The 72,089-nt window shown below is 41.8% G+C and overlaps 1 protein-coding gene across 4 annotated transcripts; it reads right to left on the bottom strand.

Moving 5' to 3' along the window:
- Positions 1-11,535: 11,535 nt before the first annotated feature.
- On the bottom strand, positions 11,536-69,151 carry vipr1b (vasoactive intestinal peptide receptor 1b). 4 transcript variants are annotated; one of them, XM_042068434.1, is made up of 13 exons: positions 68,935-69,151; positions 53,932-54,022; positions 51,017-51,127; positions 40,566-40,666; positions 37,943-38,040; positions 33,059-33,194; positions 21,509-21,662; positions 21,160-21,220; positions 20,938-21,010; positions 19,311-19,402; positions 16,098-16,227; positions 14,987-15,028; positions 11,536-12,823 (listed from the first exon to the last, which is right to left on the bottom strand). In XM_042068434.1, the coding sequence occupies exons 1-13, from the start codon at positions 68,989-68,991 to the stop codon at positions 12,635-12,637; spliced, it is 1,335 nt and encodes a 444-aa protein (XP_041924368.1). In that variant the 5' UTR covers positions 68,992-69,151; the 3' UTR covers positions 11,536-12,634. The 4 variants fall into 4 exon arrangements, with proteins under 4 accessions (XP_041924368.1, XP_041924371.1, XP_041924369.1 ...); XM_042068435.1 differs by lacking the exon at positions 11,536-12,823 and adding an exon at positions 14,286-14,522; XM_042068436.1 differs by lacking the exon at positions 11,536-12,823 and adding an exon at positions 14,286-14,420.
- Positions 69,152-72,089: the final 2,938 nt, after the last annotated feature.

Raw genomic sequence — 72,089 nt, 5'->3', positions numbered from 1 at the left:
GTGCTGTCTGTATTTGTGATATACAGAGTTTAATCTGTGGCTTGTTTGGCTGTAATCCAATTTGTGGTGCGTCGGCTCCAAATAATTGGACATATACGAACCCAGAGGCTTTCTCTCTGAACGGTGCAAATAATCAGATAAGTTGAGGAACACATTAGAGACATCTGTTGTCTAACAAACTTCAAATGCATAAGTATTATTTAAAATTTAGTGGCGTCTATAGTTACAGTTTATTCCAGCATAGTTACCTAAACCTAATCCATGTACCAACACCTAGAAAACCAATAAAACAGCTTCACAAGAAGTGAGAAAATTCGCATTGCAGATAGTCTGAAAAGCGTGTGTGCGTGAACAGCCTTGCACAGCTTCTGACCCAGCCTGATGTATGTGCTGGGAGGGATGCACAGATGGCCTCTCACACGAGAGATATGCTCTGCATCCAGGGCCATCATCAGGAAAATCACTCCCTGTACTACAGGCCGCCCTTCCTCCTTAAAGCCAAGCGCTTTCCGTAGTAAAGGCTGGCAGACTCTAAATGCAAGATGAATTCTGATTTTCCTCGATGGAGATAAACAGCAGGAAAGGAGTCTCTTAACTCTCGCTGAATTATGTATTTGCTCAAGAGAGGGGAGACACTTATTATAATTGTTTAAATTTTTCATATCGGAGGCAGGTGGTCAACAGGGTAACCTTGCTCTTTGTGATCTACATGCTGTTAGGAGAGGTGGAAAAAACTCCAGCGAAGTCCCAGCGGATTGTTGAGAAATAGCTGACTGAATGAGAAGGCAAAACACCTCACCATTTTGCCCTAATGAAATATATTCATGAGCAGATCCTCTGCCTGCCTGCCTTGTGGTGTCATGATTACGGGCCATATCACGTATTTACCTGATCTGGGGAGACCTCGAAGGCCACATTCAATTCAGTATGGCAGATGCTCAAATGACCAGCCTGTTTTCCCCACCAGAAACAAATTTCCTATCAATAATCTTGTGTGAATTGACTTAAATATATATATACGTAAGCCTGAAAAATGAACTATCGTGCATTATGGTGCGAAAATACATTCAGATGTTTTTAACTGAGCAATGTTTCAATCCAGTGGTCCCATCAAGATTAGACAGGTTATGATATAAGTCACGAAGAACACCCAAAACACATTAAGAGTTTGTTAAGAGGTTTTAAAGTCACTTTGAGAGAAAGTAAAATAAGAAAGAGAAGAGAAGAAGAGGAAAAGACACTCCGGCAAAAATAGTTTTTGAATGCAACTTCACGAGCTCCAACATTTAAAGAAACACTTTCTTTCTCACTGTGCACTTACAGCCACATCAATGTTTGAGGGCTCTTATAAATACTGTAAGCCACTCCAAGGCAAGACATCTGGCATCTTTAGTTGGACAACAACCATTTTTCCTCCCAGCTCATTAAAATGCAGTACCCTGTGTATTTTCTAATTAAGGAACATGATAACTGTATGGAGATTACTTATACATAGGGACTGATGGGAGCTAAATGAGGAAATCTAGGAGGGGAACAGGACATTCAAGAACTCTTGTTTCCTACGTACTTCTGGTGTTCTTACAATGAGAGCAGTGTGCATTAATGCAAAACAGATTTGTTATAACAGATTAAAAAAGGAAACCAAATAATTGGGAAAGAAATAACCCAATATTGTTTCATCATAAAGAGAAAAAAAATGTTGGACTGGCAATTAAAAACAAACCTGAATTTAATTTGCAATAACTGTGAAGAAGGAAATATTATGTATAAAACAGGGCTTGTATTCAGACAGGTGTTAACCAGAAGTCATTTTCATGCATGTGACTTCTATCAGCAGACAAAGAGCAAACAGCGGAGAGGTTAGATTACTGAATTAAGACCTTTTCCTAGGGGCGTAGGACTTTTGAAATAAGTTCTTTCAAAACGTGTCACACGCTATGCACCGTGTGACACTATCAAGGAACATTCTTGATTGCGCTTTCTCTATGAACATTTGTTCTGGAACTTTAATAAGTAAGAAGCAGAGCAGAGTGGCGACAGCACAAAAGCTTTTTACATCATGAAATATCATCGGCCAGTAGTGATCATCAACTCCCTTTTATACCTTCGGTTGCACACTTACCCTCCTCAAGAGTATATATTATTATGAGCCTTTAACTGAAGGAGAACAAATAAAGTGACGGCATAATGGACTTGTGTGGGTCTGACCTGACATGATTATGCTGGCTGTACATGGTGAGACCCGTCTGAGGGGTGGTCCTGATGCGGCCTGTGGGAAGCGTTCTTATTTAGAGGCCTTGTGTGGGTGTGTGGAGTGGGTGTTGTTGCTAGCTACGAATGGGAGCAACTAAAGGCGTGCTAAACCATAAGAGAGGTTTGATGGCTCTAAGGCCACCACAGGAGGATAAGCGGGTGGGTGTGTTTTACTCAGGCTAAGCTTGAGCACATAATGAATGGCTTTTGTCAGCGTTCCTTCATGAGGACCCTCTGGCAAATTGCTTTGAGTCTAAGATCATAGTCCACAGTGATACGGGAATATTTGAAATGCGCAACTTCACTTCAAGTGTCCGCTGATTGTAATTAGGCCAGTAAGACTAGCAAGGTGGGATTGAAGGATGAGGAGATTCATTGAAGCAGCCAGGGCACTTCTAACCTTGGTAGTCTAAACCATGTGGAGTTAATGAAGCAAATCTTGCTCCACTTTGCAGTATAAATGACACCATTAAATGGTGACTGATGGACCCTACATTTTGGAGACAGCAGGTTGGTCAGATGTGTGTGTGTGTGTGTGTGTGTGTGTGTGTGTGTGTGTGTGTGTGTGTGTGTGAGAGAGAAGTGTGGGTGTGTGTGGAGTGTGTGGAGTGGCAAAGGCACTGGAAAGCCATTGATGAAACCACCAAGCTGTACAACCTGGTTATAGCCAGGTTTTGGTCCTCAAAATGTGAGAAATGGTACATGACAATTGTTGTAACATTGAAATGACATTAAATGGGTGCATCAAAAATGATGAAAAGGGTCACTTCTCCACCACAGTGAGGTAAGGTAAAAAGCCTGCATTAATATAGTTAAGTTTTCACAGAAATAATCTCGGGTAATGATCCTATATCATATTCCTAAAATATTTACTTAAACGTTTCCTCATTCAATTATATATAAATCCATGTTGAAAACTAAAAAAGAAATGACATAAAACATAGTTTAGAAGCAGAGCAGCAACTTGCTTATACTTATAAAAACAAACTTGCTTCAACTTTTGTTATCACTGAATAGCAAAGTACTAAGATATTTTTAGCAATCCAAAGCATACATTTTTACTCTACATAAAACTTCCTTATAGATTATGGAACGTCTCCTCCATTATGGGTGCACCTCTCTACATCCACCTCAATTTGAACCCTGAAAATAAGCCCCATGCTTTCCTTCTCCCAAGTAAATACGGTGTGAAAACAGACCAGGAAAGAAGCAAAAGAACAAAGTACAAAAACAACATTTCTTTGGTTTCTTATCGAGAGCCCCTGGAGGTGACAAAATCTTTAGTAAACGTGTGAATAATCTTAGAGTTTATCTTTAGCATCCCTAGCTGATTAAATAAAAGTGCCTGCTCAAGCAGAAGAGCACATGAAATGACAACTACCTAGTAGATGAAAATAATCCTTGAAAGGCAAAGTGTACGAAGATTAAATATAGGCTGTCCTTCTATAATCCATTTGAAAGGCAAGCATTATGATACCATACATGTAATGTTCTAAAGCATGTGTTACTTGATAGTAAATAGATGAACTTTGTCCAATCTACTGAATAAAATTCAATTCTATTTAGTTCTCTTTATACAGTGTCATAACATAAATATGTCTGAGGGCACTCTGCAAAGCCCATCTTGAAATTGATTCCCCTAAAGCGAACAGGTTAACAGGGGCAAAGACAAACTCCCTTAGGAATAAAACCTTGATCAGAACCACAGCTCATAGGAGGGGTGGGGGGACTGGACTGGTGTGCCAATCTGGCACAGATTCATTCCTTACCCACCATGACTCTGGTCCTGATCTCACGTGGAGCTAACAAGTTTAGGTAGAGCTAGGTTTGGGTCTGACCCACTTATTTGATCTCTTTTCTGATTATGGAGAGGCCACTCAGACATATTGAGGGATTTCAATTAAACATAATAGGTTTTTAATTTCAACACGTCTCTTCAAACTCCATTATGCTGTGATATTCAGTTGGTCAGTGTGTGTGTGTGTGTGTGTGTGTGTGAGAGAGAGGGGGGGGGGGGGGGGAGAGAGAAACCTCTGATAAACTGCTGATAAAGAGTCTATTTCTATCCACAATAAAGCATTATTTGGCAGCAGTAACACAAATTTCATTGATATTTAGCAAATGCGTGCTCTTGCAGTCACAATTATATACCGTATATACAACCCCAAAACAGAAAAAGTTGGCACGTTGTGTAAAATGTGAATAAAAAACAGAATGTAATAATCTGCAAATCTCTTAAACTCATATCAAATGTTGAAAATGACAAATTTGACTATTTCATGGAAAATATATTGTAATTTTGAATTTGATACAAGCAACATGTTTCAAAAAAAGTTGGGACGGGGGTAACAAAATGCTGGAAAAGGTGTGTAATGATAAAGAAAACAAAAGGAGGAATATTTCACAACTAATTAGGGTAACTGGCAACATGATTGGGTATGAAAAAGAGCATCCCAGAGAGGCAGGGTCTCTTAGAAGTGAAGATGTAGTGGTATTCATCACTCTGTGTACACAAATGATGAAACAATAACATTTTAATGCTTCTTAAGATGAAATTGTGAAGTATTTGGGGGGTTCATCATCTACAGGACATAATATTATTAAAACATTCAGAGAATCCAGAGAAATCTTTGCGAACAAGGGAAGGAGCGGAAAAACACATTGGATGGTCTTGGTCTTCTGGACCTCAGATGGCACTGCATCAACACCAGACCTGTTTCCACGCCTGTCATTGTATGGGCTCAGGACAACCTCTGATAACCATTGTCTATGTGCACAGTTTGATACTCAATTCAAAAACTGCAGCCAAAATTTTAACAACCAAAATTGTATTGAGACACGATACAGAAAATACCACCGTCTTACCTGGGCCTGAGCTTGTTTAAAATGGACTGAGGTAACATGGAAAAGGGTCCTGTGGGTAGACCAATCAACATTTGCCATTATTTTTGGAAAACATGGAATCATCTGGGCTAAAGAGGAGAGGGCCTATCCATGTATCCAACCTATCCAACTTGTTTTAGTGCTCAGTTCGAAACCCAACATCTATGACGGTGTGGAGGAGCATTACTGCCTACAGCATGGGCATCTTGCACATTTGGCAAAGCACAATCAATTCTGAAAGATGTATACAGGTTTTGAGCAACATATACTGCCATCCAGGCAATATCTATTCCAGGGAAGACCTTGAATATTTCAGGAAAACAATGGCCAAATGAATTCTGCACATATTTAAATAGTATTTATCCATAGAGGAAGAGTCCATGTGCTAAAATGGCCTGTCTGCAGTCCAGATTTGTCAAATTAGGTGCATAATGGAATGAAAAACATGACTAAGAATACCCCATACTGTTGAGCAACTGAAATCGTTTATTGGGCAGTAATGGGACAACATTTCATTCTCAAAACTCTAGCAAATAGTCTCCTCAGTTCCTAAACATTACAGAATTTTGTTAAATGAAGAGGTGAAGCAGTACAGTGGTAAACATGCTCCCGTCCCAACTTTTTTTGAAACATGTTGCTGGCATCAAATTCAAAATGAACATATATTTTCCATGAAATAGTCATTTTCAACATTAGATATGTTGTCTTTGTCCTTTTTGCTGCTAAATATGGGTTTACGAGACTTGTATATTATCACATTTAGTTTTTATTTGCATTTTGCACAATGTCCCAACTTTTTCTTTTTTGGGGTTGTATATATATATATATTATATATATACACACACACACTTATTAACACAAATGTGTTAAACATGTGATAATAATCTTTTCCCATTCTGTTTCTTTGATCAACCTCACCATTTCACCAATGAGCATATAGCTTTGAAAATCCAACCCAAAGAAAAATCTCCCAAAGTGAATCCATCTGTAAAGCTGAACAACAGTAAATATTATTACCATTTATTTCATCCTGCAAGACGAAAGTATGTCAGGAAAAAACAAATACTTCTTAAGGTCATTCTTAGATCTTTTTATGTCTCTAACCAGCTGAAGTAAATATTACATGATTCGATTTGGCTGCTGTTTGTTATTCAGTAAGAAGAATCCCCAAAAACTGGTCAAGAACATCATCTAAATCGACATAGTCAGTCACACATGTGAAGACCCCATCATACATCATGCATTATGCATTTGACAACAGACTTGGAGAGCTTCCTATTCACCGTTTCTTAAAAAAGAATTTACATGCAAATTTTGCATGGCACATTCACTACTCCTATTGATAAATGTTTCATGTGGATTGGGTTTTGAATGATCAGTGAATGGGGGGATTAACAATATATTACCAGCATGCATTCCCTCATTTGATGGCTTGCCTGGTATTTAAATAATACAAAGGAACAAGAAAATCCTCTTAAAAGTGTTTTTTTTTTTTAATTTAACAATAATTTTAATGTCGATAAGGTGGTACAGTATATATAAACATTGTGTTATTACTAGGCCAATGCCTTTCCACTGTGCAGGTCATGAAAACAAATCCCACAAAAATTACACGTCTACTGTACATATCTACAGGTCTGCCTCTATGATTTACAAAGTCACTGCTGCCTTGCCAGATCTTCATAAATATTAATTCAAGGGGTGGTTATAATGCTGAGCGTCATGTTAGTAGTGCGTGGGGAATTGGGAAACGGGTCGTTTGTGATATAAGTCCCATTTCTCTTTTGAGCGAGTGCCCATACCTCGCTAGCCCACTTATACGCAGTCCCAGTCCTACATTAGGATTTGGGAAAAGCCTTGAAGCAGGGTTCACAAAAGGAAAGCGTGTGTAGACCATTGCCAGGAGAGTTCATTAGGAAGTAAATCACACTAACAACTAGAACACCGGGTAGCCTGAGACTCGCGGAGCAGAACGAAGCCCAGTTTTTTTTCAAGAATCATTGCACCAAGTTCTCTGCTGACAGAAACGCTGTTGAATGCATTTCAAAGTGAGAGGCAGGGAGAGATACAACTGAAGGAAGAGAAGGGAAAATACAGGACAGACAGAGAAAGGAAAGTAACTAATCAACTTTGTTGTTTGCCGAGAGTCATAGCTTGCCTAAGGATGGATATCATTTAAACCGGTAAAATTCTATAAATGAAAGAATTACATCACCTCTCTGCCAAATAAAAAGATTGTGTTTAGGGACTGTTTTTTTATTTATTGAAGGGGCCACCGGAGGAATTTTGAGAGCTTCAGTCAAAAGTTGCATGACCCTCCCTTGCCTGCAATAAATTTTTCAATGACCCTCCAACAGGATTTTCAAAAAAGACATGACCCTCCCCTCCAAATTATCAATGTCTTCCTGTTTTGCGCTATGAAAACTGTCATTCTACATCCATCGTTCCAATAGCCTATTAATCTCTGCTTTCTGATCTTACACATCACACTCCACCAAGATGGTGGCCATTTCAGTAGATTTACTGAACTCACTAACACTCTTGTGCAAACACAATAAGCATGGAAACTGCCTAAGGATGGATATCATTTAAACCGGTAAAATTATATATATGAAAGAACATCACCCCTCTGCCAAATAAAAAGATTGTGTTAGCTGCAGGGCTAATGAAGTTGCACTTCATATCACTAAGCTGATGCTAGGCCCTCCAAAGAGTTGGATTAAACACTGGCATTAAACACATAATACCCTTTATAATGCATTATACCAGTGTTTAAAAATGTATCAAGGAAATAAAGGCAATTATAAAAAGCATTTAAAAAGACTATGCTTTAGAGGAGGCAACCAGAGGCAACTAGAGGAGGCAACCAGCACCACTGCAGTGGGACCCTCAGAAGATAAGGATGTGTTGTATTGAATTGGATCAGACGTCAATTCAATTGCTTTTTATTCATGAATGGAAAGTACTACGTCCCTGCTAGGTCTATCCAACAAACGATTGAGAACAACTTTTATGAACAGTTTGGGATGTATTGCCACTAGGCATAAATTCAGCTCTAGACCTCCCCCTCAAAAAAAGGAAAACTCAGGTCTTCCAAGATTAATTAGACTCTACCCTGCCGGCGAAGACAGAACTTTTGTATTCATCTGAGGTTTTGCAGAGACTAACATGTAGACGCCCTCATCCTCTCCCCCCTTCCCCATTTTCACCATTTTTATGTGGCTAAAAGTGGAATGCCTTTTTTATATGACCAGGACTGATAAGCCAGAGTTTAGGGGGACATAAAATCATATCATACCTTAGGCTGGAACTACTTTCAAGTACTTTAATTGCAATGATGTCAATGGTGAACACTTTCAAATGTGAATGGAAAAATGCAGCTAACTGCCAATATTACAAAATATATTTACAAATACATGTCAATAATAAAAAGAGCTTTTGCAGACAGCATACAAAAATAATCCTGATTTTCTGTGTGTATGTAATTGGAGGACAAACATGTATACACGATGAGAGGGTCTTATTGAGAGAGTATATGTCATCATAGATACAACTTCTACTACATACAGTGCAATACAATACTGGGGCCAACAAGTGCAGCATGCAAAAACACTGAACAATACAGCAGCTATCTGGAACACAAAGAGGTACTGCACACAGTCTAACTGCAGGTCCAGTTCAGAAGCTACATGTTGACAAGTGTAACTGTAAACTGTAACTGTCACTAATGAAGGGAATTTCCCCACTGGTCGTGAGGTACAGCTTTGCACGAGAGAAACAGTGGCGACTACATTTCAAAGAACCAGTCACAGCACCACGTCACGAAAAAAAAGAGCAAAACACCAAAAACGTTTGTGCTTTAGAAACAAAATACCCACAGCTGAAGAAAGAAATGACCAAGTGTGCCTTTGTTGTCATTGTCTGTCTGTCACATCCATTTAACAATGAGATAAATATGTGATGGCTGACGCCTGGTCTTGACTTGATTGCCGTTGACATATAACATTATCACATTAACATTTCTCAGAGCTTCGCCATGCCAGCAATCCACATGGTAACCAGCTGTCATCATGCCAAACATCATGTTTCCTATGGCATGTCCAATCACCATGTCTGATTTTTATCATCAAACATAATCTGTCATGAAACATAATTGTTCCATTTAAAATGGCATTTTATGGCGTGGTTGTGATATCTGACCATGCATGGTCAAAATACAGACCATTTTACAAGCAGTTTGAAATACAAGAATAAAAAGTACTAGTAAGAATGCCTTCAGTTGTTTGAGCTTTTTAAGCAATCTCAGAAGCACATCCAAAGTTGATTACACCAATGAACATAACTGAACTGTAAAAAGGAACATCTTCACTATATAATAATTTACATTAATTTACAGAACCATATCTCTGCTTAGAGTGAGATGATTTTCCTCTGAATACCAAGCAGACTATAAATATAATTCAGTATTTCTAAACAATATAAGTGGTGACCATGTGTTCTTCTTGACACTTACAAAAACACAACACAACGTGCCTCTTCAATACACAATGCTCACACACCCGGCATGTTATACATCAATGTCTTTACACAACAAAAGATGGACCACATAGTGAACAGTGAGGTACAATGTGTAGGCCATGATAGAAAGAGAAGAGAGAGAGAGAAGAGAGTGAGGGGGGGTACAGGATAAGGAAGGTGGTACAGCCTGGTGTCTACCTGTGTGACATTTTAGTCAGGATTCAGACATGACATAAAGTAATTTACTAGAACTCTCACGACTGAGCAATAAAAACCACACACTCGATAAACATCAAAAAACAATTAAGAGTGTGACAAAATTTGATTTTTATCATGAGGTTTGTCATCAAGGTGAAGTAATTTCCTACAGAGTTTTAATTAATTTGTCACTTTCTGTGCTCAGTCAGAATTTGGGCATCGGTATTTATCTGACTCAGGCTGGGTACGGTTGAGCATAAATTTCACAGATACATCGCAATACGGTAACCAGAAAGTAGTGACAGAAAAAACACTCACACATGGAACAAGTGGATGTGATGGGAGGAGAGTGAGGGAGCTAATGGGAGGAGAGTGAGGGAGCTAATGGGAGGAGAGTGAGGGAGCTAATGGGAGGAGAGTGAGGGAGCTAATGTGCAGGATAGTGCAGAAAAGGGCATTGGATTCCCATATCATGGCATCGCCTTACTCTCAACACTCACAGCGCTTTACTCTGAACACTCACATCGCTTTACTCTCAACACTCACAGCGCTTTACTCTCAACACTCACAGCGCTCTACTCTGAACACTCACAGCGCTTTACTCTCAACACTCACAGCGCTTTACTCTCAACACTCACAGCGCTCTACTCTGAACACTCACATCGCTTTACTCTGAACACTCACATCGCTTTACTCTGAACACTCACAGCGCTTTACTCTCAACACTCACAGCGCTTTACTCTCAACACTCACATCGCTTTACTCTCAACACTCACATCGCTTTACTCTGAACACTCACAGCGCTTTACTCTGAACACTCACAGCGCTTTACTCTGAACACTCACAGCGCTTTACTCTGAACACTCACAGCGCTTTACTCTGAACACTCACAGCGCTTTACTCTCAACACTCACATCGCTTTACTCTGAACACTCACATCGCTTTACTCTGAACACTCACAGCGCTTTACTCTTAACACTCACAGCGCTTTACTCTCAACACTCACAGCGCTTTACTCTGAACACTCACATCGCTCTACTCTGAACACTCACAGCGCCTTTACTCACAGCGCCTTTACTCTCAACACTCACAGCGCCTTTACTCTTAACACTCACAGAGCCTTTACTCTCAACACTCACAGTGCCTTTACTCTGAACACTCACAGCGCTTTACTCTCAACACTCACAGCGCTTTACTCTCAACACTCACATCGCTTTACTCTGAACACTCACATCGCTTTACTCTGAACACTCACAGCGCTTTACTCTGAACACTCACAGCGCTTTACTCTCAACACTCACAGCGCTTTACTCTCAACACTCACATCGCTTTACTCTGAACACTCACATCGCTTTACTCTTAACACTCACAGCGCTTTACTCTCAACACTCACAGCGCTTTACTCTGAACACTCACAGCGCCTTTACTCACAGCGCCTTTACTCTCAACACTCACAGCGCCTTTACTCTTAACACTCACAGAGCCTTTACTCTCAACACTCACAGTGCCTTTACTCTGAACACTCACAGCGCCTTTACTCTTAACACTCACAGCGCCTTTACTCTTAACACTCACAGCGCCTTTACTCTGAACACTCACAGCGCCTTTACTCTTAACACTCACAGCGCCTTTACTCTTAACACTCACAGTGCCTTTACTCTGAACACTCACAGCGCCTTTACTCTTAACACTCACAGCGCCTTTGGATAATGAGCTAAAAATATTCACCATGAGCGAGGTGTTTGGGACAGAGGGTAGGGGAGCTGGCGTTTTATCTCTACAGTATATCTCCAGGTAGATATGGATCTCTTGGATCCTATTTTGGTAGTTTTTTGTTCTTTCTTTTTTTTTTTTACAATTGAAGTTACAAAAGCGCAGATGAAAATGAAGTCTGATTGATACGAAGATGAACATTCACATTATTTTTTTATACAACATCCATTTCCTCCTTAGTTTGATGTCTTTTTTCTACATTCCATTTTCAAAAGGTACAGGTGTTCATCGATTGTATTGTCTAGAGAAAGGGACAAATATACACATACAAGTCATACTATTCCACAAATCACTCTCTATGTACCTCTGTAATAAATGGGATGTTGTCCAATATGTGAACTCTATTTGTACATTCAGAGGTATAAAATTTGTCATTTTCAGTTTGATTATGGCACATTTAACGGACATTTCTTTACACTGGCAACCTGGCATGTAGCAGTTTCTCCAATAGTAATAGAATGTGACGGAATGTTCCTTTGATATTGTGGTCAGGGCAGCATGGAAAGAATGATGTCAAAATTGTCGAAAAAGGTTTTTCACCAAAGGAAATGGCTCCTTTTGAACAGGACGATGCTGTATGTTTCACATAATAGTTTATGGTGGGGTGGGTGGAGAGAGAGTAATTTGGCTTGTCTGCCAGACAATGGCAACAGAGACAGTTCAAAGCAACACATACATTAATCAGATGGACAATGGAGAGAGCGGACACCTGGATGGATGATGAAAACCGAACTGGCCAAAAACACCAGCCTTCAGTATCTTTGCAACATGAAAATGCAGCACGGAACTCCAGTCAATCGATGGCACGAACAGCACGATGAATGTTTGAATGGAAAACAATCTACCCTTGGGTCCGCGATTCCCTTTTTGGATCCTTCTGTGAGATCTTCCTGAGCTGAGACCTGGCCTTTGGAGGGCCCAAGAGCACATGGAATGAGGCATCAGTGACCGAAGGTTTACAGAAGACGCTGCCTGGGGCACAGAGGTCACCGGGGTGAGAGGTCGAAGGTCAGATGACGGAGCTGTCCTGGCAGGAGGAGGCGCGCCGCGTTTTGGGGCTGCAGCGGGTCAGCATGGAGATCTGGGTGCTGAAGTTGTTGCCGTTGCTGCCCATGGACGGCTGCTGGTACTTGGTGTCGGAGCCCAGGAAGCGCTCCAGATGCCATCGCCTCCACTTCCTCTTGATCTCCCCCTGCACCTGAACATTCACAGGCCAGATGGAGAGAGAGAGAGAGAGAGAGAGAGAGAGAGAGAGGGATAGAGAGAGAGATGGGGAGAAACAGAGAGAGGGAGAGAAAGGAGTGACAGAGGGAGAGATGGGGAGAAACAGAGAGAGGGAGAGAAAGGAGTGACAGAGGGAGAGATCGGGAGAGGAGTGTGTATGAGGGAGAAAGAGAGAGATAGATGGGGGAAAGAGATAAAGAGATTAGCGAGAGGTGTGTGTATGAGAGGGGGAGAGAGAGACAGAGACAGATGGGGGGGGGGGGGGGGGGGAGACAGAGAGAGGTGAGAGAGCGAGGAGAGTTTTTTTTCCCTCACACTAAAAAGTTTAGTGTTTCAGCAGGCACTCCTCTCCTCGTGGCGTTGTGAAGAGTGAAAGATGTTCATTCTCTCAACACACAATTCGGGCTGCACCTGTTGCCATGCGTTACCATGTAGAGACAAAGATGAAAGGAAGGACCGAAATAGGCCTGTGGTGGCTGGGGAATAAGAACTGAAGCGTAATACCACACCAGCGATAAACAAATGCAGTCTGGCTGTAAACTTCGCCCAAACAGCCCAAAACTATGTATACATCAACGACCCGCATAATGAAATGTTGAGAATAGACATTTTTTCTCTTGTGAAAGTGAAATAAGTAATTTCACAGCAGCGTTTATCTGAAAGGACTTAGAGCCTTAATTCACTGAAGGTCATGCTTATGTGAAAAAAACAAAAACTGGAAGTAGCTTTTAACAGGGTGGTGAGGATTGCGTTGTACACAGAACATCATGCCTTGCATATTTCTTGGTATATTAAATTTTGTAATGGATATGAATTCTGCATCTAAGATGGTAAGGCATGGGAGGAGGGGAAGAGTATTGACATTGTGTCCTCTGCAGAGGAATTATCTTCAAAAACAATTCCCAGAACTCTAAACATCAATGAAGGGTGTGAATTAATTTGAAACTCACACTGACACACTCACACCAGCTGAGGTCCAGGGAAGACATATTCTACATATGTTACATCCTTAGCTACGCAATAGAAAAATAATGCTTGGTATGCCGGATCCAAACTACACCAGTTGCCTCAGAAGCATGACACATATTGAGTGCTGTCTGACTGGCTCCAGGTCTTACATCTCAAATGTCACCAATCATTAAGTCTCATAGAAAATGTAGAACTTTATGTTTGGCTGCTCCCGTGAATACTGATGCGGAACTCCAAACTCCAATTGGTCCCAGGGAGTCTCATTGGCGGCCGGAACGATTACAGAGAGCAGTCTGCTGTATGTTAACGCAACTCTGACCTAATTAATGTGCTCGAGGGGTCGTGAACGCCGCCACCACAGCCCCGGATGAAACCGAGAACTTATTTAAAGTGGAATACGACTTTGTTCCTCCCTAAATGCTATGGGAGAGGAATTGGCGTCAGTGATTTTTCACATAATCCTCTCAGCTTTTGCATGCACTCCCTTGCTGCACTTGAACGCTGGAGTCCTACCACCACTCCCACTTCCCACCTTGACTCAGTATGCTATTAAAATGGGACTGCAGCCCAGGCAGCTAAAATATATCAGGAGAACCGCAATTCTTTACAATTGAATTGGCACAGACACAGCACACACAAATGCACACACACACACACACATGCAGGGAGGGGGAGAGAGAAAAGTAGACTTTTTGGAGAGGGATCTGAACAACAGGAGATACATCAATGTGAGAGACGGAGGATGTCAACAGACACACTATTTATGGGCCTTTCTACACATTGGGAGTAGGACAGACATGCTAATAAGATGGCGATGGCACTGGTGGTGGTGGTGGTGGTGTGTGTGTGTGTGTGTGTGTGTGGTGGGTTGGTCTCTGACTCATCCACTGATATGAGTTTGGAGGTAGGGTGCCAGGGATCCCTGGTTTATTGCCACTCCAAGGTCAAGCATACTGATTCAGGCTTGATTCGCTGCCACTGCGGGTGAGGATCGACAGCGTGTGTGTGCGTGTGTGCGTGTGTGTGTGTGTGTGTGTGTGTGTGTGTGTGTGTGTGTGTGTGTGTGCGTGTGTGTTGCAGCATGCAGTGGGAGTGTTTGCAAAGAAAAGGTGTTGTTTAGACACAGCGTTTACATGTGACTGAAAGGAGGATGAGCCAAGGGTATTACCTCTCCGTTTAGGAAGCAGTAGAGGACGGCAACCACAAAACCCTGGCAGAGAAAGAGGGAGGGTAAGGGGACAAAGAGAGAACAGAAACACTTGTGAGAATGTTGTGGCATACAAGTAACAGAACAAATATACTTTCACCTGAGTCTTCTAAAGATTTTAGTTACGCTACCTCATACAGCACGATAACAGAGTTGTGCCAATATTTTTTTTATTTGCTTGAATTTACACATTTCAAGGAAGAATGAAGTGGGTTATGCCAGTTAGCCTAAAGCTCCTTTTTAGCTATAGGCTAGCTATAGGTTAACTGGTGTTATTGCAAGCCCACAAGGTATATCCTCTTATCTAACGTGTTCCTTTAAGGGAGAGAATATAGAAAAGATTCTTCAGAGGTAAGAATTCTAAGAATTTGTCATTGGCTTCCAGAGAGAGAGAGAGAGAAAGAGAGAGAGAGAGAGAGAGAGAGAGAGAGAGGAAGAGGAACCATATTGGACATCAAGATTACACATTCAGCCTATGCAGATGCTTTCTCTGAATCAGTCATTACAAGAAGAACTAAATAGCACCAAGAGCTTTTTCCTTTTTTCTTTTTTTTAACAGACCCAGTAGAGTGAAATTAGAATGAACCATGACTCTGGAGAACTGCCAATGTGATCTAAAATAGAAACACTCATGTGTACTTTTAGACAAGTACAATATTTCATTGGAACGAACAAGGGAATGAACTTTCAGCTGTGATGATAAGAGATACAGCACATCCCCGCCTGACCAGAAGAGCTCATTTCAGGAGAATGTCTTACATAAGGCTTACATTTAAGGATAACGGCACACTGTTGTGTGTCAGTATTTGGGCTTTGAAAGACATGGGAGTAAGGAAATTCGGTTTTGATAAAAACACAAAAGGAGATTTATGAGATGGTGGTTTTCTGTGGTCATACATACAGCAAGTTAAGCACAGGCTTTAAAGCTTAATTGTCTGTCTTCCCTGTTTGTCACCCAGGTTCTATATTTTATTTTCAATGGAATTTAGCTTTCAGTGTTTGGATTGTGCTTCAGTCGTTGGATTACAGCTTCTTCCAACAGATCAAATATAAATATACACATCTTGCATACCTGAAATGACCCCAGAATGAGGTCAAACACCAGCCGCAGCTCTGTCTTGATGTGGTCGGGTATGAAGGCGAATATGATGAAGTTAATTCCAAAGAGGGGAATCAGGAGCAGCGTGGACTTGGCCAGCCTCCTGAAGAGTGGATGAAGAAAACAAACAAACACGTTTTGATCTTTATATTTGGGTCTACAATTCAGTAAATAAATAAACATTTGGAAGGGTCTATGAACAATAAATCAATACACACAGGTTTTTTTTTTTTTATTTGGGAGCAGAACTCAAAATACATGCCATTGTCATGCTGTAAACATAACACATTCTCACACAGACACAGACACACACACACACAGACACACACACACACACACACACACACACACACACACACACACACACACCTCTTTATGTACTTCTATGCTGCCCATAAAGACAGTGGGCTGCCACTCGTAACCTGCTGCATAAAATGTGTGTGATTTGTCTCGGGTAATGCTGTAGAGGCAGAGCAGTGAAATAACCCTGTCAGACAAGTATGAGGAGCGCATGAGAGGATTGAAGAGAGGAGCGGAGAGGAGAGGTGTGAAGGGGCGAGGAGAGGAGGAGAGCTGAGGAGAGGAGGAGAGCAGAAAAGAGAAGGGGAGATGAGAGGACATTGGTAAGGAGGGGGGAGAAAGGAGGAGAGAAGTGGAGAGTGGAGAAGAGAGCAGAGGAGGGAGGAGGAGAGGAGAGCAGACAAGAGGGGAGGAGAGGACAGAAGAGAAGAGAGCAAAGAGGAGATGAGAGAACACAGGAAGAGAGTAGATGGTAACAGGACTGAAGAAAAGATGAGACAACAGAGCAGAAAGGACAGAGGAGAAGAGGTGAGGAGAGGAAAGGAGAGAGGAGGAAAAGGGGGGGGAGGGGAGGAGAGGAGGTGAGGAGAGGAGAACAGAGTAGAGAGGTGATGAGAGGAAATTTGCCTGGCACTACAGCAACAGGGCTAGTTTGCGAGTGGCACATCATGGAAAGCCACTTAAGCGCTGAGGCCAATGGATCCCCCTAATGTGAGGCCTGTTTGTGGCTGACATTTGTAATGGGGAGAAATGGAGATAGAGAGGCGCGCTCAGCCTCATTCATACATAGGCGTTAGCACTGAGCTCAGGCCACCTTGAAAAAAATATATATAAAGTGAAAATAAAAACTCTAAAACATGAAGAAATGAATAGATGTCATAAATAAATAAAATGTTTGCCCATTGCTTGAACACTATAGACACATGCTTAGACCAAAGTAACAAAACTTGAATCTTTTGTTACTATACACACTTTTTGTGAAAAGCCCGTAAAAGTCCTGGCAGGAAGCATGCATAAGGATGTAGATCCAGGATTGCACTAATATTTTGTTCGTAGTACCAGTTTGCAACAATTATTAGTTAACACTAAGTTGTAAACACTTCGAAAAAAAATTTATTAAAAACTGGATATCAAAAAACGTTGATGTAATCGCTTCCTGCCAGGACTTTTACGGGCTTTTCCCAAATCACGAAAGTAACGTCGACGCAGCGGTATAGTAGCAGATAGTAGCATCCATCAGGTAAGTGTTATTTAAATAAACTCCTGGTGTATTTACAAACTCTGACATCACGAATTCTCAAAACAGTTAACACCTGTGTCTGAACAAAATGACACATTTTGCTTGCAAAAGGCTGTTACTCTCTCAAAACACTTAAAACATGCAGCAAAAGCAAATCTTGCCTTCAAACACTACAACTTGTTGCCAATTCAAAAACACTCTTTAATCAATCATTACACACTGGGCAACAAAATGCAAAATCTAGTTCTCAAAATGAGCATTTTTGCTATGTCTGTTTCATTACTTTCTCATTTTTCTGGTATCAGAAAAAAACTCTGAAAAGACAAAATGTACTGAATAAAAAAACAAATTATTCATTCCTCCCAAGATGTAACTGTCATTGACATGTAAGACATACAGCAAACACCTATAGTAAGATACTGTAAATTTCATTGAACTACAACTTTCATCGAAATAGACATACAGTAAACACCTTTTGTACTGTTTTCTCTACCAAATAGGCAATACAGTACTTTGTCTAAATGTGCATTAGATCCATACTTGCAAATAGCAACACAGAACAGACATCTCTTATGTATAATGAATGATTGCTGATTGAAGAATTGTGCAAAGGAGTTTCACACAGGTGTATCAGAGATTCAGACTTATGCAAGGAATCTATACCACCTGTGAAAAGATGTTTTCCTTTTGTTTAGCATGGGAAAACCAATAGAGTTTGGGGCTTTTGAATGACACCTGTGTTAACTGTTTTGCAAAAGGGTGTGATAAATGTGTGAACCCAATGAAAATGTGTGAACACATTCGCAAGAGATGACTTCTGCTGTGCAAAGAAAGTAGTCATGAAGACCAAGTGGTCTAGTTTACTTAAGCAGGTAAAAGCAATCGAGAAAAACTGTAAGTTCTGCTCACTTTACATTTATTATATTATTATATTATCTGTATTCATTATTGAATGCTTACCTGGATTTATGTTTTTCCCTATCATCCTATTTTTAAAGCAGGCCTCCCTGCAGGCATGTAATTGGGCTACAGGAATAGCATGTTTGAACGGGCACTGCACTAGTGCTAGCTGATAAACTGAATGAAAGCTGTAAAAAGACTGCAGTGTTTTAAATAAAGTACACTAGTGTGTTGCTGCTAATCTGAAAGTCTATTCATATGATGCAAGTGTATATCATTTTGTCATCAGAGTGACATTTTGACAAAGGATTGTTAGGTTTTGATAGCAGTGTTTCAATTCGATATACATTTACGATGTAGATGTGAATGGTTTATTTCCCAGTGTTGTGTCATGTGCTGGTGTGTAAAGTTTTGACACAATGAGCCGAGTTTTGCAAAAAGTGTTTAAGCAATGGGCAAAAACTGTAAACAAATAACTCTAGTTCTCTCAGCAGTAGCAAAACATGACCGGGCATTGACCTCTCACAGTGAGAGAGAGAGTCTAATGAATATCCACCCCACAGTCAATGGGTTTGAGAGCACTACACTTGTGAGTGGGCTACCATGCTGCAATTACGGAGAAAGGCAAGCCCCTTTCCAAGTGGGAAAAAAGTGAATGAAGTGATTTTAAGTTTTCCTGATAGCCAACTCCAATCTGTAAAACATAAATTAGTTTGTTTATCAGGTTTGCAGTGAGTACTACTCACAGATACTGGTTGGACTCGTTCCTTCCGATGTCAGGGCAGTTGATCTTCTGTCGCAGTATTCGGATGATATCGATGAATAGGATGAAGTTCATCTGCAGACAGAGAGAAACATTGACTGATGTTGTATTTCTAAGTCTAACAATCCCCAAAAAATGATTGACATTTGAACAGGTTTGAAAGGAATATGGCTCAACGCTACAATCCATTTTAATGGCAAATACAGCACATTTACAAAGCTAGACTGAAACAAATGCCAGCTATTTCAATAGTTTGGTTCATCACTCTTGCAGGGATGAAATGTGTTTACTTTGTGACTAGCACTGATAAAATAACTCAGACACTGCCTCTGCTTCAAACAGCCTCTTGTTTACTGTGCAGATAAGTAGAATTCAGTCCTGCCAGAGCTCTTCTCACGCTGATGTCCCATGACACCTCGCACTGTCACTGGACCAGGAAATGTCCACACTATCATCAAACGGACACAGTCCAGATAGCACTTGGGAGCAGATATGTTAAGCGCTGGCCAGATATTGGCAAACTCAGAGCCACACATGGGCCGGATCAGGGCCAGTGGTGGGCATATAAGACACAGGCATGGGCCAGATCTGTTCTTGACTCAGCTGCCAATGAGAAAATATTGACCCCCCCCCCCCCATCCTCCCCCACCCTTTTGATCAAATAGTCTTTCTCAGATCATTTCGCAGTTGATCTGCTCCCCAACCTGCTGCCTTGACTGCACATTTTATTTTCTTTATCTTCTCTCTGACCCCACACCACCCCTATCCCTATATCCACCCTGCCACCTCCACTTCCTCAGTTCCATCCACCCATCCTCATTCGCTCTTCCACACCTCCCTCTCTCTATCCCGTCCTCTCTATGGTAAATGACAGGTGGATGGGTGGAGTGAGCGCCTGTGAAAGTCTTATTTCACACTGTCACCCATTATTGATATTTCACACGTGTGCTCAAGCCTGGGTGGTAGACAGAGAGAGAGAGAGAGAGAGAGAGAGTGTGAGTGAGAGAGAGAGAGAGAGAGGTCTCTAGCAGGGTTGCACTCTCAGCTGATAGTTTTCAGGGCCAGTGAGTCTACAGCTATCTGCCAGTCAAGGGGCTCACTAATATACCTGACCCAGGTCAGAATGAATTGGGCTGTATCTTCTGAAAATACGCCATTTTGATGTTCAGTCATATTTAAAAGTGAAGCATTTGAATGTTATAGTATAGTGTCTTTTTAAAGAATTTGAGCACTATCACAAAGTTATTCAATTAGTAAGGTATCAATCTGGCACTGGCATGCTAATGAACTTTCATTGTGACAGAGGATTGCAAAAGCAATCATGCACCTTTAGTCTTTTTGTACTGGTGGTAAAGGAAGCATGAAACTCAATTACAGCGATTCAAATGAAAGCAAACCCCCCATCCTTTGCCACAGGGGGAGTACTGACGACACCTGCATAGGTGAAGGTGATTTGATTTATTCTCCACGGCAACCGTGACTGACAGATTTGTAATGGGCCACGTAAGCTCAGTCTTCCAAAATGTCTACTCTCTTGTCAGCCACATGTTCCATGCAATCCCCCATCAAATGGGTCAATTTCACTCACAGCGGGCGCCGGGTAAGCTCACCAGTATTGATGTTAATATGGGTGTTTTGATTATCCACCAGTAAGGGTCAGTGTTCTCGATGATGTCCCAGCATCTGTTATAAAAAAAAAGTGCAATGTTACTGCAGGTCCAGAGCACCAAGCAGACTATACTGACATAAGGTGTGTGAGTTTTGATGTGATGTGATGGGTGATATGTCCCCCATGAGCCAGGTGAGAGAGCAATTGCTCTCATTTATCTTACCCTATGTCATCAAAGTAGGCCTTGGCAATGCCCCAGGCTGCGCTGAAAATCATTGGACCACCTATAAATACATAAGATGAAAGGGAGAACACCTTTTGATCAATATCACCACGGGAAACCAAGCTACCAGAGTCTGAGGCTGCATGGAAGGGAATCTAACTAGATCCAAACAGCAAGTTGCATTTCCCACGCTGAGAGAACAGAATCATATCCCACCTACAACTACCCCCACCCCCCCCAACACACACACACACACTCACACACACATAAAAGCCCCACACACAAACACACACGCTCACACACACACACATACACACACACACACACACAAGCATGCTATGATGCCTACCCCAGCCGATCAGGATGAAACACCAGAAGTACTTCCTCTCGGAGAAGAAGGAGACGGCAAGCAGCGCGTGGAGGTAGAGTCCCTCCACCAACAGCCAGAAGAAGCTGGCCATAATGCAGTACTGGAAGAAGACCATCACCACCTTACATCCCACCTGTGGGATCAATACACGTGATCAAGACCCTTTGATTCGTTTAGTTAGCAACATCATTTCATCCAGTCCAGCACATATACACACCATAAATACACTACAACAAAAGTACTGGAATGCCTGTAATTATTACACTCACAGGAACTTCAATTGCATTGCATTCTAAATCCATAGGTATTAATATGGAGTTATTTCTCCCTTTACAACGGCTTCAGCTCTTTTGAGAAGGATTTCCACAAGATTTGTGGAACTCTCTGTGGAACTTTTTGCCCATTCATTCAGAAGAGCATTTGTGAGGTCAGGCACTGGTGTTGCAATGTCTGCTCTAGTTCTAGTCCTAAAGGTTTTTATATGTAGAAAACTCTGTTCTCTGCAAGCCAGTCAAGCTCTTCCATACTGTCTTTTAGGACCTTGCTTTGTGCACCAAGTACAACCATGCTGGTGGAGGGATAATGGCATAATGGTTGTTTCTCAGGGATTGGGTTTGGGTTAGTGAAGGAAAATCATAATGCTTTAGTAGGAAGACATATTCAAATATTTGGGAATAGCTCGGGGGACCCCTTTTTGGTTCCAGTATGAACCCCGCTGTGCCCCAGTGTATCAAACTCTTGATCTTACTCTAGTGTGGGCGGTAGTATTGTAGTGGTTAAGGAGCTGGGCTAGCGTGCAGTAGCCTGAAAGTGGTCGGTTCAATTGTGCCCTTGAGCAAGGCACTTAACCCCAAGTTGCTCCGGGGACAATGTGATCCCTTGTAATATAGCTGACATATGTAAGTCACTTTGGTCAAGAAGTGTCTGCTAAATGTAATGTAATGTAATGTAGTTGAGCCCCAGGACCACTCAAGAGCAATGGACTGACAGAACAAGTCACAGTCATCTTCCAAAACTTTTCCAACATTTTAATGTAATATTCCACAATATTTGAGCTATCAGAGTTATTGCTTTGTGTCTGACAGTAGCTTTTACAGGCTGACAGGCAGACATTACTTTCTGTGCTACATAAGAAGATAGAAGGAGAAATGAAATTCTGTATAATATAAATGTGGCTTCATTCATCTCTATGTGATTAAAATATATATTTGAAACAGTGTCAAAAAAATCCACTGATGTTTAAATCTGTCCTCTCAGTTCTACATTGATAGCAAAAAAACAACCATCAAAGACCACTCAAACTTTGAATTTGAGAGAGCAATTAGAGAGGTGCTCATTAACAAAAATCAGAAGTTCATCTCTGAAATGTGTTTGACACTCATGCGCATCAACTCTGTTTGGTTTTAACAGCAGAAAAACTGACCACACCACAAAAAGGGTAGGACTTGCTCCATTACAAGTCCTGTATGTGGATTAAAGGAACACAATGTGTCAGGATCTGGTTAAGTTTGTGCCACCCTGGTGGCCATTTTGTGTATTGGTCTGTGTTTGTTTTTGCCTGTTCCCCATGTGCTTTGTGTTCCCTGCCTGTCACCTGTCTTTGTCTCCGCCCCATCTCCTTATTTGGTCTGTGCTTGCTGTCTTGTTTGTTTTCCCTCCATTTCTGCCTCCTCACCTGTTCCCTGTTATTGTCTCGTTGGTTTCGTCCAGTCCTCTGTCTTTCTGTTAATTGGTATGTGTGTTTCTACCCTCCTGTTTCTCTGTTCTCTGTCGGATCGTCTCTCTGTTTGTCTAGTCAAAGTCTTGTATGGAAGTAAGAAATTCTTTAAATGTAAAGTTCGTGTTTAAAATAAATTCTGTTTTGTCTGTAAGTAGGGATGGGCAAAGCGAGGCTTTATGAAACACTGAAACGTTCGAAGCAGTTGTGCCGAATTGTTCCGAAGCTTTGAAACAATTCCGACACCTCAGAGCTGTTTAGGGTGAAACAAATCTGTCAAATGCTTCGTATTGGAGATGTGGTCTTTAAAGTTCGTAGCTTGCTGTGTTACCTGTGTTCAGTCTTTGTCAAAAGCTAAGCAGCATGCCCTTGGTCAATTACTGGATGGGAGACCACATCACAATAAAGAGAATCTTATTGCTGCCACTATGTGTTCTCTAAATCACTTTCTTATAAAAACTCTCGATTTTTGACCATTCTGAGAGTTCAGTTGAAACTGAGTGGTTAATGGTGAAGTAAGAAAACATAAACAGATACGATATGAAACAATACCTTACAAATCAAACGGGGAAACACCCTCACACCCAACACCATCATGGTTATTGCTTAAGAGAAAGCTACACTGTTAATTGAACGCGCGGGCACGCCTGCCGACACCGGTGAAATGCACCGAAGGTTCACTTAACTTTGGTCACATGACATGGGGATTTTGAACGATGTTTCGAAGCAGTGGTCACATGACATGGCTGTTTTGAACCACGTTTCGAAGCAGTGTTTCGAAACACTTGTGCTTCGAAGCCTCGACACTGATTCGAGACATCGGTTTCGAAAGTCACACCCCAATCTGTAAGTCTGCCTGGTTGAGTCTTGCACTTGGGTCCTCCTGCACAATCCTGACACAATGGAGAAATTGATATCTATGTCCCTTGGTGTCAATATCACCATTTAGTGCTAAAGCGGTACCCAGTTAGTCATACACTGATTAAAGGCTCACAATCTACCAGATCAACGTTACATAGTGTAATATTAAGTGTTCGGGGTATGCAATGACGATGTCAGAGACTTCATTCTCCTTATTATAAGTCAGTGTAACATCAGAATGAGTTTGAAGCTGTTTTAAAGTAAAACAACTGCATTGCATTTCTTTAGAATGGAAACCACTTTTGCCCTAGTTTTGATTAATTATAGAGGTTGTGCATAACCAAAGAGCTTAATTGAAGAAATATATTTAATTGAAGAAAATATAATGTCCGCAACACTGCTTTTGACTCCCATATTTAATGCACAACATGCCTGTTGTGCATTAAATATATCGGAGTCAAAAGCAGTGTTGCAGACATTACTGTATATTTTATATTTTAGAGTACACTCTATTTTAGAGTACATTTTTCTTTTGTCCTGCACCTGCCAGAAGGTGGGATGTGCACACAATAACTGTTTGCTGAACGTCATAACCAAAGAGCTGACATGAACATGAGGCATGGGTTGTGCCCTCCTTCATATGGAAATCTTGAACTTAAAAATAGCCACTAAAACATGGGCGAATTAGAACAAAGCCTACATGTGATGTCATATCACAAAGCAAATATAGTTAAATTGTGGTTGCCAAAGAGGGCGCCATTTAGTCAAAAGGACCATTTCAATACCCAGCCTAAATATATAAGGTTTTATTTGGCCTTGTAAAATTGCAATTGAGTTTATTTTTGATAAATCAAAGTTGAATATACTATTTTAATATCAGAGAACACAGTACAATACTCAGTTCACTGATTCTATGTCCCCTTTAATGAAATCTATATAGTACTGAAAACAAAAAACGGGCATTGAACAACCATGGTTGCCGCTGGTGACAAATACATGTTAAATTTATACAGCAGAGAGAAATGAATGTCTGTAGTCTGTCAACAGATTCTGAAACTTAACTAGATGTACAGTACTGCAGAGCGGTACAAAATATGACCGCCGCCCAGTCCAGCACATTTTTTCCACAAAAATAAATCATGCTGAAAGGCCTATATGATTCTAACTGTCTCACTAAATTGCATTATCCACACTCAATTCTCACTGGTATCTGCTAGACAACAAGTACCAAAACATGATTAGTTCATAGATTTCACATGTAAAATTCATTTTATACAACCCCACCCCCATCTTGCCTGTTCATAATTCTGAGAAATTCTTGAATTGTGTGCATGTGTGCGTGTACACGTTTATGTTTATGTGTGTGGGTGTGTGTGTGTGTGTGTGTGTGTGCGGGCTTGTGTGTTTGCCTGCGTATGTGTGTTTGTGCATGTGCATCCATGCGTACATATGTCTACTGTGTGAGTGTGTCATACGTATGATTACTGTGAATGTATGTGTGTGCGTGTGTATCTGTTTATGCACATGTGTGCACATGGAATGGGTTCACATGACCCCTGGAGGCAAACATACGGAAAAAATTGGTCATCCTAGGCCCTACGGTTCTCAAGATATTCACAAAAAACTGTGTCTACCCTACCCTCCTTTCAGGGGGTCCAGTACAGCGGGGGGGCTACAGATCAAAACAAAAAACGATGGTTCCATGCTATCCATGTGGGGTTACATGCCCACCAAGTTTCGTGTCCCCCGGTCTTTCAGTGTCCCGGGAATCCTTGTTGGTGTACGGTCACTAAATGTACACATAAATTATTTTATTGTAAGGCCCCCCATGAACGAAAGTTCACAAAACTTGGCATGCATTTGGAGGGTGTCATAATGATCCTACACTTTCAATTTCGTGCAGTTTTGACCATGTCAGCCAGAGATATTGTGATTAAAACACCTAATTTTTTGCTTTTTAATTTTTAACTAGGTGGCGCTATACATGAAATAAGTGGTAATGGGATGGGTTGACATGCCCCCTTAAGACCAACATACAAAAAAAAGGTGGACCTCCTAGGCCCTACGGTTCTCGAGATATTCACAGAAAACTGTCTCCGGCCACCTACAGGCCAGTTGGTGTATAGTAACATAAATTAATTTATTGTGTGGCCCCCCATGAACGGAATTCCATGAAACTTGGCGTGCATTCAGAGGGTGTCATAATGATCCTACACTTCCAATCTTGTGCAGTTTTGACTGTTAGGTCACAGATACCTGCGATTACAACACCTCATTTTTACTTTTTTGTGTTTAACTAGGTGGCGCTATACATGAAATGCGTGGTTATGGAATGGGTTGACATGGCCCCTTGAGATCAACATACAAAAAAAAAATGGTCCTCCTAAACCTTACGGTTCTTGAGATATTCACAGAAAATGTGAATATCTCAAGAACCTCTGTGTCTGCCCTACCCTCCTTTCGGGGGGTGCAATCCAGCGGAGGGGCTACAGATCAAAACGAAAAACGATGGTTCCATGTAATCCATATGGGGTTACATGCCCACCAAGTTTCGTCTACCCCGGTCTTTCAGTGTCCCGGGAATCCTTGACGGAAATTTGGACATGCGAAAAAGAAAAAAAAAAAAATCTGACTAAACCTATATGACCGCCGCTTCGCTGCGCGGCGGTCATAATTACTGTCTCACTCTATCTCTCAACTCCTCTTTCTCTTACCATCTCCATCCCTTTCTTCACCCTCCAACACACACAAGGTATGTTGACATATCAAAATGAAGTTTGAGATACCATTTCACCTCAAATGAAAAATCTCATTCTTAATCAGAATCAAACCTCTGGCTGACTGGCCTGCACCACAAAAAGGCAAGGCCCCGCACGTGCCAATACACGACCAGAAACAGTCCAGATGTGCACCGGACCCGCCTCACAATGAGCTGCAGGCAAGTATGCAAGCTATAGCCAATCATCAGTCTGCCATACATGTTACATAACCGATATACTGTCAAGCGTGAGATGAAAGTCACACTCACTCAATTAGCACCCGATTTCACCCAGAGCAACTCACGGTGTAGATAAGACGCTCATTTCCTCAGTATGTGGAACCAAAACTCTAGGACCCTGCTTATGTCAGCTGTGCTTTAGGACAGGAACATGGCCATGACAGACATATTCGCTGAGTTCACACACTTCCACTGAAAAATTACGACTTATTGTTAACATAATATAAAAATAACATTAATATAAACATCCTTTACAGCAGTGGGTTTTAAACTGGGGGAAGGGACCCTTAGAGGGTGGCCAAAATATTGGAGGGGGCAAAATGATTGACTGTTGGAATTAAGGAAAACTTTTTAGAAAACAGTTTTTAGACTAACATGTTTTAAAACTGGGATATAATGTTTCTCTGAAAGTGGATGCTCTGTTTACGCAAACTCAAAACTCTACCTGTGTCTCAAATCACCTGTTGGAGCTCAAAAATGTGGTGCGCAAGCATACCACGGACAGAACACTAGACAGCCCTCTTTCGCCACAGGTGCACCAGTATGAGTGCTAGTTGTAAATTGGAAAATAATAAATCGGATCGTCAAAGGATACCATGGACATTCCGTGCAGTCAGTGATTGTAAGTGATTTCAAGCCCATAACATTTTTTGTCACATTCAGCAACCTTCTCTCCGTAATCCGCTAGCTACCAATTCCGTGGGTACACTGTAAAAAACAAACTCTGTAGGCAGCGTAGGCTCTGAAAACTGGAAATATATACTGTAAAGTATGTTGCTTTAGATAAGTGCATCTACAAATAATTTACAATTAAAACATAAACATAAACAATTGGGGCTTCCTTCGCTATAGCTGACTGCATTAACGCCTTTGGCTTTGACATAGCATTATCCCAACTGAAGGTATAATATAATACTGTAAATATGACTATTTTACATGGTTGAAGAGAATGGGGTTGCGAGACTTGGTCAATGTTTTAGGGCGGTCACCAAACAAAACGTTAAAGAACCACTGATTTAAGGCTTCATGGCAGCTTAATGAGTTACATTTTTAAAAGTGCAGTCTACTTATACACTCTTTTTTTCCCTCAAATTCAACAGCGCACTCCACGTGGCCTCTGGTTGTCTGTTTTGTGTGTATTCTTACTTAATAAACTCTACTGCCTGTACACAGTCCCGCCTCTGCTAAAGGGAAATGTACAAAAGTGACCCAAACTGAACTATACACCATTCCAGCCAATCAGCATGGAATCAAAGGGAGGCAGTGCGGCCATCTGCTGAGCTCAAATATCCACCACCTTTTGCCAGAGTCACAGACCGTACCTTTAACATGCTGTAGTGAAAATGATATTCCACCGTACCGTACCAGTATCCGGTCACAGACCGTACCTTTAACATGCTGTGGTGAAAATGATATTCCACCATAGCAGCATGTGAGTTGACAATGGCAACAGAAGATGTTAAAAGATGAAGCATGGACAGCATAGTCCCCAACAATTAGAGTCCACAGAAGTTAAACAGCACATGAATAGAATAATAAAGGTAAATGGTTGATTTTGGAGTGTTTTGATGTTTTTGTGCTTATGGATGACTGATTTGGTACAGAGCATGAGGGAGGAGAAGGTGGCTGAAACCTCAGTACACAAGAATAAACAACTGGGAGTAGTCTGTCTCTCTATCTGTGTGTGTGTGTGTGTGTGTGTGTGTGTGTGTGTGTGTGTGTGTGTGTGTAAGTGTTTGGAGTAGGCGGCGGTGGGTAGGAACAGACACAGTGAAGCAAGATAACAAGATCATGTCCATTCTGCCTGGCTGCATTAGAAAGCTCAGTTTCCACAAAGACGAAAGTCACCAAAATCAAATTTGATGTTTTAGAACAAATTGGTTGATCTTTTTTAGTCTTTTCAGACTCCTTATCTCTCTCTCTCTCTCTCTCATTTCATGTGGGCATGACAAAAACAAATAAATCTTATTGTTAGTGGTCAGTGACAAGAACAAGCTCTGAGACTTAATGAATTAATATTGTCATTTGCAATGTCTGCATGTCTGCAGTCTTCTGCATTGACTCACACTTTCCATGATGAGAGGGGGTCTCGAGCTGGACTTTTTTTGGAGGGGATGGGAGGGTCAGGGGCTATTGAGGTGGAGGACACCATTTGGAACATCATTATAGCGATCCCTCAAGGGCAACACAGTGCCTCAGAAGTCAATCCAGCCCTGTCATTAGCTAGTCACTCATCCGGGCCGAAATGAGGTTTCCCTCACAGGGGGGCTGTTAATAGGCCTAAATGCTGACCATTCCCCTTCAGTGGACTGACTGATGCGGGGGCAGTGTTGGAGTGTGTGTGTATGTGTGTGTGTGTGTGGGGGGGGGGTTACAGTGGGTGGAGGTTTGGGGATGGTGGGGGGGGGGGGGGGGGGCGGGGGTGGGCAGAGCTAGGGGACTTGGATGGTCAGACAGCTGGGTGATATGAGTCCAAACAACAAACAAACTCTGAGACAAAGTCACTCAAGTGGAAGATGAGAGCGGAGAGAGAGAGGGGGATGAGAGTATGCTGAATGAACACATGGACACACAGACACACACAGACACACACACACACACACACACACACACACATACACTACAGATGGGTGATATGATATAATAATTGCATTTCAATATTGAAGTAGAAAAGAAGATATTACAATACAATACAAATCTTAATGTAGTATAACATTTAAACATTTATTTGTGATATTAAGAACAGTATCTAAATAGATGTGTTCAGTTGAAATAAAAAATAAATAAAGTACTGCGATATAAAAAATATATAAAAAATTCTTACACACGCACAGACGCACACACACACACACACACTCCAGTTGAAATCAACAAGAGGCAACTTAGGCAACTTCCTGTACCTGATGGTACCAAGGAAAAACATGTTTGTGCACTGACAGGCTATTTCTATACCAGAGAAACTGTGGTTAACACATGGTTAACACAACGTTGACCACATCTCTTGAAATGATTCCAGCTAACACTGCTGACTCTTCCTGTTTCTTCTAAGAAAATGTTTCCCCTGTGACATGAAAGAAACATGGTGCATGCTGGTGCATGGTGCATCCATAATGACTACAGGTTGACTTCAGCAATGTCTCCCTCTAAACCAGAAGGTCAGGACAGCCAATGAGGGGGTCTCATCCAAAGGGCCACAGGATAGAGTTAGAGTTCCTCCATTATTAATTTAGTCATCAGCAGGTGAGAGAAACTCAATTGGATCCTCAGGTGGCCTGTAAATTGACCATCTCAAATGTCCACTCACAACACAGTGAGACATGGGGCCATATCTAACATACATTAAGCAGACATGGGGCCATATCTAACATAGATCTAGCTTGTTTAATGTGGACAGTAGGCTGTAGCCAGTAAATGAATGTGCAACATAATGATGGTATACTACATAACATGGAGGGTATAAGCGATGCTACATCGTACTAGTAAGGGTTACATAATAGCCTTCACAATTTGGCTGCGCTCAGGGGTCTGTGGGTGACAACTCCTACTTTAACAGAGAACTGCAAAGTGTTACACCTACAGAGATATACACAGAAACAAAAACAAAAAATATATATATATAACAGTTTAAAATAGCATGAAACATAAAACACTCACTCACACACACTCACACACACACACACACACACACACACGCACACGCACAGTCACACACACAGAGATAGACAGAGACAGACACACAGATAAACAGACAAAGACACACACACACACACACTTCAAGTTTTAAATGCTATGTCAGGAGCTCTGCAAGCTGCAGCATGAATAATTGATTAAACTGAAAGTTTTTCCTGTCAGAAATAAGACTTGTGACGAAAGGCATCCAGGGAGAAATTATTGATGTTCCTTTAAAAAAATCAAATCATTCAGTTCACTTGAAAAAAGAAATTAACACCTTTCCTGGCTGTTCAAAACACCATTACAAGTCAACACATCCGGACATATGATTTGAAATACCCTGTGTTTGATGGAAGCGTTACATTAGGCCTTTCTGAGCTGTTTTTATTAAGAAATCGTTTCCCATAACCCTGATCAGACAACACCTTTTTTTCTTCACTGCAAAAAAAGAGAAGAACAAAACAGGAAGTGATGTGTTCTTATTTTTCTGCCAAGGGATTGCATAGGGGCTTGGCAGCATCAGAATGGATCTGTCTGTAGTTTTCTAATGTGTACAAATCACACAAAATTGCTCGCGGAGAGCCCAGGCAGAAAAATGCTCCAGGGTGACAGCGAGGCTTGTGAAATGGATTAAAAGCTTTCCGGAAGTGTGTGCGTGTGTGTGTGTGTGTGTGTGTGTGTATGTGTGTGGGAGGGAATGCAATGCAATGGACAGGGGTCTGACAGACACACACACGCACAAATATACACACACAACGCACACACAGGATAGACAGCGTGCTCAGTGTCACTATATCATATGCTTAATATGTGTAGAGGCTCCAGGCATCTAATGCATTGTTTTATGATGGAGTGCTTTTCTTCTCTGAGTTGTACAACTGAAATGAGTGATCACTGGCTGTCCTTGACTTGGTATAATGTATCCGGTTGGATGCTGAGCTTGTTGTTTTGGTTCAGAATCATGTAAAACCCATAGGTAATTTCAGTGCATGGAGGTTCATGTGCATGGAGGTATCACATTGGTTTGACTGATTACAAGTCTAAAATGTTAACATCCCATTCACCACGAAAACTAGTTCAGTTCAGATAGTATGACTTACAATAAAACTGCACAAATAAAGTATGTATTGTGGAAATACTAACTCAACTATAACATGCCATGTTAACATGTGTAACGACATTCAGGAGCCTGGGAATGCAATGCCAGTTCTTATCCTGAATATCTTCAGTTCACCTACAACATGACGGAACCCAGACAATGCGCTTGAAGGGGGAGTATACACAATGACAGTTTCATCTATGGTTTATTGCTGCCTCTCTTACACAGTGTGTGTGTGTGTGTGTGTGTGTGTGTGTGTGTGTGTGTGTGTGTGTGTGTGTGTGTGTGTGTGTGTGTGTGTGTGTGTGCGTGCGTGCGTGCATGCGTGCGTCTGTGTGTGTGTGTGTGTGTGCATGCACAGTCATATGCATGTGTTTGTGTCATATGTATATGTGGATCTTTGTACATTTGTATGAGCATGACTGAGTGATTGTATGGGGCAAGGTATGTACTGTACATGTAGATGTGTGTGCACACATGCAAGCGTTTTGAGTGTGTGTGTGTGTGTGTGTGTGTGTGTGTGTGTGTGTGTGTGTTGCTACCAGGGTGGTCCATGAGTTCCCATCCCCACAGCTGGTTCTACTCCGTCGGGGACACCTCACCATCAGGAGACATAAACTTTATACCACACACTTCAACACACTCACACACACACACACTCTCTCTCCTTCTCTCTCTCTCTCTCTCTCTCTCTTTCTCTCTCTCTCTCTCTCTCTCTCTCTCTCTCTCTCTCTCTCACACACACAACACACACACACACACACACACATCCCCGGGCCTCTCCTTACGCTTAGATATCATGTGCACTGGGATGGAATGGGACGTTCTGCTTTTGAGTTGAGGTTAAACTAGCCTCCAAAACATGTAAACTACCGCAACACATTTATTTGGACAATTCTGCTGGAATAATTAAAAGAACATTACAAAAACTGTCCAATTAACCAAATGTGCAGAAGACTTCTCTCCTTTAGCAGTACAGCTGTTTCCAAGACTTCAGTTCATAAATAAGTCTGTTAAGCCATGACAAAGAAGCGATAGCACCAGCATACAATTCCCCCCAAGCTCTTAGAATGGCTTATCCTCACATAGTGGAACACATCTCAGTGGAACGCTCCAAAAGGGTATGACCCTCGGCAGTGACAATGCAGTGTATCTCTCCTCCAATCAGGAGTGAGGACTTACAGAGCCGTTGGAGGTGCAGTCATAGTCGTCGTCCGGCGTGTAGAGGACCACGTCCTTGATGAAGACGGAGATGGCCTTGAAGATGAAGGACAGGAAGAGGTGGATGTGGATGTAGTTCCTGGTACAGTGAAGCTTTCTGGGGGGAAAGAACAACACCTTTGAGAGGTCTTACCAGTCATACACAGGGATGGATGACTGACTGAATTTAGCATAATGGACACACACACACACACACACACACACACACAATCTTGCATGTGTACACGAGACAGAAGATGAGACAAAGTTCTGTAGCTTATTAAGAAACCTCTTGGATACTAATCACATTCTCCACTCAAAATTAATGAGCAAAATTAAGGATAATTATATAACAAATTACATCCCAGTGTTCTTCAGTTCATAACCGCGTACCCCAGTGGAGTTACAACAATAGATATTGGAGGGATTTCAAAAAATCTAATTTACCCAAGAGCGAGTGACTGAAACAAGTTTAATGCTGTTCAAATGCAAGCACTGGTTCAATGCCACTGTTGGGGAGCCTCTACGGATCACAGTGTTATTTGTTTGGAAGCAATTTCTGATTTGTGCACTTGTCGTGCCTGTCCAGACACTGTTCAAATAAGTGGTGCCTAGAACACCACACAGATGCTTGTGTGTGGTGTTTATGAAGCCAAGAGAACATTCTGCGACACCCCCCTCTCCTCTGCCCCCCTCCACCAAGACAAGAAAATGCCAGTAAATGCCCCTTGCTCACAAGGGGCTGTTTTTGTTCAAACAGAAGCTTATGGGTGTCCGTGGGTTAAATGGAGCACATAGCGTTCTGAGAGCCTTGACAGCGATACACTTACCCTCTGACAAACTGCCAGAACCTAGCCAGAGTGTAATTCTATTTGGTTAGTGTGAGGACACAGTTGTTTGGTATGGGAGAAGCATTAGAGTCAATGGCAGCAATGCGTCCATGGTCCATTCAAAATGCACAAACACAAAACAAGGTTGACTACATGATTAGTTATTAAAAAGACCATTTGCCTTGGCAAGAAAAGGGCTAATGATAGGGACCTAACAGGATTTCGTATTGAAAAAAACATTGCGTACACTTATTTTTGCACTCATTTCTATCTGAGGTGTGCGGAAAAACCACAGGAAGAACATGCTATTACCAGTGCAGACACAAACTAAATCCCTAATAGGCTCCTGAGCCCAGCAGAGAGTTGATGAAAAGGTCTCTTTGTTGATTTGTATTTTAGGAAACAATCTCAGCGATCTCATTCTGTCTCTCTGCAGCCATGCTCACTCAGTAAGCCTAGATTTGATCATATCGAATAAAGCAACTGCATCTGATTGAGAGTCAAGCAGTTTGGCGTCCTCATGACACAAAAACTTAAAAAGAAGTCAATGAACCAAGCGGAATTCAAACAACATGTCAAGTGGGATAAATCAGTATTTGGCAACTTCTTTGTGGGAGAGGAGACATGTCACTTTTTTTCTCCTAAATAATTATGCATATACGACAATCTTCAACACAGAGAATATTAAAGTAATATAATAATATAAATTAAATAATAATAGCAATGTTAGTTTTGTAATTCTTTCTGAAATGTTTTTTATGCTGTAGGGTAGGGTGGTCATTCAATATATTGTTTTTATTGTTTGATGAATGTTTTCCTGTCCAAAGTTGTACTATTCAAAGAATGATGAATGAGTAAATGGACATAATTGTTTAATAATAATTGATTCAAGTGCTACCCAAAGCATCTGACTTAATTTTCCGCAATGACTCACCACAAGACAGGCTTAATTTCCCTGATGGTTCTGTTTGCAAATAAGATGTGCAGCATGGACTGTGAATATCAGCAGAGATGTTGTTCCAAATCTGCTGAATTCAATTCATCACACACACACACACACACACACACACACACACACACACACACACACACACACACACACACACACACACACACACACACACACACACACACACACACACACACACACACTTGGCTTTGGCTATTGTCTTGCTTATTATCAGTGTTCCTCTTAACATTAAGGACATGCTGTGAAGCCAAGTATACCCAGGTGGATATGCGGAAAGCCCTGCCCGGTGACTTCGAAAGTGGACTCTCAAATTGCCTCCATAACCTGCAGATGTCCCAGAAGCTCCATGGAGGAGGGCCAAACATTCTGTTCGTTACCACAAAAAAATACTTCACATCGTGTGCAACCACAGAGCGGTGATTTATGATCTTGAGAGAGAGAGATACACACATAACGTTCCTATTATTCATTTTATTTCATGATAAAAAAAGCCACGTCTGCTTTCAGCCAAGGTGACTCAGAGAAACTCCACAGAATTTGTTCATAACTATTCAGAGAACCAAACAATTAGTCAGACCGAGAAAAGATGAAAAACAAAACTAATACGGCCTTTGCCTTCCCATGACTAAATGCACACCAAGAGAGTTTCTTTAACTTGTCCTCGCAGATGGAGTTTATAAATATCTCTCTATGTAGACCTTTGATGCTTCAGTGTAGCCACAGAGCCATATTAAACCCTCACTGCAAGCCTCCACTCTGAGTAGCCCTCCTGGATCTTTCATCACAGCTTTCACAGATACTGTATATTTGTCATCATAGAGAACCATTTGTATTAATCAAAGGGCTTCATGTGAGCATGAGGATCTGAACAGAACCTTTAGATCTCGTATGTTTTTGGAGAACCAGTGGAGACTGATTTTCTTTTTCCTGTTGGAGTGGCGAGGCAGCTTTAGGATCGATGTGATCGAGAATCATTATAGCTGTGTAGGATGCTGGAAGGAGATGATAAGTAATCTGCGCTGCTCCGCCTGACGCACAGAGGACGGGAGCTTTTGAGCATTTAGACTCGTCATTGATTTTGCCGTGGCTGCCATCGGCACTTTCGTGGTGGTGTCTGCCTTCGACTTAGAGCCTCCGTTCTTGTCCGAGAATTCCTCCAGAATGGATTGGCAAGGTTATTCTCCTCCGCCTCCTCTCTCTTTCTCTCTCTCTATCTTTTTGAGCGAAGTGGAGGCTGCAGAATAGTCTCGACTCTTAAGGCCCCCTTAGATTACAGATGCTTCACTGAGCACCTGGTGCTTCAGCTCAAGGCTCACGTGGCCGGCTTGTCCACTCTCGGAGGGAGAAAAGGATAACAGACTGGATTAAGATAACGGCCTTGCTGGACAGAGGTATAGATGAGCTGCCTCTGTCACTCACTCATTCTCTCACTCTCCTCTTTTCGTTTTCACTCTCTCTCTCTCTCTATCATCTCCTCTCTTTCGTCTCTCTTGCCCTCTCTTCTTTTTTCTCTTCCTGTCTCTTTCCTCTACCTCTCTCTTTCTCTCTCTCTCTATTCTACTTCTATTTGTCCTGCGGGACATGCTCAACCCCCTGACTTGCCCCTACAAATATGTCAACATGGCAGGTCCTGTTCCTCTACATCTACCACACTGGCATTCACTCCATACAAAGACAATCCCAGTGGGACATCCCAGCTATTGTGGCTCTGGGGAGTGTGAGTGCTTGAGCGTTGTGAAACTTTCTGTACCATCCTATCTCTGGTAGGCGATGGTCGATTTTTACTGTAAATGTTTGACTTCAGGATGCCCTTCACTGTGTAAATATTTAGAATGTTGAGTAGCTGGTCATTTACAGTGCGGGCTGATTAGATTAGATATGAGAGAGTGTCTATGGAAAGTTCCACCGTGGATGACAACAGGGAGTCTGACAAAACCTAGATTTTGTTATATTTATGGAATAGAATTCAGTCCTATGATAGACCTTTCTGCAGTGAGACTGTTCCAGTGTGTGATCTGGTATTCCCAAATAACCCTTATGCATTTAAAATGAAGACCTTATTGGTAAGGAATCAGCCAGAGATGATGGGAACTCACTCATCTGTGACATTAGCTTGTAATTCAATTGGTGAAGGCTGCCATCAATCACATGTGGTGTCAAGTGCTGACGATTTGTATGATTAAATCTTTATGCAGTCATATTTACATACATTTCCAGGTCAAACACCAGTTAAAACAGCATTTTACTTATTTTACACCAGTTAAAACAGCATTTTACAGATATAAAATATAATTAATATTTCACACTACTAAAACATAGACAGTCCAAATGGTCAAATTAGCAGAGATCTTTGAGTCTCTGGTTCATCAATGGAACAGAGTCCCCTAGAAGCTGAGATTTGGAGGTCAACTCCCATTACCTTCAATTACCTGATCTAATATATCCTGGGGAAGCCTGTGGATCTGTTTGGCACGTTTTCCATCAAAGGCTTACTCATCCGTGTCCCTGACAGCGAAATGTTCAGTAAGATTTATTCATGAGCTAAATCTTTAGAGGCCATCATTATATAAATGTGTAATTGCTGAGGTTCAGTCAGGCACTCAGACTAAAATCTAATGAGGCCATTTTTTTTTGTTGCCAAATGCCACAGACTGTAGGAGTTGATATTTGATATTTAGAACTGTGCTTGAGTGACAGCCGAGTTGCATGACTCTCTGTAGTACCTAGAGCATGTGTTCCTCGAAATAGCTGCTGTACAACAACCATAGATCTCTCAGTGAGAGAGAGAGAGAGAAATAGAGTTCAAAACGCTTGTCTCTCTGTCATTTAACAATGGCTGTTGTGCTGTGATGCTTTCAGGAAATGCACCCCTCAAGAGCAACAGATTGGATTTGTTTCAGACTGCGCTACACCTAGGTTGAGAGATTGATTCAAAACAAGATGACTCTTCGTCACTAATCCACACGTGTCTTTGAATGTTTCAACAACACACTGGCATTTGTCTGTAGCCACAGAAATATGAATGCATTGTTTTCCATCGCTGAATAAAGTAATATGGAGTCTTACCTGAAGATACACAGTATTATTATAGCAGTGGTCAAGGAGACCAAAGACACGCTGTGACCAATGGTGTAGCCAATCTTCACCGACCGGAAGAATGTGCCCTGTGAGGCAAAAAGAAACTAGTATCAAAAAACAAAGTTACATAAATTAACGTAATTCCCAACCAAATAAGATCTCATTCACAGGCAATGTTTACACAACTAGGATAAGGCCACTCACATGTCCACAAATGAGTGCCTGAAACTGGGCAATTATCAAAGGATCAAGCAAAAACCCAGGGGGCGGTTAAGAGTTTTCATGTCTCTTCAGCGCAAAATGCAAATCCATTCCGAGCACAGACAGATCCAGGGTAAAGCTAGTCTATTAATTATGCATTTGAATTAACCTCAATATACACTGGCGGCCATTTCATCAATATTTTGAAATGGGGATTGTTTAGCAGCCAGCAAACAAGTAATTAGAAATATAAAAGGTTTCTTTTCCAAAAAGTCCTAAAATGTTTTGAGGGCCTTTTTTGTAGGATTTTGTGGTTAGGGCATTAAACCTCAAAATCGCTGTAAATTCGTCCACCCAACTGAAACATTAGAAATTAAAGTATACTCATATCCTTGATAAGGTCAAAAAATACACTCAGTCTCAAAAAGCTCAATTATAAAGTTGTACGGCTGCAGTTCTCATCTGAACAATATGAAACTGCGAAATTTGTCTCTCCACAGTGCATACTGAAGCTGGCAATAGTGAAGAATGAAATTAGTGAAAATAAAATAGCTCTCATTCATTAATCACTGCTACGTGGACAGAAGGCCATTTTCGAAGCGAATGACCTCTGATGATGACGGGTCACAGCTGAAGGCCTAAAACATGGCCAAACACTCATCAAACTTTTTAGTGACAAGAAACACAAATGTGTACAAATCTATCTTCTTGTCATAGACATGTATCCACGAATGATTCACTATTACACATCCAAGGTGTAAGTAATGCGTTTAGTGTGTTTGCGTTTCCATTATTACAGATACTCTTAAAGTTCATTCAGCTTGCATGGTGTCGGGTAGAACAGTCCACTGTGTTAGCGTGAATCTCTCTCTGTATTTCTCTCTCTGTATTTCCGTCAGGCACCAGTACAGTACAGCACACACTCCCACACATAAAAACATACAGTATGCACACAAGCCCTTCAAGAAGACAAGTATACGACTTCCCACACACATCGTCTCAGACATGTCTACAATACCAAAGAACAAAAGTTTCGGTCAAAATAACGAGTAGACGGGTCATTTCAATATACCCACCGCCCTGCACACTCCGTGACTAAAAGCCGATGTAAGCCACCCAAATCACTTCCTGAAGGCTTGTCACCCTCAACATCAAATTCCTTTTAAAGACCCCACATCCCAAGGACCCTATGGATTAACTGGCTGTAATAGAAATGAGCTGCCCACTGTCTCGCAGCAGGAAGCCCATGCTGGAAAGGCTTTTACCACCTTGTAAGCGCTATTCTTTTTTTCTCCCCAGCCCATCACGGGATATTTGACAGTATATTTAAAGATTTCTGCCTCAACTCTGCCTCCGCAAATACATAAATCGGCTTGGATATGAAAGCCTTTGACAAGACACCTATTACTGTGAGGAATGTTGAGGCTAAATATGGCCCACTTGGAGATGCAATTTTGGCTATTTAGTTTAATTGCCAAAGAAGTCCCACTCATTGATTATGTTTCTGTGTGTAATGCATTGTTATGAATCTGAAATGCATTAGCACATATTTACATTTAATTTATTGCTTACTTTTGTTTTCCATTTCCCCATTCTCTTTATTTTATGGCTCTAATCATATTTAGAGTCCTTTTGCCTCCATGGTTTTATTGATTCCTGATTGCTTCACTTCCTTATGTACTCATTCTTATGCATTTATGCTCATTCCACTGGCTTAATAGGCCACATATGTAGCCAATTTAAAGGAATGCCCTGCCAATTCACTTATAATTTTCTAATACAAATGTTATTTAGCACCATGGACCACTGACAACTTTATGAAATCCCTACTGTCTTTATTAACACAAATAGGGGCCCATTCTGTGGGATGCCACTCAGGTCCTGTGCTTTAATCCCGATGATTGATTTTCTCTTGGAAAAGATATGGAGAGAGTTGCAGTGCCATAGCATTCGGCATTCTGATCAGGCCCTGGAGACTGTTTGGGTGAGTCATTGTGGTGGTGCACGCTGCCCGGCCGGCTAAAATGAGATGGAGAATATTAAAGCACCGACTCTGACAATCACACGGGTGTCCGGGACGGGGGGAAAAAAAAATCAAACTCATGCTTTCATTTGGTTCAGGTGCCATTTCTGTTTCATTCTCTTTCGCCAGAGGGTTAGGGTACATGTACACACACTCTGAAAAAAAATATGAAAGAATGAAAGAGAGAAGAAAGGAAGAAAGAAAGAACGAAAGAAAGAAAGAAAGAAAGAAAGAAAGAAAGAAGGCAGGATGTGACAAGAAGAAGGAAGGGAAGGAAGAATGAAAGAATGTGGAGGAAAAAGGAACAAGGAAAGAAGGAACACAGACAGAGAAAACAATATTAAACTTTAAAATTCAAACAAACAAATAATAACTCCTTATACTTACATCATCATTTGTGCTGTTCATGTTGTAGCCACAGTTCACGGCAATGGCCATGGGTTGCATATCCGACCAGCCATCTGCAGTACAGGTCTTCGAGAGGTTACCTGGGCAACGCGGAAAAACAAGCTAAGGTTAGCCCTCTGCTAACACCCAATGCAAACAAATGGCTCACCACCATAACAAAAACAAAACACCTGTTGATTTCACTTCCAACATCGTACTATAATTGCATGCCAAGGCAGCACCCCATGAGGTGAAGAGGCGAAGGGTGTGCAGATAATTAAATGTGGATTCTTTTGTGGACGTGGACGGTTTGACTTGGAGGACTAGAGCGGGCCCCCCTCCCAGGGCCTCCATTGTTGTGTGTCTAAATGAATCACTGCTGTCCGCAGAGGAGCCATAGGAGAGGGACCCCACAGGCGAGGTGACTCCATGCAGGGACGCTTTTTACTGAGGTGACCCTAACAGGCCACCGTCCTGCACAGAAACCCCTAACAGTGAATTATGAAGGGAGGAGCGGCGTCCTGAGAGGTAGACTAATATTTCCCAATGAAGGAAGGAAGTGTGTGTGTGTGTGTGTGTGTGTGTAAATGTGTGGGTCTGTGTGTGTGAACGTGTGTGTGTGGTGGTGGTGGGGGGGCTCGCCCTCTGGGGGGGTCTGTACCGCATTCTAAACTGGGCCAGGCAAGCAGACAGGGAACACAGGCTGCAGGCTCCATCTAGGCACTTTACTAGAGGTTCAGGGATCTTCATAGCAGACAGAATCATGGACTCCCACTACTTTACAAGAGCTTTAGGGACCCTCTTGTCGGCGATGATGATGTGGGGTGACTTCAGATATAAGAGACAAAAAAGTGTGTTGTGCCACCATTCTTTTGATGTCACATCAGCACTGATGCTGGTAGACACGTGTAGCATGCTATAAAGCTAAAACACCTGGAGAGTATCATCAATTACCCTCAAAGATATCTTAGATCAGTTTCACACTAATGTATCCTAGGCATCAAAGTCATTAACGAACAAAGGATACATTGTATGCTCTTACATACACGGCATGAATACACAACTAGTCTGGGCACTACAGAGACTGCGGAAAGACAATAATTGAGTCCTCATTAGGTGTGCTATATAAACAATACATTTCAGGGAACAAAGACAACAAAGGCTGTCACAGCAAAAATACTGCATTTGCTGCCTTGATGGGTGCTAAACAATGCATGTCATTGATGACAAACACAGTGTAAAATTGCAGTTAGCTATGCTTTGGGACACTGAGAAAACACCAAATGTCTAACACCAAATGGCATCCAGGTGCACTGATTTGCTGTTATTGTTGAAACTGGATTAGATTCTGAAATATGCACTAGTTTAGAGTATGACTGAGTGTGAGTCCATTATTTCAATGTTTTTTTTTTGTTGTGTGTGTGTGTCGTCATTTAGAAAGGGGTAACTGTGTCATTACATATTGTGTAATGTTGATGTGTGCCCTTCACATTGTCGTAACAGCAATCACATCACCATGCACAGATTGTATACAGCGATTGTATACAGATTGTGTACAGTATAATTCCAAAAAACAATCAAGCAACCTAAGAACATGCAACACATTAGCACCACATCAAATGATTGCAATCAGTAAACAATAGAATTCTACTGCTGCATATACAAACTCACGCATGTACAAACACAAACATAGATACATGCTTTTTTGTGTAAAAAAACATCATTTGTGTATGACATAGAGGCATACACAAATACAAATGTATGTGTAAACAAGTCTTGCACACATGCAATGCTAGTCAAACGTACACAAACAATCTGACTCTTGTCTTTGAAGAAGTGCCATCTTATGAGTGAGTGATGGTGTAAACAAAAAATTGAAACACTCAAATATAAGATATCTGAATTATAATTATTATCACTTTCTAATTCCCTTCAAAACACACACAGGCTACATGAGGGATAATATGATGATATTAAGTTCTGGTATTTGGAAGAAAATTGATATTCACATATTCTGTGTCCTGGAGCTACTTTGGTCAATAAGTAAAAACCTCTTTTCGGGATCACATGTCTCAGCGTATCTATTTTTTGATTAGGCTGCCATAACAAAAGCTTGTGTTGTGATTTGAGCCTGTAATCTTTCCCAAGTGAGAACCCAGCTGAAAGCACAAAAACACCTCAGAAGGCATTAGACCATAAATTATTTTTATCTTCTGATCTAGTAGGGAACACTTACTAAGGCTGGAGATTCATCATGTAGCATCTCATAGCCCGAATCCTGAAGCTGTTAGGGGTGTGTTGCTTTGACACCCACACATGTAAATCAAAAGAGTGCTCTCTTAAGTTAGAAATGCCTTTAATGATGAAGGCTCTTGAGTTGACAGGCTGCAGAGAGGAATCACAGTGTTTCGTAAAGCATATGGCTCCTATCAGTTACTGTGCACCAAAACACAGCCAGGAGAGATTTCTGTCTGAAAAAAAGTTTTAGTCAAGAACTGTTTCTCAGGGAGGGTGAAGCAGAAACAGTTTGTGGGACAATGGTATTGAAAGCAATTCGAGAACTGTCAAGTGGCACAAACCCAATCAACTCCTGTCGATATGGGAGGTACAGTACATGTCCATATGTCGGCACACTCTATTACGAATTCTCTCAAGGGCCATCCAACAGATGTTTGCTTCAGATGCAGTTTTGTATCTTATTACTACTGGGGTTTATCTTTCCCAACCTGTTATTGCTCAATTATGGAACAAAAGACCTACAGCTCTCTGGAGTTTAAACCAATTACACTACTCATGTAAAGGGCCAGACCAAGCCACAGGAAGTGTAGGGTATCTGCAGAAAGGTGCTAATGGAAATGCTAAAAGGAAAGTTATAACCACAATTTATGGCATCTAGCATCTGTTCTGGATAATATTTAATTTTTTTTATTTGCTGAGAGCATTTTGTTCATGCATGTTTGCCCAAACGCCTTCCTTCATGCTTAACTGTCATGGCCGAATAAACTGTCATATTATTTATATGCCACACCAATCATTTTTCCCAGCCCTTGTTTGCTGTCAAAAGGCTTTTGAGGTCTTTCAGAGCAAGAGCCAGAGGAGGTAATCCTTATGCTGTGAGCTGAATAGCTTTTTGTCACACTTAATGGCATGAGCTTTCCTTTGCCATTCTAAGGTATACATTTAGAGATAGAGAAAACAGCACATGGCAGAAGTAGGTTAGATATCACTGCTGCAGTTTATTACAGGAGGACTGAACGCATCCATATGTCCAAACCCATGGTACATAATAAATTAGAGGGCTGTATGAATCCTGTTTGGCATAAGGTTCCTTGACCTACTGAACCACTGAGGTTCAAACAAACAAGCTTGGGTGAGAAGTTCTGGAGCTACTAAAAGCCGAAGCCATTCATGCTCACTAACTACTGTATGTCTGATGTATGGGGAAATTATTTGATATCGTTTGGCATATGGCTCCTTCTTAGAAGCTATTTTTACCACCTTGCCCCCCCCCCCCCCCCACCACCACCACCACCACCACCACCACTTCCCTCGAGTATGAAAAGAGCAGTGCCGTTGAAGAAGGAGGTTGAGAGGAAAAAACCTGGAGAGACATCTGACTCTTAACAAGTAAAATTATATTTCATTAGAGTCTACAGATGGCAGGTATCTGTTAGTGCAGACCTCCAAAAAGATTATTAATGTTTTGGTGTACTCTTCAGTTATTATACTAGAAATGATCAGGCAAAGGCTCTAAAGATGCTTATTACAGTAAGAAAGCTGTACTTTATCACATCGAGATGGTGTTATTAGCTACCATTCATTTTAATGTCATACTGTTCTGCCTCATCTGCCACTTTAAAATCTTTGTAACATGAAAAGATCATTAAACAACCAAGACAGAAAAATAACAGATGACAATCTGTTATTTCCAGAAACCAGGATGTGAGTGGCTAATCACAAAAACACCAAACTTTAAATGGATTTAGAATAACTTCAGACATCAGATGTCAGACTAGTTTCATGACATTCTGAGCCATTCAGATATTGATATCTGATTTTAAAATATCAATTCCCAGTCAATAACTCTTCAGAAGCTGCACCTTGCACAGCTCAATAGGTTGTATGTCACTGATGGTATTTCTATTCCTATTCCACAGCCATGCCCCAACCGCTGTATAGCACATTAAAGTCATCACACTTATGCTTCTCCTCAGCACGGTACCCATTTATTTATATAGCTCTCTCATCTGTGACCTCACACAAACTCCTCAGGGATTCTCATAAGTTCTTGGAAAGCCATATTGCTCTAAATAGAGGAAAAGAAAACAGAACAAATTGGGAATTTATTTTCCAATAGTTAGAAGTGTTCTCCAGCTGAATAACCAGGGTACTACTGAGGGTAAATGCTTTATCAATGCTCAAGAACATTTTTTTGTTACAAGATGCTTTTGTGACAAGCCCGAAAGATCCTTGGTGGAATCTGTTTTTCCCCTCTGCAAAGCTTTCCTGGCTAACAATCAAACATAGAGCTTGTAGAATGTAGTTTAAGTAACATTAAGCATTGAATGTAACAGCTCTGAAGACAATATCACATCTAGCATAAGCAAACCTGGGAAGTAAAAAGAGTACACAGAGATATTCTAAAAGGGGAAAATCCAATCCCCTTGTAACAGCATTTTATTTTATTTATTTATTTATTTATTTTGCCTTGGGCACATTACTGCTGACAGGTGAGTTCAGAAACCACCACTGTTATGGATAGATGCCTCCATTTAAATCCTCTCCACCACGCCCCTGCCAACCGCCACTCACCCAATGGTCTGGCCTCAGAAAATCACTTGTTCACTCACTGTGAGCCTGTAGGCATGACGCACACTAGTCTTACACTAGTGGCTGTTTTCTGGTAGACTACATATTTGTGGAAATATGAGAAGGTGCTATTTCTTTAGCTCAGGGAGCTACCATCATCCAAGATCAGAGTTTCGCATTCCCAGAAGAATGTATAGCCTACATGACATGAACACACAATACACACTTTATCTGATCGTTAGTCTCTTTGGATAAGCGTGTTTGCTAAATAAATAAATGTAAAGCTCTTGCTGCTCATTCTCATTAGTGTGTGAGATGCATAAAATGATTGTGACACACATGATTTTTGGCATTTACGACATGCCGCGGTTTGTGTCTAGCCAATGTCAAATTTATTACAGTAATTGTGGTAAGAACCTAACAAAGTGTTATGACAGGAAGACGGCGTGACGCAGTCTCTTCGTCAGGGGCAATTAGCCAAACAGGCGTGCATTATACATCACTGGGGAAGGGATTACTGCATGGACTCTAGCGCCTGATTTACGATCTGGTTTATGGCCAAGATGCATGTGCATACACCTCGCCTTAATCAACACTGGAAACAGTCTGGCATTATCCAGTTCCAGTGATGCAGGGACATACATGGGAAAGGCTGGGACTAGAGCACAATTACTGTAATGGTTGTGATGACCACACTGTGTGACATTTTTATGGTTAAGGTTCTGTCTTGCCACAGCTAGAAGGAGGCTCTGTGGTAGTAAACACTGTGGGAAGCTTGTGCAGTGTGAAGTTATTGTGGCCATATCATAGCCGACCGTATAGGAAACCACAAAATGCAAATCACACACACATTTTTTGGGAAGAAAGGAAAAACATTCCTCTAAATTGTATCCCTGTTTACAATTTACACAAATGAACAGTGCATGGCACGAATTCACAGTGCAATGTTATGTCACATGCGGCATATGTGTGGTTTCACGCCCACAGCAAAGCAATATGCTTTCACCGAATGAGCAATGGAGTGCAATGAAGTGTGTGTGTGTGTGTGTGTGTGTGTGTGTGTGTGTGTGTGTGTGTGTGTGTGTGTGTGTGCGTGGATACATGTGTATATTTGCATCTGTGTTCATATATTATTGAGGGTTGTGATGGCCCAATGGGAAGTGACACTGCAGCGGAGGTCCCATCCTGCCTGGAAGCAGCAGAGGGCTGCAGGGGCTGCCACACAGGACCGTGCAGCAGTGCATGTTGAAATGCGTTGCAGGCCGGCAGAGTCCTGCCATGGGCAGAGACAGGCCAGGAGTGGGGGTGGGTGGGTGGGTGGGGGGGGCAGCGACAGGCGAAAGCACTGGTGTGGAACACGGCGCGCGGAGAAGAGAACGCACCCGCAGGCGCACAAAGCAGGCCCTCAGCCCAGAGAGCCCACGCTGCCTCCCAAACTCAGCCAGTGGGATAAAGAGGCCGTCTCTCACCAGTGACAGTGAGAGGAAGGAGGGAGGGAAAGAAGGAAGGGGGGAAAGAGAGAAAGAAGGAAGTGAGGTATAATAAAGGAAGGAAGGGAAACTGCTTTCCTTACTGATTGGGTGTGTACACTTTGAGGAGATAACACTTCCAACACAATAACACAATAGGTGTCACATTATTCATAGTTATTCATCATCAGCAAAAAAAGGATTCATTGTTTACAAGTCGCTACATGAGAGATAGAATTGTAATTATACATGTGGCAACTGGAACGTTCTGGAATTTGAAATTGCAGAGCATTTGAAGAGCAATGACAGAACAACAGAATTGAAGTGAATTAGCACACTTATACGTTCCAGTGGCAGCTGGGTGTGGGGTGATCCTGGCTGTTTCGGCTTTGATGTGCAGTCTGCGGACCTCAGCCAGGTCTGGGCCAGAGGCGTACCGGACCGGCGCCAGCCGCTTGAGCGGGGTAGTGATTGCTGGTTATCGTGCGCTGGAATCTAATGACTCGCGTAGCCGAACGCTGACCCGGGATCTGCGCTGGCACTAATCCCCTCAGCTGTACGGCACAGCACAGCACAGCACAGCGCTGGAGGAAGGATTAGCTCTTGGTGTGTGAATCGGCCCTGCTAATTAGCATGTTTTTCCATGTCTGTCTGTCTGTTTGTGTGTGTGTGTGTGTGTGTGTGTGTGTGTGTGTGTGTGTGTGTGGTGTGTGTGTGGTGTGTGTGTGTGTGTGTGTGTGTGGGTGTGCATGTGTGGGTGCGTGTACACATGCATGTGTATGCCAACGTGTGTGCATGTGTGTGTGTGTGTGTGTGTGTGTGTGTGTGTGTATTTGCATTAATGTGTGTGAACGTCCAACAAGAAGAGGGACGGCTGACGGATGAATTTCTTTCATCATGCACAAGTTCCCCTAGAGGTACACAGCATAGACTAGACAAGGCTGGGTTCAGCTGCTGTTTGTTCAGGCACAGTAGGCTACACTTAGTATGAGATAGACACCTTACAGCTAAAGCTGCTTTCTCTTCCCATGTTTCCTTTTTTCATCTCCAGCTGTGTTTCCTTCCCTTTTTTTCCAGGAAGTTTGATGAAAAGAACAGGAAAGTGCCCTGGGGGTAACGTTGGTCTCTCCAAAATCACTGTAATTTCAGGCAAGCCGATGAAATACACAGTCCGTAGCTCCTAAACGAGCTAGAGATTGGAACAAAAAATGAACAAAACAAACACACATAAAAAATGCCCCTGCAGATGGTCTCCGGCCATGAACATTCATATCCTGCTCTGAAACAGCTGTGCAGTGGAACACCGTGGCCAGGTAGGATGAAATATGGAGCAGTAAGCCACACACACACACACACACACACACACACACACACACACACACACACACACACAGTCACAGTCACATCCTGATTCACAGAATTCTTTATTTTTTAAGCACAGAAAAAAAAGCCCTCCAAAAAAGTAGCCCTCACTCCAAATAGAGAATTACACAGTTTTAATTATTAAGAGTTACCGCGGATCTCATTTCACGTGAACTCGGAGCACACAGGCCTTAATTCATTGCTAGGACTTAATTCATTACCGTCACCACTTCAACGTTAATTCACTCCGAGGACTAGTCCATCAAACAACTTGACATGCTCCAACAGCGTTTGTCATACAGTAGCACACAGTCCTCCCCTCACATCTCCCTCTCACTCCAGCCGTGATAATGGGTGACATGTCCATTGTCTATCGCCATCACAGAGTTAAAGAGCTCAACCCACGCTAGCCAGCGCTAGTAAAGGCACAGGAGATCTTGGAGCCATGCATAATCCATGTGAATTACCGCAAGTAAATGGCTAATCATAAGGGTCGTATCTGGGATAAACCAAGACCTACCCGATACCATATCTGTTTTAGAAATGACACGGAAAAGACAGGCAGATCCATCATGCAAATGCACAAGGGTTGCAGCTTGAATTTACCATTTGAGTTCTGACACAGGTGCCAAATACTCTCTATACTATGCACTCATCACTAATCTTTATGGAAACCAAATATGATATGTCTGCTCTTTTCCCTAAGCTAAAATATATCCTGTTTTTCTCTTTCTCTACTTACACAATCTTAAAACGAATGTGTTGAAAACTTCAAACGAATGTGATGAAATAATTATTTCATCATTTCTTAGCCAATTGAAACTAATGATGGACAAATTAGAATAAGATCTGTTTCCTGCACTGCATCAGGTAGTGCTGAACTACTTATGAGTAAAAGATGTTCAGCATTTTCTTTATAACAAGCCATGACCAAAGTATTGCCAACTTTATAGACCTCTATTATAATGGAGAGCAGTTAAATTACATATTGCAAAATTTCTGCTGAATGAAAATACCATTTTCACAGTGAGACAGTATATGAATAATGAATATAAAGCGAAGTTAATACTAGGCTCCTGGATATACTATAATGAATCTTTTTTTCTTTCAAATGTGACAATATGAACAGAAATAGTTTTTAGATGAAGTGTGTGTGTGTGTGTGTGTGTGTGTGTGTGTGTGTGTGTGTGTGTGTGTGTGTGTGTGTGTGTGTGTGTGTAGTGTGTGTTCCACACTTCTTCCACATTTTGAGGTTCATCCTAACTGCCTGTACCAACTGAGTCTGATTTGCTGCTCAGCTTAACGCCGTCCCATCCAATTATTAGAACTGCCGCTTCTTCGCAGTGACAGCTTGCATGCAATTTGCCATTGCTGGAGGAACTTAAGTAGCTCTGCCTTTAAAACTTGACTGAAAAGCTCAAAGAGGAGCCTTGAATTGGGAAAGAGAAAACATCTTTTTGAATTGGACAGGGCCAGGGGAAAGGTTCTTAACATGCCAGTAGGTCAGTTGTGGTAGACTCACTTGTGGTAGTAAGTGACAGATAACAAAAAGAAAGAACAGAGAGATCCTGAGTGTGTGTGTGTGTGTGTGTGTGTGTGTGTGTGTGTGTGTGTGTGTGTGTGTGTGTGTGTGTGTAAGAGAGAGAGAGAGAAGCTAGGTGAGCCTTGAGCAAGTCAATTTTCAGACCCACTTTATTATTTGGTGGATTACAGAAAATAAAACAGTTTTCACATGTCTATGGATCAATTTTTCATGCTGTTCAGTACAAATATGTACTTGAACTGTAGCGAAATCACCTCGGAGGAAAGAAAGAGACAACATGAACAACACACACACACACACACACACACACACACAGACACACACACACACAGAGAATGTTAAGGTACTGTATTCTGAAGGCCCAGTGAATGTACCATTGCTGAATGGATGGTGGATGGATGACAAACACGTTCCGGATCTTGCCCACAGCAGGAACACACACACAAAGGAAAGTGACGACAAATCATCAAATAACGAGAGCCACCATAATCCCTATGCACATAGTTCTGACCTCACTGCGTCAATATGTCAGCCAATTCACCCTGACAGATCTCCCGTAGGCCCTGCCCACAACATAAACCCACTGTGGTCAATAACTATTTTACCGTATCATCTGTTCCAAGTAACTACCAACCTTTTCATACACCATTTTGTACTGCATAAGCCGTACTATATTTCACAAGTATGTCATTCTCGTGTTTCACACAAAATCAGTTGCACACATTTCTTCAACTCCATGAAAGAATTTCCTGTGTCATGTCTGTCAAGACACTGGTTCACTGAAATAATCACTTGAACTTCATACCATATTTATTTCTGCTAATGCCTGTTTATTTCTGTATTTCTGTTTATACCCTGCAAGTTTCTGGAGAGACGAATAGTTTGGATTCACATTCCCATATTGGACTTATTTGGTAACACCACAGACAGCATGGTGTGCTTTTATCATTGGATTACATAACTGTCATTTTTATCAACTGGCAAAGAATGTCACTGACACTGTTCAAGTGCACAAACTGACATAAAAATACCACAATGCTGAGATCATGCATCTTTGTCAAAATATTGCCATTTGTATTCAATCACTTGGAAGGCACTTTCATCCAAAAGTGACTTCCAATACAAGTAAGGTATGCATTTTTTAGTATGACTGCTCCTTTTGCACTATCACTCACATAGACATCTAATGGGCATTTAAGTCAATATTTGCCCACCAGCTTCTTGGTGGTATCTGAATGGACACGTCACACAATGGCCATAACACTTACCTTTGTGTTCATTGTTGAAGTGACTGAAGTAAATTGGACAGGGGATGGTGACAACTTCTCCCAAGCTGGCTGTTGGCCAGCAGGCTAACATTTCCCATGTTCCCTGGCACCCTGACCCAAGGGAGAAAGGCAGATTAATGGGGCAAGTCACATGCTTAAAACATACTATAAAAACCTATAAGAAGCATGTTAAAACCGACACAATAACTATCCACATGACTGACCACATTTTAATCACTTTGTCACAGAAAGTAGTTTTGATCCATGTGACAGTAGCAAAACAATAAATGATAGGCTGTGTTTGCCCTAGCCTATATTTAAGAGTGCATTATGACTTACAAACACTGAATAGCTGAAAATGTAATGGCTTGCCAGTCAGAGGACTAAAAAGATACAACTCAGGAATGCATTACATCTGCCTCTAGACAGTAGGTGACCAGGGACCATACATTAACTTTGATTCCCATTTCAGACTTTTTAAGTGCATTATTTTGGCAACAATCAATATGTCAATTCAAGCACTGAGGGACTAATTTATGTGAACACTACATAATGGCAGGCTTTGAAATGAGATATTAAAGCATATTTGCAGCACATGGGCATCTGGAAGAATCTGTTTCATTCTTTCCCTGTGCGCCAGTCTAAAATTAACATGTGAATTATCCGCCTATAAACAAATGCTATTCAGTCTCTCATCCACTCTTTCCAGTTTCGGGTAAGAACCTGGATGTTGCGTCAAGAATTGGATTTGGTATTTTTTATTTAAATTTTGCCTGCTATTATGGCCAACTTAATAGCTCTGGTTAAATCCATTAATGCCCTGTAAATTCCATCGTCAAAGGATTTATGAAAAAAGAGTGCGGGCACAGGCAGCCACCAGATCCATGAGTCCCCTATTTAGTTTATCTTACTATTCATGCCTTCGGCAGGGGGAGACGTTGGGAGATCTGCATTAGCATAAGGGTCACCGTCCCTTGTGATTGGGACCAGAGGTTATTGACACAGTCGACACGTTCACACTCGTGAACACTGAACACGAGGACCTCTGAATCCTGGCTTAGCAGCCTGTGAACGAGGAAGAGCTCTCGTCAGGAGAGAGGAGAGTGCCAGAGAACGACTCCCTGAGCAGCACAGGGGAGATCTGGGGCTGCACTGTGAACAGATCATACTCGACTGCAGCTAGATGCTGACACTGACCCCTGTGGAAATGAGGATTACCTCCTACCATATCTACCTTTGGCACGGTTTTGTCTGTTTCTTGGGTCTGACTCACCGGGCTACCTGAATGAACTATGTTATATATTATATGTCAACCAAGCCTTGGAAGAAGTCTGCTCTGAGACTTCGTGCCCCTCTGTTGATTTCTCTACTTGGGATTAAGTGCCTTGCTCAAGGGCACAACGGTGGAAGCCAGGAATTTAACCCACAACTTTTCAGGCTACTGCATGCTAGGCCAGCTCCTTAACCACTACACTACCACCGCCCGATCATCAGTGGAGTTTAACTAAAGGCTGCATTCACAGTGTGACAAAACTTAAGTCTGAGGACTGTAGCTTCTTATCTCATAGCTAAGTCAGATGTGCTAAAGATGCTGGTTACAACTTCACTCTCAAATGTCAGGTTCAACAGATGGGGGGCCACGCTGTCCTGCTGCGCTAGGCGTGATCAGTGAACATAATCCACAGTCTTTTTGATGTGTAGATGGACCCCCAGTAGGCTGCCCTTGAAAGGCGACCCTCGGAGTATGTGGAATGTTTTCCAAATGGCAGACCCCACAATGCGTCAATTGGATCTAATTTGAGATCTCAGATAGAGAGGGAAATGCCGATAGATAGGAGAGATGAGCCTGAAATGTTTCGGCTGATACCCTGGTTCACCACATTTCCTTTGCTCCATAGACATGTATTTCCCCTCTAATTTCAATTTCAGAAGGGAAAACATGACAGTTATACTCGTCTTTGTCTAAGGCTTAGCTGTGGTATTATGTCCTTGAGGCAAAGCTGCTCAATGGATTTGCCTGTTAGAAGTTGTGAGTCATTCAAAGCATTGTCGTGCTGTACATCGGCACAATATGCTGAGGAACATTTGTGGTCTTCACATCAAACTGGCGAATGGGTCTACCAGTGGACCTCATAAATGCTATTCAGCCCGACTCTTCTTCCATTCGCCCACTGTGACGGACTTGACTTTTAAAGCATCCTTCCACATCAAAAGAATTGCCAGTGCTTCCGTGATGGCCAAAGCAACAGCCTATCAAAAAGATGACTCACCCCGAATGGCCTATTACATGCCCTGGTGGTATTTTTGTGCTATGATTTGTACAAACATTCAACTCTGGGGGCCTCAGGGTTCCGGAGGGGGTATGTGTGCAATAAGATATAGTTCTTTCTGCAACAGCTTTATTGTATTGCAAGGCAAAGGTCAGCAATCCCTTGGCACTAACACTATCGGGTTCCCTTCACTTTTGATTACAGGCCAGGCAATGGATGTGCAATGGATGTGCAATGGATGTTACTGTTTTACATCCAGCAACTCAAACCTTAAGCCATTGGCAACAAACTGTAATACTCAAAGAAGTAATACCCAATGTTGCATCATAGTGGACAAAAGTGGACAGGATGGTGTGGACTGAGTGGAACTGAGTGGAAATAAAGTGGAAAAGTATTGTCCTTACCAATAAAATCTAACAATAAACACTCAAATGTCTAGTGTTTAAGTAGAGTTTCTAGAGCCATTCATGTATCTAAACAGATGCTTTACCCTGAACATTTGTTATTAAGAAAAAAAACATTTTATTTGATTTATTGTGGAGTTTGTTTCCCTTCACCATCTGAGAAGCGGAAAGCTGCCTAGAGTATCTCTAAGATGGATAGGTGAAGCTGGAGAGCATGCATGGTTGCAGTCTGGAATGTTACCTGATGTGACATTTTCAGCCAGTCTGCTCTCACAGCGCTCTCGTTCCTGTGTAATTTCATTTATAATGTCACACATCTGCACACAGAAACCCTGTAGAAATAGAGGCAGATAGAAAGTGGAAATAGAGAAGGAAGAGATGGACAGAGAGAGAGGGAATAGAGAATAGACATATATAGAGAGAAAGTGAGCGACAAAGGAAGAGATGAGAAGAAAGAAGAAAAAAAGGAGAGAAGAGAGAAGAAAGGAAAGAGGACATAAAGAGAGTGGTTCAGTAACATCACGGCCAGAAAATGACTCTCCATCTGAGCATCTTGACCTTTACGGCAGTCATGATTCCTTACACTGTTATGACATTCTTTACATAACATTACATTTCACATCACTTACTCAATCCGGCCCAACATTCTCTCTAAGACGCTTGAGCAGCGAGTACAACCAGGCAAAAAAAAAGAGGCCAATTTCCTCTGCCGGCAACGGACGACAAAGCCCACCCATGCCTCGAGTCTTGTAGGGTGGGAGAAAGGAGTGGGGTGGGGGGCGCGTGTAAGGGACATGGAGATGGGGGAGGAGGAGGGGCGCTGAGTAAGAGTGGCGATTGCTCAGCATGGCCGTCAACCAACTACGACAAACCCAAGCTGACAGTCACCGGCAGAGAAGCCGTGGGTCAGTGAGAACAGTATGCGGTGGTTGGGGACGAGCGGCACGAGAAGGTCAGGAGAGATGCGCCGCACGCAGGGGGGGGGAAGGTGGGGTTGGAGAGGTGTGGGTATGCGTGTTTGGGGGAGGGGGGTACAAAGGGTGCGTTCAGTGGGGAGCCGATTCAGCTTTTTTGTATATACATGGCAAAGGGAGGATGTCGATCACCACCTCCATTTCCCGAGTTATTTTGTTCGGAAATGTAGGGGGTTGTGGGGGGAGGACAGTGAAATCACGCTCGGTTCCAGTTTGACGCTCCAAAGGCTGTCTAAGGACATCTTTGAGTCCCTTGCCCTTATCTACACATGTCAGGATAGTACTGATGACTTGAGCTGGACTGATAACAAATGGATCCCATAAGAGTTCATTTTTAAAAATCTACAGTGTAGTTTTGTTTTTCCTGCACTGCAGCAACCCTACCCTGAGGCGGGTTTAACCTTTCACGATGACACTTACGGTAAAACATGCCTCACAACGAAAGAGGGATAAATAGTTCACTAACAGACTAAACAAAATAAATGGTTCAAAAACAGACTTAAAAAACAAAACATCAACAGACAAATTAAGACAAATTATTTCTGGAGGTCTTTGCCAAAGTGATAAAAAAATCTCACGCAAGGAGCTCTGAGAAAATCACAAGGGGATGTCCAAATATCTCACAATTTATTTTTTGTTCTTTGATGTATAATCTCTCGTATAATTTGATGTATAATCTCTCCAAATGTTACTGTAAGGGTGTTTTGACAGAAAGTAGAACTTGATATCAGTCCCCTTTAGAATAGTTCTGTGAAAAGAGTGGGAGGTGAAAACCATCTGGGAAAGAAAGCAGAAGACACAGCCCCCATTAGGTCCAGAGGTGACTCCAGACAGTGACAGTTTATGAGGGACAATAAGGATGAGCACAGACACACAAAAAAACAAGTGTCCACCCGAAACATCCCGGTGCCTCGTCGTCCGTGCTCCCAGCCTTTATTTACATAGCTTACTTTACGGCGGCATTTAGAGAGAGGATTCACAGCTGCTGCCAGCTGTGTGCTGTGTGAGTGTGTGTGTGTGTGTGTGTGTGTGTGTGTGTGTGTGTGTGTGTGTGTGTGTGTGAGAGAGAGTGTTATTTTTTCAAACTGTGTCATAAACACTTAGGGCTCGTCTCAGTACATTAGGCTGCCACTCTCCAGCCTTGCCTTGCCTCTGTATGTGCGGGCTGCTGAGCCTGCTGTGGAGTCGTAGAGGAAGAGGAGGAAAAGAACGGAGAGGAGGAAAATAAAGATGAAGAGGTCTTCATCTAGAATGAGGAGCACTCATGCTTCCAATGAGATGTGGTGACGATGGAGGAGTGCAAAAATGTCTCGTTATAAGCAAATAATATATTTAAGGTTATTTAACATACTTAGATTTTATTTTTTGTAGTGAGGAGGAGGAGGAGGAGGTGAAGAAAAAGGTAAAACAGGAAGGGAGAGGTCTTCCCGCACTCAAGGCCACATTAATCAAGCTGGAGGTAAGAATGCTCCACAACCTTGCTGAGCTGCGGAGGCAGTCACAACATCACTATGGATGCGACTAGAGCCACATCTCTCTCTCTCTCTCTCTCTCTCTCTCTCTCTCTCTCTCTCTCTCTCTCTGGCTCCGGATACTACCAGGCACTTGGAAGTAAGAGATCACCTGACTTAGTATGCTGTGCAATGTGCTGTAATACCTCCTGTGGTGTTTCATATCAACGTGGCTTATATGTTGATGATGTCTTGTTAACATACTGTCTATTATGCAAGTGCCTATCTCCCACTAGCGTATGTAAATGATGCTTTAATGAATGCAGCCAGTGATGGCATGATGACCTGTCATGTCCTATAACAAATGATGACATACTGTTGTGGTCAGGCAGCTATTAGGCAAAGATCCCTATCTCTCTAAGATGTTTAGTCTATTCATAGCACACACAGAGCGAGGCTAGGAGCAAACGTTGCTCTTGGGATTGATTGAGCGCCCTGTTAAATGGACTAAAGAAGAGGGTCGGAATTATGAATACTGGAATACAATGTGAACTGGACTAGGTCAACACCTAACTCAGAACCAGAACTGGGCCAAAACTGAGGCAGATCTGGGCCAGAGCGTACTTTTATCTGGGCCGTGAACACAGACCGCACCTGCATGGTTATTCAAGTGCTTGAACACCCCCAGTATTTCACTTCCTAACGTTACACAAGGGAGACTCAACTGAGACAGAATTTTCTAACTGAAGTCATGAGTGGAAGACCCACTTTCACAGTACAGTTTCACAGAGTAGCACCATAGCGTAATTCACTGAGCTGGTTTCTATGTTTGTTGATGATGTAAGGACAAGGATAGAATACATTAGTCCTACCCATTTGTATTCATGCGGTCAAATCATCCGCAAGCATGCGCAAACACAACCGCATACTCACACACACAGACACACACACACACACACACACACATGCACACACACAGACACACACATACAGAGAGAGAGAGGGAGAGAGAGAGAGAGATGGGGGGGGCAAACAGTCGCATCATGCCATTTTATTTTACTTGTCCCTCATTGAAATGCAGATTCAGAATTTAATTACTCAAATTTCCTCAAACTTTGACTTTAAAACTGCAGTAGCATAGCAAAAACATAAAAACATCAGGTAACTCTCCGGAAATATCCAAATTAGCTTTTGCCCAGAATAGGTAATAGGATTTGTTCCACATCATCTTATTCAGATGTCATTCAGAGACGGATAATACTTATGTAAGCACTGGCTTGATGTCTAAAAGCTTAACATAGCTATTGTGCACTGTTTATTTCCTTTAATAATATTACGGAGCTAAAATCTGGCTCAGACCGTACACTAAAAAAAATCACTAAAAAATCTTCTCATCTGATGACCTTTCATGTGGCTTTGAACAAAAGCAGAACCAGAATCATAACCTTTGATACTGCACCAAAAGAGTCTGGAGAGATCGAAACCTCATGATTTCATTGCTACATCCAATTTGTTTGTCAGACATCCAATTCATATCTATGTTAACAAAAATGTTGCCCACAGAATACTCTCAAAATCATGAACACAGTAAATAGCGTGAGGATGTCACTAGATACCTGAATATCAGGTTTCCTTATACAAATAACAAATTACTAGTCTTACACTTCTATTTGGTTTTCACTATTTAGTTCCAGGACCCATTACTCATTCCAAATCCCACTTGTCCAAAGGATTTGCACAGGAATTCAGGGACCTAATTTATGGCACAAAATGTGTTCATCGACAACACAACACTGCTGCTTCCACACAACGTACACTTGAGGTATTGTATTGACACTGCAAATGAAGCATCGACCCACGCACAAGGTGATCAATCTATGAATACACAAAGGGGGTGGGAACGCCTTTCTTGCCGTAATCCTTAAGGGACGTTGGGCTAACTGTCACCTTTAAATACAAAAGCTTCCATGTTATGCTGGGATTAAATTCCCCTTAGTGTTTCACATGAGCCTCTTCACTCAAAAACAAAAACAAAAAATGAAGGAATACCCTTTGGGCCCAGGCTGAGATAAAGGGGAGCAGACACAACACACTTGTTGGGCTGGCTGCACATCTGAAGGATGGGGCAGACAGATGAGCCGGTGATTACCCCATAATCCAGTTGACTCTCACAAGTGAACCACAAAGCCCCCTGGGATAGCCTGCACTATGAGAGGGGGACTGAATTAAGCCCTGGTACACCAAAAGTCAGCCACCAATAGTAGACAGAAAAAAATAAATATGTGAATGAAATAAACTAGTAAATATATATATATATATATATATATATATATATATATATATATATATATATATATATATATATATATACAATATATATATATATACATATATATATATATATATTGTATATATATGTATTGAATGTATATATAGTCTGTTTAAAATCAGATAAGTTGTCTCTCGGGTTTCGGATTCACCTAATACGCACCAGTGGTGACGAATGGTTACCCGCAGGGCAGAGGGCTTTCTTGTGAGAGCCTGCGATTGAGCTGAAGTGATGGAGCAGAAGTGTGAGAGCCCTTGTTTTAGGAGACGTTTTTTTTTTATTTTCCCACCCACCTCCCCCTCTGACAGGCGCGAAAGTGGTGAAACGTAAAGCAGGCCTGCCCGCAGGAGTGAACGTTGCTTTGGGGCATCCTTAAGAAGTCTCAGAACTGTCTGGAGAAAAGCACCCGTCTTGAGCCGCCGGCACGGCGTTAGCTACAGAACTCTCACTATCCCACTTAGAGACGGCTGACAACACGTGTTCGTTAATAACCAAGGCTCCTGCGGGGGCGGTGCCAAAAGCAGACTTGGGGAAATAACAACAGCAAAGCTTCGTTTTTAATTACACCTCATCCCCAATCGTGGCCAAGGCCTTCTCTTTACCTTAGCAGTGACCAGAGGGATGAGACGGAGAGATAGGAGGGTCAAACACTTTCAGACTTTCATTTGGTTATCTGTTGATTTATTTTGTCTGTTTTGTTTACTATTTTATATGCTCCATCTAGTGCACTTGTCCTCAATACATTTTAGACTATGAGAGGGCCCTGCTTGTAGCCTGACGTTGTCTGCTCAAATTCTAGTCAGAATATGACCTCAAATGTTGTGGGTGGGACTAAGTTCAACTGGCACCCAGTGTTAGTTACACTATTTCATGTAAACATAGCTACATATGTAGAAGCTATATATGTAGATGTGGCTATTTATGTGACTGTGTTGTATGTACCATGATTACTAATCTCATGTGTAAACATAAAAACAACCCACTGTACAAATCTGAAATTAATCAGTGGACTAATTATGCTAAGAAAAAAGAAAACTGCTAATAAAAAGAAAATGTCAGACTGTGAGTAGCTCACCACCCTCGCAAAGATACCAAAATGTGTTCAGCAAGTGAAAAACATCATTAAAAAAACATCATGAGGGGGAGTTCAGTTCAGCTCTATCCAGGCCAGTCGGAAGATGGGGCAAAAGGTTATCCAAAATGACAGCACACGGCCGGAGGGGGATTAATAGCTGTTGGAAAAAAGGCGCTTCAGATTTGGTCGCAATGTGATATTGGGGGAGATGGGGGTTTGGGGGGGGGGGGGGTGTCATGTGTCGTGATGGAGCTATATCTCTTAGTGACGTGATGAATGCTGAAATGATCTTGTCAGGTAAAGCCAGCATCCAGAGTTGGCAGATGAGTGGGGGACGGCTGTCAGAGAGAAAACCAGCCACAGACATCATGTTATCAGCGGACACACGCCTGGCCCTGGACTCACCTCTCTTGCCTCACAGAGAGGAGAGTTACAGTACGGTCACTCCAGACCAAGGTCCTTTCAGTGAAATCAGAAGCTCAACACGAGTGCTGATGTGGTGACGGCCTTTTAACTGTTCAGACACAGTGGGGTGGAAAGGGGTGCGGAGGACTACAGTAGGTGATGTCAGGCCTGGTGGAGCAGTGGTAACGTCACCACCTGACAATCGATTGACAATTCGATTCCTGAGCCTCTGTTGCAAGTCCATGTCACTTTGGATAAAGGCATCTGCAAAATACCAGTCAACTTTAACTTTTAACATGTAGTCACTGAAAAGCAAATTCAGTCTTTATCCTCCGACTCTCCACTCCATTGCCTTGCCGAGTGCTTCCTCTGAGGCTGCTTGCTGGACTGATCTCCTCCTGCTCTCTATGTTACCCAAGGCCCACCTATCCTCCTGACTTCATTTGTCCTCATTACGCATTATTAAGCCCTCCAGATGTTGTGAAGCTGTCAACTCAAACTGGAGGAGTAAAAAACCTGTTGAAGGCTGATGAGTTTCCTGTCTTTTTTGGAGGGGTTTGGTGACTGGGGAGTGTGGAGCACTGAGAGCTGACCAACTGTCTGGACTAATTACGGCACCTCATATTTCATAAAAGAAAGGCTCGGAGATACTGTAACTACCTCACCCAGGAGGTGCAGAGCAACGATGCTGCATGTAAACACACACACACACACACACACACTCACACACATACACACACACAGTTGGGGGAGCCATTTGACTGCCTCTACCCCCCCCTAGAAAAGGTTTCAGTGCCACACGTTCCCCCAGAGAGGATCTTAGAGGGTGGGTCATGTTTCAGTGTTATTATTTGCTGAGAGAAATCGCCCTGTGGGTTACGATGACTCATGGAACCTGATTCTGCCAGTGCCACCCACCAGTGGTACACCTGTGCTGTGGATGCAGGGCAGACCTGGCCACAGTCAACTTCTCCCACAGAGAGAAACAGCCAACTTGATGCAAAAAAGATAGATCCAAGGCACTCCTCTTCATATTCAGAGGTGGAAAGTAACGAAATACATTTACTCATGTTACTGTATTGAGTAATTTTTCTGTGTATTTTGTATTTTTTAAGTAGTTTATAAAATCAGTATTTTACATTTTACTTGATTACATTTTGAGTGAAGTATTGTACTTCGCTACTTCAAAAATCCCATCCGTTACTTGAGTAAAAAAAAAAGTTAAAACTATCGAAAACAGAAAGGGAGAGAAAAAAAATTGTGCCCTAAACCACTAGCCTAGTGATAATGATCAGCAACAGGACTGAATGAAGCTGGCGCCATGCAGTCTTTCTGAAAGTGATGGAGATGGAGCTTGATCACGAGATGCATCATTCGGATTACATGTGTAGCCTAACCTATGAAAGTGTATTTTCCGCTATTTCAGTGGGTTGTCTCAGTTCGTTTTAGCACTAATGATTGCGGAGATATTCAAGCAAACACCATGGGATTTCGTGTTTTGACGTTTGTGCTCATCTTTCTTTGGAAAGAAGTTTATTAGCAGTTGCTTCCCCTCATTTTGATGTCTCTCTTTTTCCTGTATTGGCCTTTGTCTTTGGTGACTTGGCTTTCTTGGAGAAAGACATCCCAGCTAACAATTTATGTTTTGGTTTCGGGAACGTTAGTTTTTGGTTCCCAAACGTTCCCCGAAGGTTAGTTTTTGAGTAAGTTTTGGTTCCCATGGAAAGTTTGCTGAATTTTCCGGGAACGTTAGTTCCCTAACCGTTGCAACCTTCATAAACCTTCCCCCAACGTTCCCTAACCGTTGCAACCTTTAGGGAACGTTCCCTTCCCTAAACGTTGCAACCTTTAGGGAACCTTCCCCTAACATTGCAACCTTTGTATACCAATTTTATTATTACTTTAAACTACTTCAAACTGCATGAGCAGGAATGCATTATTATATATTTGCAGGAATTAATGAACAGGCAAAATTTATGGGATTTATAACTTTAATATAAAATAATCAAAATACAAACGAATATAAAAGGTCTAAAAATATATATAAACATCAGACTCCATGTTACCCAAGTATACTAACAAGTATACTTCAATCGATCACCTGAAAGCAGAGGCGCTGTCTTCCCCCTACTGGTGTGGGGGTAGGCCTACGTGTAAGGGAGAGCCTGTCTGATTGAACTGAAGTGAATTGTGAAATGAAAGAAGTGAATTTTCTTAGTTGTGAAAAGTGTTCTATTGATAGATTTTTGTTTAAAGTTCATTCACCTAATACGGTAAAAAAAAGCACAAAAGTATATATTTTTTATTTAGTAAAATTGATATTAGCCTAAAATAAATATCTTGAAAGGATGTTTACCTTACTTAGATTTAGAAAACAACCAAAGACAACCAAACGGGAACGTTGTGTGAAGGTACTGTGCAACCACAGGAGAACGTTTTAGTTGGTTGGTTCCCTTAACGTTTAGGGAACGTTAGAACCCTTAGGGAACGTTCCCTAACCGTTAGTTTTTGGTTTGGTTCGAACTAACCTTTAGGGAACCATACACTAACGTTCCCGAACGTTCCCTTAACGTTTTGTGTTAGTGGGGATTGCACCAGCAGCACAACAATTAGCAGTCCACTACTAGCGATGCTCAACTAAATAAACAAAAGATAGACTAGGCCTACCTTATGAATCGTGCAGGCGGACTAAACCATTTAGCTCTTTAGCAAGGGAGAGTGAGAGTGACCTTAGACAGTTTTCACTGTGTTTTGTATACAAAATCCAGTCTGTCAAACTTTACACTTCGTCTGACATTCATTTTGACATTTAATTTGGAAGTTAAAATATTCAGGTAAAATAAATATATGGTGGAAATAAGTATTGAACGCTTATTTTTTTTTTCAGTAATTAGCCTAAACTTCCAGTGAGTCTATTCGAAATTTTCACCACACATTATATTAACACACATATAAAAAATCCAAACACAAGAGTTATGTGTAATAAAGTGGAATGACACCGGAAAAAAGTATTGAACATGCCTAATGAAAAATAGTTTGTGAAAAAGCCTTTGTTTGTAATGACAGCTTTAAGACATTTCCTGAATGACAAAACGTATTAGTCACGGTATCAGGTGTGATTTTGGCCCATTGTTCTAAACAGATTCCAGGGGTCCCTCTTGTGAATCCTGATCTTTAGTTACTTCCAGAACTGTTTAATTGAATTTAATTGAATTGGCTGCCTTCAAGTCTTTCTGGAGCTTTCTCCGAGTGGTAGCCTATTTGGCTCTTGGAATTGACTATCCTTTTGACTCCCTGATCAGAAATATTGCGAGGAGATCCTGTACATGGCCGGTTGATGATGCAGTGATGTTCCTTCCACTTGCAGATAATGGCTCCCATGCTGCTTACTGGAAGATTCTGAAGTTTTGAAATGCATCTGTAACCAGTTTCATTGATTTCACTTATTGTTTTGCAACAATAAGGTTGCAAAGGTCTTGGGAGAGCTTTTTTGCTTTTATCCATCATGAAGTGTTTCTTGTGTGACACCTTGGTAATGAAAAACCTTTTTATAGCCCATCAATATGTTGGCTACTCTCTAACTACTTACGGATTCCAGCTCGCTCCTTCCCTTTCCTTGCCTTAGAGCTTTTTCTTAGCATGTTCAATACTTTTTCCCTGTGTTATTCCACTTCATTACACATTACTCTACGATTTTTTTATGTGTGGATTACCTGAGTTATTACTAATGCCTGGTGAAAATGTTGTGCCCCCTTTGGGGCCCTATACTTCCCACTTCCCCCCCCAGTCTGACGCCCTTTAATCTGCTGAACCTTCTGCTCGTTTCCAAATATAAAAAAACTCTCTGCAACTCAACATTGGCCTGCCTGCCTCAGCTGCCTGTGAGGAGCTTTTCAGTTGTGCTGGATTACTGTTCACTGCAAAGCAACCAAGGATGAGTGCGACTAACTTTGAAAATCAACTACTGCTCAAACTTAAAGGAGAACCGGTGATTTTTCACACAACGCCAATCTTGCTCCAGCGCCGAGATCACAACAGATGATTGGCATGATGTCTTCACAGCACATCACATGATTGGCTCAATGTATTCACAACACACCACATGATTGGCTCAATGTATTCACATGTCGACGTTTTGCCGCGGAAGGGTTGTGATATGTGTAGACATGTTATAAACTAACCCCATGCATTACTATGGAGTATTCTTTGATAGCTTTATCTCCTCATTAGAAAGTCTCTGGTAAAACTGTTTTTTTCTGGTACCCCCCCCCCCCCCCCACCCCTCAAATAAAAAGTAACTTTTACTTAAAGTACATTTTAAATTAACTACTTTTTACTTTTACTTGAGTACATTTTCAGATCGGTATTTTAACTTGTACTTGAGTAATATTTCATCAAAGTATTGGTACTTTTACTTGAGTACAATATTTTCGTACTTTTTCCACCTCTGTTCATATTAAAAACAGTTAATTTGCGAACAAATAAAATAATGGCAACAGAACAGAAAAATGAGGTGCCCAGATCTTTATGGAAGGTTCTCCTGGCAAAAGGTACACCGTTAATGTCAACTGACCCATTCACACTTCCGGTAACCACCAGGACATCGCAGATGTTGTCTTAGTTGGGGGATGTGGGGTTGGTTTTTGTGTTTGACAGCATCAAACTGCTAAATGGAGTCAAGGTCAACTGTTACGACAGTAGTACAAAAACACTCTAACGCTAACTCCCTCTCTGTTTCCTCCACCACTGCCCTACCCCTCCCTCTTTTCCCCCAACTAAAACATCTGGGAAGGCGAGATGTGGATGTTTAGAGAATGTGTCAATGTATCACTTGACATCAACTGACACCACCAACACCCAACCCGCCCCACATGTTTACAGGAAGTGTCAGTGCATCAGTTGGCATCAACTGAAACCCACAACACACAAACACCCTGGTGACTATGTGCTAGAAAGGAGGAGTTCCAGATTCTTGTGGCTTTGTTATTATATTGTTTTTTTTTAAAGTTGACAACATGATGGCATAGAACATAAAATGCACCGATCAGTTGCCGCAAACAAATGCATTATGGAAGCGTATTAATGAATGCAAAATTATGGAAGCCTATTAATGAATGGAAGCCAACTGCAGACAACATTTTACAGGAGTGCAGTTAGCAGGGCGAGAGTGAAAACGCTTAAACATCCATGGCATGTAAAACATGTTCTCGTTTTTAGATGAGCCTGGAGAGCCACATTTCACTGGCTCCGTTGCAACAGTTGGTAAATAATGACTACCTCTTACAAACGCCACCACTTCCCATGTCTTCTGTCTGCTCTTTGTCAGGCGGATTCCTCTGACATCTTACGTGTGGTTTGCACATTTGAGCACCTCGGCAGGCCCCAGCAGCACCCGAGAACACGCGGCCGCATCCCGCGATACATCACAAAACATGTCAGAGTTTGTTATGGTAAAACAGACCGTGCACACTGGGAGCACGCTGCAGATGTTTGAACGTTCGAGAGGCAGCTGTTTCGAAGTCTTTCACACAAATGCCTCTGATAGCCACGGAGAACATGGGAAAAAAGGGTGAGGATTGGGTGCCTCTGTGTTGCGCCAGCTAGCTTGCTGAGAGAGATGGTCTGAACATCCATTCACCCCAACACAGACACAGACACACACAGAGACACAAACACACACACACACACACACACACACACACACAGACATACACACCAACACCATCATTGCCACCATCACCCATGGCTCACTTTAGCAACAATCTGGTTAACATTTGCTGATCACTCCTGAAGACCCCTCTGGGCATGCTCTCACTGCGCACTCATCACTCAGGCAATCACCACCACAAAGGGCAAGTTTGTTTTCGGTGTTCAGAGCAAATCGACCACCTCTAGCCAACACTATCAACGTACATTTCCAGACAACAGCCCCTGTTCAGAGAATGGAATTTTCCAGAAATAAGGGTAAATCAGGAGATAACGACAGCGAGAGCTCCTGTTGTCCTGCTTGGTTTTGTTCTACTTTATGTAACAATTCACATGGTCCACATACATTTTTCATTTTATGGAGATTTTGTATATGTGTTTTCTATGGCTTAGCCTCCTCTGGAATGCAAATAGGGAACATTTCGAGGAGAGGAGGTTGCTGGCCCTACTTCACACTGTACTTACACAATTAGAAAGCTCCACTGTATCAAATGCAGCCTTTCAAAAGGGTGGATTTCGTTTTTTATCTTTAACTGCAGCAGGGCAATATTAGCATTGACACTGACTAGAGGCAAAGATTCCTTCAAGATGGTCCTTCAATTATCGAAGGCCATGACATAATTATTTCATTTCACTTTATTCTGTCCAAGGAAGTAAGAATTATTTTTAAGATTATTTCAATATAGAGGCCTCTCGTGTCCCTCAACCCTGAGGAAGTTAAAAAGGTTATTGATATCTGACGTGTCAACAAAGGATTACATGCCATACCATAGTATATCTCATATGGAAAAAATAATAATAATGCAATGCGCTTGAAATTGAACAAACTATTATGTTTTCTGTTATGGCACTGTGAGGTCAGAGGTCAAACAAAAGTTCAAACAAAAGCACTAAGGGTGAGACTTGTAGGAACAAGTGTGTTTCAATACAGCCTTATCTAATATTTTAGGTGACATAAAATACATAAAGTATGCGTCATAAGATAAGCCCCAAACTAGCTATAAAAACATGGTATAAATAATGGAAAAATATATCTGTAGCCCAAGGTCTTGGCCATGGTTATCTAAAATTAGGAATACCGGATTCCAGTCACATCCATGCCCCGTTGAATCCTGGATCACCTTAAATGGACAACCCTAACTGAGCAAAACTCTCACTTGATTTCAAGTAAACACTCTGAGATGTGTCTATGAATGAAACATATGCATACACCCAGGAAGGTCAACACACATCCTCTTTGCAATCATGGGAATATTTCCTTTAAAACGGAAATGTTGGCAGTGGCAAGACAAACTATCCTCCTGTCTTGGAAGGCAGCATATGCCCACACATCTCTGACAAATTGAGACACAGTGAGCGCAGTATCAATCATTCTCTCACTGATGAAGTCCTCCCGGGCCCCATGCCACAGATGTCAAGAACGATTTGAACTCGAGCAGAAATAACACACGCCTGACAGGGGGGAGAGGGACATCATTCCACTGCTGACTGCTTTTATTGGTCTACCGTTCACTGCTTCATTTGTTGTCATTGTCTCAAACTCAGCTGGGTATCATTGTCACAGCATGTGTGTGTGTGTGTGTGTGTGTGTGTGTGTGTGTGTGTGTGTGTGTGTGTGTGAGAGAGAGAGAGACGCTCTCGTAAGACACCCAAACAACAAGTAGTAACGCACTCCAAATACTCGGCTCGAATCGCCCAAGCCCATCTAGTCTCATCATTGCCCTTGATTGTAAATGACGCCTGGGATTGGTAGCATTTGTGCGTCTGAGGAAAGATGGCTTCAATCAAGTGAATTTCAGAAAATAGTCCCGCTGTCTCGCCAAACTGGGAATAGCCCGCTCAGCCTCCTCCAGAGGGACAGAGACTAATGTTTCTTTTGTCATGTCTCAAAAATAGGGAGGTGTGAAATACGCAAGGCATTATCTGCTTCCAAGAGGACATTGCATGCAGGGTGATGGATGGGGTTTAGACAGTGCACGAAGAGGAAGAATGAGAGAATGAGGAAATGAAGAAAAATACTACCAAAGGACAGAAAACACTCCATGGTGCAACAGGTCATAAGCAAGGCTGACACTTTAGGTGATTCACCTCAATGCGTTTCCATCCATCAGACCCAACTGAGCTCATGGATATCATTTGTATGCAAGTTTTTTCTGATTTTTAAGGGGCTGATATATTGAACACTTGGCTCTTGGTGAAGTGATATTTTTCCTATCACAGTGTTTGCCAGGGGAACCCCAGTATGTGTAACATGGTGATCATCTCACACAATCTTTTAATGTCACCTGGACTGACAGATTATGCGATTTTCATTTCCCTTTTTCACAACAACAAAATTAATGTGCAGGGGGAGGACAACATAACCCATGACTTGGTGGACTGACTTAGTCAACAGCCGCATTACAGGAACATTTTACAACGGTATATTTCACACGAAAGTAACAATCACGGGGACCTGTGAGCGCATTTACAGATAATGTTCAAGTCGAAGTAGTTGTAATCAAATACACAACGCCTCTCAATAACGACGAGTCGTTGAGGAGGGTCAAATTGCAGTCGGTTACTTTATGGAGACATGTGCTACTGGCCCTCAGGCACACTCTTGTTAAGGTCAAACGTTAGTGTCAGAAATCCTTAACCTCATCTACTGCCACGCGATCAATTGTTATTACATCAAATGACAATCTGACGATTTAAACCATTTGGAAACAAATGCCACCTCCTAGAACCCCATGATGTGACACACCACATGACGCATCCCCTAGACGCAGGTATCCCTATGGACAATAAAAAAACAACTTACGTAAACTAAAAGTGAACTGTTTTATGTGTGCATCCTAGGAAGCTGACGCAGACACACCTAGGCTATTGAAAGGCTTGCTGAATGCTCCAGCGTTGTTACGAACAACGTGATTCTCTACTACTGGTGTAAAGGAAGAACAATACAAAATTATACTGAAAACTACGAAAAAATGTTTTTCAAAAGTAACAAATCAAACCATCATTAACGCCATTATATTTGGGATACTCTAAAATATTAATATCGAAGGACATGCAGCAGGGTGAGTTACTTCCAAAACATTTTAAAACACCACATAGGCTGCAATAACATTTAGACACATCATACATATACCTCTATTCACCGCCATCCATTTCGTTTTTAAATACAAAGGTCACGCTGCATCTATCAAAAAACACAGCTACTGCGCTGTCTGATTTAATACAAAGGTGCTGGGCGATAAACGTCCATCAGATATTGAAAAGCAGACCAGACAAAAAAATCACAGAACAACATTGTACTTACAACAGAAATCATGCAGCTCAAGGTGGCAAGAGTTATCACCAGTTTTGAAGCACCCATATCACCGTGATTTTAGGATAAGAGCGCCGCCAAATGTAAATGACCACGAAATACTGTGGCCAAAGTTTCGAGCTACGGTCTGTTGTCGAGCAAGTACTTTTTAAAGATTACTAGTAGCCTGTTTTTTTTCCTCGTGAAAATCTACTTCACACCTTCGAGGGCGTCAGAAGTTGTGCTCCGAGCGCGTCTCTAACGCGAACTGTGTATGTACCATACCCTCCCCATTCAGAAATTCAGTGGGCATGTTCATCATGACAGCTTGCTAACCAATCAGTTCGCTCCATGCATAGTGGATACTCATGTCCACATTAGTTCGAAGAGTTCGAAATATATAACATATTATTAAGCTTATGTATTGTATTGTATTTTCTCAGTTTGTTTCACACTTTTACGCACAGATTATGTTTAAGGCGAGACACTACAGGTGAATAGGGTAACATTTTTAACAAGCAGATATCACTATGAAACTTACCCAGTTGATTACTTACATTAATATGAGAAAAAAACGTATTACAAGTTTTCTGTAATTTAATGTTTACATATGCAAATTAGGCATTATCTAATTAAATATGCGCTAATTTGCATACATTTTAAAGCAAGAAACCTGAGCATTGGATACAGCCAGGTTCAAAATTATGTTTTCATTGTGTTCAGATATTAGATGGGGAAACATTTACAGAGGGATTTATGAATATCTACTTTAGTTATCCTGTAAATCAGAATATGATGTCAACAGCCCTAAAAAAATCGATTTTTGCCATGTTTTTAGGCATAAAATGTCGTGTAAGTCAGGCTAGGAATAATATATCAACAAACCCCTCTGTAAAAATCTTATATATATAAAATATCTAAATATCTTAAATATAGTTAGGCATAAGTCTAGAAAGTCTGGTGTAGGCCTATGTACGTGCTTCTGAAGTGGAGTTTCTTTGCTCAGAGTGGGAGAGGAAACTCGTTTTGAGAAAACAGCCTTAGACTCGTCTTTGAACTTTCGCGATTGGTTGCTGATACAAAGGAAGTGTCCATATATGGATCACATAGCGTGATACAGGAAAAACAGAGCTTTCCAACGATACTACACCTATTACTGTCTATGTACTACACACGACATGTTTTGGGTCACAGTCGCGGGAGTGCATGCAAGGTTAGAATGCTAACTTTCGCTGAATTTAGGATAAATATACAGGCGCGAGTAGACACAATATAATAAAATAAACACCTAAATGTGTAAATCGGACTTTTTTGTTGTAGTAGTGTGATAGAATGCATGCTAAGGTAACAGACTAGCTCAAAATCTCGAAATTGACCAGTGCATGAAAAAACGATGTTTTCACCTGCCGTGTCTCGCCTTAACATTTCGAATACATTAGAATAGTTATTCACTTTTTTGTGTGCTTCATTTGGGCTTTTAGGACTTCTACATAGACACTGAGTTAAATGAGGCAAGCAGTGAGATAAGATAACCTTGCGTAACATAAACACATTAAAATGTTTTACGTGGATAGATGTGACGATGGATCGTGTTTGTTGTGTGATGTCCTCATCTTGGTCCTTAAACGTAGCCAACTGCATCCCAAATATAGCCTAAAGGCATGAATCTCAGGGGCGGTTTCTCATACGGGCAGTTGTCGGGTAACAACATAGGCTACTCAATATACTCATTGTATATGGCATTCATTTCAGAAGCGTACGAGGATTTCTATGGGTTTTTTCTTTCTGGGCGGTGTGTGAGGCTCAGAAGAAACGAATGTATTCTTTTACTCCTCTGCTTCGCCTATCTTGAAATTCTCACGAGCGTTGCAAAACAGAACAGATCACTGTAATAGTCCAGTGGACAAAAAAGGAGAACCCGGAAATGTTGAGTACACCAACGTTTTATGATGGAAATATATAGTATGGGTTCCCAGCATGTAGAAACTGACGGATGCTAATTTGCATATGTTGGGCAATTTGTGTAATTGAGCTAATTAGCATAATCACCTATATTGATCATATTATAAGAGCTGCTTGGCCAAAATGGACAATGTTAGTATGTGTTTAGGGGTTACTAGAGACTATTTAAACTTGGTTTGGTCACGTTTTTACTCTCATTAAGCTGATTTTGCTGAGTTTTTGGGGGCGATTTAGACGGATTTTTGGAGGATAAAAATGTTCAGTGTTTAGGAATAATTTGGATCCTCAAGTTATTTCTGAATTCCACAATAATTTTGGAAATAGCTATTCACTGGCCCTCTGCTGTGACTCACAATTGAGTAACAAAGGGAAGAACTAGCCTCTACTACTCCTCACTGTCCTCATCCGTTGTCCTGTCGCCATCTTCTCCAGACTCTTCATCCCTGTCCTTCTGCTGTTTTTGCTGTGTAAATATATTGCCACATGTAACATCACTGCCTTTGCAGAAACAATAATTAGTACAGGCCAGGTCTGCAGCTGCACAGCTGCACTTTCCAGATCCATGTATACACAGTTTTAACCCAGCTTTGCAGTTACATCTGATAACATCTAACAAATCAGGAGGAGCAACAGGACTTGAATCGAGGGTGGGCAAGTTCCTCTCCTTTCTTCATACCTGTCTTCTAACTCCCTCCAAACGCGGTGATATCCACAGCCGGTGGATCAGAACGGTCTGCTGCTTTCCAAAGGAGATGGGCACGTTTTCCATGGAGGAGCAAGTTGCGTTCTGTGGGAGACAGTGTCTTCAGTGCTGGAGGAGCCGGGAGTGGGAGACCTCACCGCCAGGGGCCCAAGGGGTCAGGGGGCCCTGAAGCCCAAGCCTTTGCATGAAATCATTGCCTCAATATCAACACATCAGGATGCTATAAATCTGAGTGAATTTAGTATTGGCCATCCCCAAAATGCACCAGAATACAGGAAATCACATCAAACAAATTAAAACATTTCTGAGGAAGGACCCCCAAACCCCCCTTCCACATATGCGACAATTAATGGGGGGCCCTTAATACATCTGGACCCAGGGGCCCAAAAGTATAATCCATAATCCGTCCATGCTCACCGCTAGGTGGAGGCCCAAGCAAAAGGATCCGAAGAGAACCCTTGTAAGGGGTACTAAAAAGCTTACAGAGGCCTTCAGTAGAGAC

This window comes from Alosa sapidissima, chromosome 17 (genome assembly GCF_018492685.1).
Source record: "Alosa sapidissima isolate fAloSap1 chromosome 17, fAloSap1.pri, whole genome shotgun sequence".
Taxonomy (NCBI): Eukaryota; Metazoa; Chordata; class Actinopteri; order Clupeiformes; family Clupeidae; genus Alosa; species Alosa sapidissima.
Note: the sequence above shows the minus strand (reverse complement) of the source record. Positions and strands in the feature narration are given on the sequence as shown.

Bases quoted from the DNA above. Each gene is read 5' to 3' on its own strand.
- vipr1b (XM_042068434.1), bottom strand. From the start codon at position 68,991: ATGGGTGCTTCAAAACTGGTGATAACTCTTGCCACCTTGAGCTGCATG. The intron at 19,403-20,937 runs GTGAGCTTACCC...CTCTGTCTGCAG, and splicing joins CCATATTAACATCAATACTG to ATGAACTTCATCCTATTCAT. The intron at 15,029-16,097 runs GTATGCAAGATG...TTTCTCTGCCAG, and splicing joins TCATTCTGGGGTCATTTCAG to GGTTTTGTGGTTGCCGTCCT.